A 70675-nucleotide genomic window follows, 5' to 3' on the forward strand; every position below is an offset into this window, starting at 1 on the left:
AGCCTTTGTGAGGTCTTGCTGGAAGCAACCCAATTTCCAGAAGAGCTGCAGCAGAATACAGGTAACAGCACCACACAGCACCAGCTCAGTGCTATTGCTCGGCTGCGGTAAGCAGACCAGAAAGTGAGACCAAAAATACGTCTGAGCCTGTTTAATGTACAACAAAAGGCGCATCTTTATTTCACATCCCTCCCCAGGTTTCCGCTTGCCGTTTAAAACCCATCCTCACCTACATATTTGTAGGCAGGAGTGACAGCATCTAGGGGACAGCTATCCGCAGGGAGTGGCATGTGGTGTGCCGAACCCCCGCGGCACGCTGAGCACCCATAGGTGCCGCCTGTAAGACCGGGGGCGCTGCGGGGCGACGCAAGACATAGGCCGAGCGGAGCCCAGTGGCGCAGGCGCAACAGCGGGACGTGGAAGAGGGAGGGTGTTGCGAGGCCCCGGTTCGCCAGCTTGGACAGCCTCTGCCGGTGCCTGGCCGCTATGGGCAAGCGGGTAGCGCTGGTTCTCGCCGGCTGTGGCGTCTTCGATGGCAGCGAGATTCACGAGGCCTCGGCGGCACTGGTGCATCTCAGCCGCGGCGGCGCAGAGGTAGGGGGCGGCGGGTCCCGCTCCCCGGGACCCCGCGGGCCTGTGTGGAGCTGTGCGTGGCAGTCTGTCTGGGGTGGGGTATGGCTCCGCCGTCTCTTTGTGCCCATCAGCAACCGAGGGACCCCCGCCTTCGCCCACTGTCTACCCTGTGCCGCGGAGCGGGGCACGCCATGCCGTGGCTCCTGTTTGTGGGATCGAGCCTCCCCGGCTTCACGGTTTTTCTTTTCCGCGCCACAGCACACGGCAATGCCTTTTCAACAGTAATCTCTCTTACTGTCTTGCCCTCTCCCTTTTCTTTATTGAGCCCCTCCGCAAAGCCGTAAATGCCCCTCTGACAGGAGCAGCAGCCCCAGGCAGGCCCGGGTGTGGCGGGTGGCAAGAGGCTTTTCCCTGCTCCTTTGTCTGTGGGGTCCTGGAGATGGGGCCCAGTTAAAATGCTTGATGTGCTTTCCGATTGTTTTTGCAGAGGTCAGGGGCTCACCTTTGCTTGTGTTCACCTGCATGCCTTTTGTTACCTGTTTCTGGGCTTTTTCATTAACAATTACTTTTTCAAGGAATCAGAGGAGCCTGGGCCAAGATCATAGAATCGTAGAATGGTTTGTGTTGGAAGGGATCTTAAACATCATGTAGTTCCAACCCCTCTGCCACGGGCAGGGACACCTTCCACTGAACCAGGCTGCTCAAAGTGATGTGGTGGTGTGCTCTGGTCCTGTCTGTGGCTTCAGACAGTGGAAGGTGGTCACTTTCTCTCTGCTTATAGCTGCACTCAGGTGTTTGATGGTAAGAACAGCACCCTCATATTTAGCACAAAATTATCCTCTCTAAAATTAAGTGGAGTGGTGAGCGCTGAGAAGTCTGCAAAGCAAGACTTCTGTTTTGAAAAACAGATATGTGAAAATAGGCCCTGCAGTACAGGCTGCTGATATAAATTGTGATGATCTGCTTGTCCTTGGGGTTATCTGCAATGGGAAAGCAGGCCATGGCAAAATCAGTAAAGCTTAATGTTGATGTCAGAATGCAGTCCTGTCAAAAAGCTGCAGGAATAGGATGGGGAAGATGGACAGGTTTACCTGTCCTAATATGCCACCTATTGCTTTAGTTATTTAATGCCATAGATCATCCTGTGGAATCCACTTCTCTTGTTTATTTTGACCAATATGTAGGAAGTCTGTTTACATTCACAAAATTGCTTTATCTCTCTATTATAGGTGAAGATATTTGCCCCCAATATTGAGCAAAGGGATGTAGTCAATCACCTGAAAGGAAGTCCAACAGAAGAGAAGAGAAATGTGTTAGTAGAAAGTGCCAGGTTGGCAAGAGGAAACATTCAAGATCTGGCTGAACTGAATGCTAATGAATTTGATGCAGTCATTTTCCCTGGTAGGTGCTTTTAAAAGAAAGTTATTGGTGATTTTTCAATTGCAAATTGAAATTCCTCTGTTAGTTTTCTATCTTTAGATCCATTTAGAGAATATGTTATACTCGTTGATTTGAGAGGTATGTGGGGAGGATGTTCTTTTTTTTTTTTTTTTTAAACTTATTTTCTTTCAAGGATGAGAAAATGTTTTAGCAAGCCCTTACGGGCTGGTAAGTCATCTCAGTTTATTTCTTAATTCATAGTTCAATAATTTAAAGTGCCAGACTGTTCTTTTGGTGTTAAGTTATACATCACACTGTTCCTTCTTTCTAAAGATAGTGAAAACTTGAATACCTGCTTGCGGACAAGAACAAAAGTAGGGCCAGAACTTGACAGCACATAGCAATGCCTTGATTTTAGGACCTCTGAAATTGTTGGCAAAGTAGCAGGTTTCCAAATAGATTATGTTTCCTGTCAGATGTGAGTACATTTTGTTTTAATTATGTATCTGGTCTGCTACTGATCAAGTTACACTAAACATATTTATGGGTAATTTTTTATTTATAGGCCACAGAATTGCCTTTCAGACAGAGGCAATTGTAATCACTTTAGAAATGCAGAAACCAAAGTGTCACGAGGAAATTATGATTTTCTGAAGATCACTTTCCAGAATATTTATAGTACTGTTAAATATTGCCTTCATGATTGTGCTTAAGCATCAATTTTGGAGTTGTGACAGTGTCTTCTGTTGTAAAACCAGCAGAGGGAGCGTGTGTACAAGGCAACGTGTGTATAAGGCGGTGCTGAAGTGTACAGGTGACATCATTGCTGATCAGGGAGTGGAGGCTAGCGAGTGTTTTCCACGTTAATTTCATGCTGTTATAACCCAGACTCAGAAGGGTTGCTATAATAACTGTTACAGGGAAATAAACTCTATATGCAGTTTGAAAATTAAAATCTTACCTCAGAGATTCCTGATAGCACTTGAAAGTGAGCAAAGAGTGAAAAGAAAAATATTAAAAATGCAAAGCTACTTGATGTTGTCCATTGAAATACTTGTGGAAATTTCTTTTTGTTTACTGTAGAAAAGCTGATCCCTTAAGGACTCAAATACAGTGGATGGCTACTCTTATTAATAGCCTTCTCTGATTATTCTGATCTGGCCAGTGAAGGTGCTGTAAAATACAATCTGCTTGTACAATTAAATGAAGATTAAATGCAAGTTTATTGTTATATATATGTAGTTATTATAACTAATTTCTAGAAAGACAAATCCTGCATTATTTTTAATAGGAAATTATGTTACCATTCACAAGTGATGTGTCTCAGAATATCATATGTTATAATTTCCTTTTTATGTAATATTCATTTGGGTTTTATTGTGTTAACCCATTCTTTTAAGTCCAAAAATAATACTAAAGGAGTAAAAAAGCTTAAGTATTCAACTAAAACTTGAGAGTGAATTACTGTAGAGCGTCAAATCACTGTTTGCATTATTCGTGTGACTTATATTCTTCGACTTCTGACTGTCACTGGTCTTTTTTCTTATCCCTCTCTTGCTTATTGAGGGATGCATATCAGATGGTGCAGCTTTTCCAATGATTAGCATCGAAGGTGAGCCTTCCTGTTTGTTGCTCAAGGTTAAGCTTTCTGGCCTGTGTAACATACGTGGTATAAAAAAGTGCAGTTGAACTTTTAACATTGTAAACCCATCATGTTTCAGGTGCTGAAAGCTTTCAGTGTAGTAACTTAGCAGTCCTATGTATGCCAAGATTATGTTGTAAAAAAAAAAAAAAAGAACTTCTGTCTGGTATTGAATTGAATGACTTTTAGCAGTATCATATATTTGAGCTTTTTGTTTGTTTTCCTTTTTTTTTTAGGTGGTTTTGGTGTAGCAAAGAACCTGTGTTCCTGGGCTGTAGATGGCAAGAACTGTACTGTCAATGAGCACGTGAACTCCACACTCCAGGCTTTCCACAGTGCTAAAAAGCCCATTGGTTTGTGCTGCATATCGCCGGTTCTGGCAGCTAAAGTCTTTCCTGGTTGTGAGGTTACAGTTGGTCAAGATAAAGATGTAGATGGAAGGTAAGAAGGAAATGGATAGAGATAATTTACATGGGAATTCAAATTGGGAAATGGCCAGTCTTCTGTGCAGAGGTCTGAGGTCTCTGATGTCAGTAATCCCTGGGTAACTTCTGAGTGACATTTTTCACTTATTTATAATTTTCACTTGCATAATAGTTCTTGTATAATGAGCAGAGCTCTCAGGGGAGACAGACTGAATCTGTGAGGTCAGGTGACTTTGTGCACGACAATGTTGGGACAGTTTGTTCCTAAATTCAGAAATACATTGGTCTGTGATATCACAGAATCATTTCTGTTGGAAAAGACCTTTAAGGTCACTGAGTCCAACCATTAACTCAGAACTGCCAAGTCCACCACTAAAACATGTCCCTAAGCGCCACATCTACGTGTCTTTTACATACCTCCAGTGTTCTGATACCAGCATCCACAGGCACACTACAATTAGTAGTTTGGTGACTCTAAGTAGCCTTACCTCTTGCATAAGCTGTCACTCTGTGAGCCACTGAAGGTAATATAAGTTCCTGCTCTGGCCTTGTTGTGGAGTGTGGGCACTAATGAGTCAGTGGATGTAGCATCTGTCAGTCCTAAAAGTGACAGAACAAAGCTACTTTTATGGAATCATAGCTCTGCAAACATGCAGATGACCAAGGATATCAAGTAATTTTTTCCGCATTATATTCATGGTTACTGAGTGATGGATTTTAGCTCATACTGAGTGAGGTACAGAATGTGCTTACCCAGTGCCTTTGAAGGCCATGATTCATATCGCAAATGTGGGAATGAAGAACAGGCATGTGGCCAGCTGGCATTCAGAAACTTGGTACCCTGTGATAATTGGAGTGGCTGTTTAAATTGCGTCTGTGGGCTTTTGTCTGTTCAGGAATTTTTAGCTTTTCAGTCAGTAGTGGTTTGGTGCCAGTTTAGGGGAGGCAGTTGAGAACAGGACCTGGCAGAAGCGTGTGCTGCTTCAGGAACTGTCAACTCCAGTAAAACTTCTGAATGGAATTTCATCTCAGCAGTGATACTGAGGGTTTGCCTCTGCTCCTTCCTTATCCTTAGGGAAAAAAAAACCCTAACAAAATTCTGCAGAATCCCAGCAAAAGACTTTACATGGAGGTGTTGGAAAAGGTCTAAAGCGTCTGCAAGTTCAGCTGGCATCTCTCAAACTTTTGAGGATCAGTTATGATCACTTGGTATCATCTTGTAAACTTACTGAAAGATTGTTAAAACCAGAATTACGCCTTCTGCCAATCTGTGGCTCTGCATTTTTTACCTTGTTTTCAAAGCTGTCAGATAATCTGTTTTGCCATAAGGGCTGGAAGGACCTAGCAGTAGCAGTCTGATTCCCTTGTCATCAGCAAGAGTCACTTTAATATTATTGTAATTCTCTCGTTCAAGTTATGCTGGTAGAACTTTATGCCTGTATTATCTCTTCAAGTTAATGACAGTCTTTTTATTTACAGATTTCCTGGTGCTGAAACGGCATCGGCTATAGTGGAGCTTGGATGTAAGCACATTTGCAAAAATGTAAATGAATCCCATGTGGACAAAGCCAATAAAATAGTTACTACCTGTGCTTTCATGTGCAAGGCTCCTCTGCATGAAATCTTTGATGGAATTGGAACAATGGTACAAGAAGTCCTGAAACTTGCATGACTGGAATCGTACAGACTTCTACAAGGAAATCAGTTTAACTGAGAATAAGCATTTAGCTTCCTTTGAATATAGTAATAAAATAATGCAACTACTAAACTTCACAGTTCTTGGTTTCTTGTTTGGTTTAGTTTTAAAATCTGTACATCACAGGGTTATTGCTAATTTTATCCTATTTATTTCTTTTTTAAAATAGAAAATGTGTTGAAGGTTGTGTGTGTGTGGGTGTCAGCATTTTTTTTTTCTCATGAATCTGAATGTGTTCAGTTGTGATGAGACAGTCCTTTTCGGAGAGGGACTTTTTGCAAGGACATGTAGTGACAGGACAAAAGGAAATGGCTTTAAACTGAAAGGGAGTAGATTTAGATTAGATGTTACGAAGTTCTTCACTGTGAGAGTGCTGAGACACTGGAAGAGGTTGCCAAGAGAAGTGCCTGCTCTATCCCTTTCAGTGTTCAAGGCCAGGTTGGACAACGCTTTGAGCAACCTGGTCTAGTGGAAGGTGTCCCTGCCTGTGGCAGGGGATTTGGAACTAGATGAGCTTTAAGGTCCCTTCCGACCCAAACCATCCTGTGATTCTATGATAATGTAGGAACCCTCTTTGCCCAGTGGTGTGATTATCAGTAATTCGTATTTGGTGTTACCGAGCTATAATTACTGTTGAAATAGCTCTAAATGAGTCTGTATGCCTTCAGTATAGGTGAGTAAGGCAGGGAAAAAGTATGCAAGTCTTTAAGCATGTATACCTAATGGACTTAACTTTATAAACCAAGAGTCAGAGGTTTAAGTACAACTTAATACATTGTTTGAGGAAAACACACAAGTTTTGCTCTAATATATGAAATTACTTGAGGTTTAGTTGGTAAAATGAGATTACTTTATGATTTTTTTTATACATAGTTTATTGCCCTAAGGAAGGTACACTTTACGTATGCTAGAACACGTGCTTTGATCTCACAAATGTGAACAAAAGTGGCCAGCCCCTCTAATAAGCACAATATGGCAAGGTTTTGTACTCCTAGAGGAACTAGAAATTCCCAGAATTTGTTATCAAGGTAAGCTGAGAGTCACTGTGGACACTTAATTGTCTCAGCATAAGAAGTGGTATGATGCTTGCAGATCTCTTTCACTACTCACAACAAATGTACTGCAGTCCATGCTTTGCAGTGCCCGAAGTAATCTAAACCTTCATCGCCACTAGTGCTAATCCTGTCTTGTTGATCAAGGGCCTGGAGTGGGAACACAGCAGGAGCAAACCTGTACCACAGAGCAGCCAAAAGATGGGACTAGGAAATAATGCCTTTGTGCTGGGGAGCATTGAGTTGTGCCTCTTGCTCAGCAGCTGGTGTGGTCAGGGAGGGCACTAACCTTTACCCGTGATTCCTGACATGTTGCAGAGCACTGAATGCTACTACTTTCTGTGTGTGCCGTGTTTATTTTAGCACAAACATCAAAGTTCAGACATAACTGGTGGCTTTTTCAAGGAGGTTTTAGAGCAAAATCTACAGAAATAAATATATGAAGGCTTTTATTCTCTGTCTTTCTCAGGGATGTTTCTCACGGACACAGCATTTCTATACTCCAGAAATTCCTTTATGGATTTACTTAGCAGAAGCAGAATATACAGACACTTTTGGCAGCAGAGCAAGGACATTTTTTGTATCGTGCACAAGCAGTGCTCTGCCTCTAGAGGTATAAAGATAATGGAAGTGCCACCAATCGTGCCAGCAGAGGATCTTCTATTCAGCCTGAGCTGTGCCCATAATCACTAAGTTACTTAGTCAAAACCCATGGTATTTGACTGAGTGTGGCTCTTGGGTTACAGGAGTCCTGTTCAAAAGTGCTTGAGTCACTAAATGAGAGTTTGTCCTGAATTTTGTGTTTGCTTTGTGAACAGTCTTGCTGTTGGCTCAAGCGTTCAAAGGAAGCGCAGCTTCTCCAGAAGAGCTCTAGCTGACTGTCCTGATAAAAATGTACTTAACACAGAGCAGTCCTCTACTTTCTCCAGATTGTACACGGTCTCTATGATGCCTTCTGTGGCTTCTGCAGGCAGGATGCTGGAGACATTGGACTGAAATTTTTTCTCCAAGTCCTCCTTTTTCAGGGGTTTCCTCCAGTGCCCATAGAACGTATCGCAGCGGTCGCTGATCAGGTTGCCATCCTGAAGCATGACGCTCACTTTGCAGTAAAGACTCTCAAAGCTAGGTGTGTTATCAGGAGGGTGCTCCAGCTGTGTTCTGCAGAGGAGCTCCCGCAAGGCCGGCCGGTGAATGTTCTCACTGGTGAAGGACTGGACTGACATGCTGCCGTCCAGCAAAGCAGAACACGCAACAAACTGGAAGGAGTGTCGAGCTTCATGCTCTGAGGTAGGGCTGGCTCTGTTCACGTATTTGACCTCTGGGACTCTGAGAATGACTTTCTCAATTTTATCAAGGGGGAGCAAGTTGTTGCTCTCCACAAGCTTCCTCCTAACAGAAGATGCTGCATCAGCCACCCAGTGTGTTCCAAGGTGAGCAGGAAAGCGTTTGATGGCGACGTCTTGCTGGTCCAACAGCCACGGATAGGACTGCAAGGTTGGCAGAGTCTGTGGGCTGTAATCTGTATAAAAGGCACCTATCCCTGAGTCCATATCCAAGATCTGCTTGTTTCCTTGAAGGCCTTGTGATGCTAAGCAAGCTGCTTCCAGTCCATGCTTGGCAGCATTGCCAACATGGAGGGGCTTTGTTTGGGTTGCTGCATTAGCCAGTGGGGCACCTGCATAGGAGGCAGCAATAGCCAAGGTGTTTTTACATTGCAGTTGGTCAAGAGCTAGCAGTTTAGCACAAGCTGCTGCACTCCCCATTGTACCAACCACAGTAGGTGGGTGAAACCTGAGAAAACAAATATATCTTCATTACCATATTTCAAAAAGTCATCTGAACTATACAAAAGTTCCAATTTCCTAGCACTGCTGTGGAAGACAGATTGAGCCATAAAGAAACATACACTCAAAATTCATGTGTGGCTCTAGTGGAAAAAGTTGTTGCTTTTCCGCAGGAATAAGTTAAACGGGAATGGTACTACTTCCAATGGGTCTTCCTCAGAAAGCAATTAAAACTTCAGAACTGCTCATAATTCAAGGTACGCCAAGCAGAATAATGGCAAAAGCATCACAGTTTATAGTCTTCTATAAATTATATATATTGGGGGAGGCAAGTTTTGTCATTCTGAACTAGTTTTGTAAAACTGAGAGAAGGAACACACAGAAAATAGCAAGAAGACATCTAGTCCATCCCATGTTTCAAGGCTTTTCCCTAAGCACACCCCATCTTCCTGGGCTCTGCTCTGGACCCAGCTCTGGTGGCTCCCCTCTGCTGAGAGCAAGGCACTGTTTGCAGTTGAGGCATGATCGTACGTATTCATGAGAGCCTGAAATCTCTGCTGCTAATCATTGCTCTTTTGCTGCTGTTTTTAATAGATAGGGAGATCATTACCTCCTTCTTGTAAACTGCTTAATGCTTTCATAAAGAAATCTATTAGCTAAGCCATAAGGAGTCATGTAAGTGTATTTATGTGTAAGATGAACCTTTCTTAACTTTCCAGACAAGCAACATAGAAAATATGAATGACTATGCCATCTGTATTTTAACTGGCATTTAATTAAGTGTATGAACACTGAGAAAACAAACCCATTCCACTCAACTTCCTACTTGAAGCATTTCTATGTACCTTTTTGGGATATTCCTGGCTTCGCTGGAGAAGCGCAGCAGCCGACCTTGCACTTCGATTCCCACATTGAAAGCTAGGAGCAGATCAAGACCTGAGATTTTTTTCTTCTGAGGAAAGGCCTCTGAGAGTGCAATCACAGCAGGAAGCACAGCCCCAGATGGGTGTGTGGCAGGATGCCATGTGTCGTCAAAATCCATTGAGTGCACCTAATGGAAAGAAAAGCCTTGACATGTCATCAGAAATAAACTCTGAGTTGGCAAGATTGGCTCAGTCAAATGAAACTACTGAAATCGGTGTAAAAAAGGACGGAAGAACTAAATTTTCCTTAGAAAGCAAAACTTCAGAAGTCCTTCTTTCAAAGACCTTTACTCCCAGCGTGGCTCCATGAGAAGTGGCAATGCAATACAAATCTTGCCTCAAAGGAATGTAATTCTAATTCAAGTTGTAGCAGTCTAAAACCAATATGACAATGATTCATCTTTCCTACAATAGGCTTTTGCTGCTTTAATTAGACTGGTATAATTAAAGCAGCAGTTCTAGGTCCATCACACAGTATCACAGTATCACAGTATGTTAGAGATTGGAAGGGACCTCAAAAGATCATCTAGTCCAATCCCCCTGCCAGAGCAGGAACACCTAGATAAGGTTACACAGGAATGTGTCCAGGCGGGTTTTGAATGTCTCCAGAGAAGGAGACTCCACAACCTCCCTGGGCAGCCTGTTCCAGTGTTCTGTCACCCTCACTGAGAAGAAGTTTCTTCTCAAGTTTAAGTGGAACCTCTTGTGTTCCAGTTTGTACCCATTACCCCTTGTCTTATCATTGTTTGCCATTGAGAAGAGCCTGGCTCCATCCTTGTGACACTCCCCCTTTATATATTTATGTACACTAATAAGGTCCCCCCGCAGTCTCCTCTTCTCCAAACTATAGAGACCCAGCTCCCTCAGCCTTTCCTCATAAGGGAGATGCTCCACTCCCTTAATCATCTTAGTTGCCCTGCGCTGGACTCTCTCCAGCAGGTCCCTGTCCTTCTTGAACTGAGGGGCCCAGAACTGGACACAATATTCCAGATGCGGTCTCACCAGGGCAGAGTAGAGGGGAAGGAGGACCTCTCTCGACCTACTGACCACCCCCCTTCTAATACACCCCAGGATGCCATTGGCCTTCTTGGCCACAAGGGCACAGTGCTGGCTCATGGTCATCCTGCTGTCCACTAGGACCCCCAGGTCCGTCTCCCCTACACTGCTCTCTAACAGGTCGTTCCCTAACCTATACTGGAACCTGGGGTTGTTCCTGCCCAGATGCAGGACTCTACACTTTCCCTTGTTATATTTCATCAAGTTTCTCCCTGCCCAACTCTCCAGCCTGTCCAGGTCTCGCTGGATGGCAGCACAGCCTTCTGGCGTGTCAGCCACTCCTCCCAGCTTAGTGTCATCAGCAAACTTGCTGACAGTACACTCAATTCCCTCATCTAAATCATTGATAAATATATTAAATAATACTGGTCCCAATACTGACCCTTGAGGCACTCCACTAGATACAGGCCTCCAACTGGACTCCGCCCCATAGACTACAACTCTCTGGCTTCTCTCCTTCAGCCAGTTCGCAGTCCACCTCACTACCTGATCATCCAGGCCACACTTCCTCAATTTAGCTATGAGGATGCTGTGGGAGACTGTGTCAAATGCTTTGCTGAAGTCAAGGTAGACCACATCCACCGCTCTGCCATCATCCATCCAAAATGTTATTTCCTCATAAAAGGCTATGAGGTTGGTCAAGCATGACTTCCCCTTGGTAAAGCCATGTTGACTGCCTCTCATAACCCTCTTATCCTTGACATGCCTTAAGATGACATCAAGGATAAGGTGTTCCATCACTTTTCCAGGGATGGAGGTGAGGCTGACCAGTCTATAGTTACCCGGGTCCTCCTTCTTGCCCTTTTTGAAGACTGGAGTGACATTTGCTTTCCTCCAGTCCTCAGGCACCTCTCCCGTTTCCCAAGACTTGGTAAAGATGATGGATCATATGAATGGTGAATTTTCGCTTCCCCCAAAACAGTATATAAATGTGTTGAAACTACTTCCCCAGTGCTGCAACTGATGCCGCCATTAGGGCTCACACCATTAAAGCTGTAGCGGTCTAGTCCATACTGCTAACTCTTAAGTTATACCATCAGAACAGCTTCTTCAGTGCAACCCTCCACAGGCAACAGGTACAAGCCTGCAAATGTACACGTGTCTTTAGCCTGAATTCTCAGCCCATTGACCTGTCACATGAGGAATCAGACTCCCTGGCGTTGCTAGGACTAGGAGAATGTTGGTCTTAAAACTGGGATAAGCTGTTTAGTCCTTGAAAGTACCCAGAGAGGTGCCTCGTCTCTCCCATGCCCACAGCCCACAGATTTTGGGTATTCCCAGCACAGTAGGAGACTACTCCTTGCAGTGCAGTCAGTGTTGCAATGTACTGCTTGACGGGTCCCCACACCTCCACCCAAGATTTTGAGACTCCCCAAGGACTTGAGAACATCAGGGCAGCACTTCTAATAACATAATAATGTCTCAAAAGCTGAACTTTCACGCCTGTTCACCCATGTCTTACTTCAGAGCAACTGGGAAGGTGGTCAGGCTCCCCAGTGCTCAGGTCATGCTCCATAATACAGGGAATATGCACTTCTGAGGACTGTGTGTCTGAACAGGCGTAAGAAAACATGGTTTCTACCTTGAAAAACTTAGATGCCAGCTGGAAAGATGCCCTGCAGTGCTGGGTAGGGAAAGTTGTGCCCAATACCCGGTAAGCTGTGTTCCTGGCATCTTCGATGAGCACTCAGAATCAACCTGTGACTGAGATGTAAACTGAAATGATCATACACATGCTAAAAGCCAGATTTGGGCTGCTAGATAGATTAGATTAGGCTCCAGATCTCTTTTCCAAGGTAATTTTTTCTACATTGGAAATGAGGTTTCAAACTGAACCTCTGATCTTGTTGTTACGCTAATTCAGATAGGTTTAATATTACCATTTCCTTGGTTGATCACCTTCCCTAGTTTTGCATAATTGCCAAATTTGTCTATCCCACCTCTTGTGCATATTTCAGTTTCAAATGGTTTCAGCCTTAATCTGAGTTTAGACAAATGTATGGGGAAACAGTTACTGCTTTAATGACAGTGCACGTGTCCAAACTATATGATTGGCTTTTGCAAACTGCATAACCAAAGATTAAATTGCCTTGTGATATTTTATGGGTGTATGTGCATGTGCATCTGTCTGTATTTGTGTTTTTCTGCAACACTACTTTGCCAGCTGGCATGAAATTTGGATCCCAGTGAAATCAGCCAGAGCTAAGAGTATCTCTTTATAATGCAGGTGTAGCAAGGTTGTAACAAGCTGTAGAGTTCTGACCTTTGAAAACACCCTCGAGTCCCACATTAAAGGGAAGGGATGCTGTTGAGCTGGGTCAGATACGTATTGTACCTTGATCTCAGCCTCATTGGGAGAAAGTTGAAGCACATTAGGAGAATGGTCTAGAAAAGTTTTGTAGCAGGCTTCAGGCAGAGGAATAAAGTAAACCAACATTTTAGGAGCTTTCTGTTCTCTCTAGAGCAAGAATGGCATCAATTACTGTGATTTAGGAGCAAACAAGAGAGCATCCCTTACAGCCACTCCATTCACGAACACTGCATACAGAGGAGGCAGTCGGAAATCCAAGTGGCCCCAGATGGTACTGCATATATCTGAGCTGTAGATCTGAAAGAAATTGACATAAATTAATTCAAAATCCTGAACCCAAGGATAAATGTGTGCTGTATCTCTGATGTAACCCAGATCAGGCTGTACCCTCTCGGGACCCAACTGTTCCCTTTCATGAGAAAAATATTGTTCTTTAGAAAGTATGAAAAGAAACACACTTTCCTGTTGGTTTATGTCCCTTTCCACCCGAACAGACCTCAGGTGCCAGACCAACACCATGCACCTGGCCACTCAATACCTTCACACAACCTCTGGCCATTGGTATCCCTTCCCACAGCCCATCTGCAGTCATCTCAATACTGTCATCATCTTGTTGGGGAAGATCTCCAGCTAAAGGTTCTGGTTTTCTACTTTTCGTAAGACCCTGAGTAAATGATATACAGCCTCCTGGAGCAAGTAGCCCCAAGCTCCTTTCCTTTTGCTGTGCAGATCTTTGTAGCCAATAAAAAGATTTTACAGAATTAAATAGAACAAAACCCCCATGGTTTGGGAAGGGGCAATCTCTGTGTAAATGCACTCACAGAGCTCTGGAGCACGAGTCCAACTGGGCAAGCCTGATCAGTAAAACAGTAGGTTAAACTCCTCCTCATGTGCTCCTCTGTTGGAAAGGCTTCTCCTCAGGGTCAAGTACTGCTCTAGTTTAGGGAAAGCAGGACTGCGGGAGAAACATGACCAATGTGCTCCAGACAACAATTATATTTTGGGAAGTAACACACTTTTAGCTGCCCGTCCCATTTACAGTCTCTTATTTTTGAAAATTGATGATAAGCGATATTTACTTTGCTGATGTTTTTAAGAAAATCTCACAGGTGAAATAAAGCAACAGATCTTAATTATCTGTGCTTGCAGGGGGTTATCTTAACGTACAGTCTGTTACAGAGACTTTTGCTCATCCAGAGTTAAATATCTCAAGCAATGAAGTTTCCCTGTGTGAAGAACCCTGTGTCTCTGTTTCCATTCCCCAAAGAATTTCACCATGAGGAAGTTTCCCCTTACAGCCCAAATTTTCCCTTACTGTCCTTAAAGCTGAACTTTAGGGCATGCTATGAATGCCAGGCATCTTACCTTACTGTATTGTGTCACTTTGTGGCAGACCTCAGTGTTGGTACCCAGAAGCCCCACTCCAAGAGTATCGAGAATCATTCGCTTGCTTCTCTGAATGACTTGGTCCGTCAAGTGGTTTGCATTCAAACCGTGAATAACATTGGCAAAATTTCCTGTTATTGTCTGGGAGGGAAAAAAAAAAACCAAAGAAAAAGAAGAAGATATTTCTCTTCATTTAAAGAAAACACTTTTTTTTCTTCCTTTTTTTTCCTCTTTCTTTCAGTTTCAGACTACTACTTAGCATACCAGCCATTTCTGTTGCCCTGCCCATGCTTCCATGTATTGCATCAGCAAAACTAAGGTTTGAATTCTTCCTCTTTTTATTCCCAGAAATGCTACAGTGTTATTTATATTTTATTTATACTTTCATCAGTGTCTGTTCTGTATTTCTGCTCTTTCCTCCTTGACTTGAGTCGTTGAGGGTAAGCACTGCAGGTGATGCAACTTTGCAAGATATCTTCATCTCCACCTCTATACACATACAAACATACATAAAACAAATAGAAGCAAAACCCACCTGGCTTTCTATAGCGCCTTGCTATTGCAATCAGTGGGAAAGTAGCATTTCAATCCCGTGCAGGCACTGCCACACAAGGAGGAAAGATTTAGTCTCCCTGAGTAGCAGAATTACTTTCCCAAATCTTGCTGAGCTTGGAGCTCAGTAGGACGGGCATCTCTATCTTGCACCCGCTGCTCCTAGCTCCCAGCTCTCACTGAATTCGTACTCAGCTGGGGTCCCAACTTTCCTCCAAGACAAGATCTCACCTTTTTGAAAGCAGAGGCTCCTTGTTCCTGGCTCCTGCTGATCTGGGAATTATATTTCTAATTTCTTTTTCCTTTGCTTTCCTATTGAACCCATTATGCAAGTTCAGCCTGCTTCTTGGCTGGAGCTGTTAGCTGCCATTAATACATCTATTAGAAATTAATCTAGAACTTCCCTTTTCTGACCATTAGAAACATCCCCATATAGAGGTTTATATTATTTACAACCAGCCTACACACACACTTGCTTTTCTTCATATTGGTATTACTGAATATAGCTGTTGTCCCTTTTGGAAATTGTATCCTTCCCTTCATCGTTTGCCGCCTTCTACTCCCCTGCACATATCCACACAAGGTGGTATTTCCTCTTAGCCTTCATTTTGCTAAAGTAAACAAACCAAACAGTGCTGCTTTCTCCTTTATAACGCACACTCACTCCTAACTATGCTAGTAGCTTTTCAATGCGTTGTTCACATTTGATTTCTATTCTATAGCAATGGTGACAGAATTGTACCCATTATTTCAGGCAAGTTCTCACTCAGCTTTGTACTAGAGCATTAAGACTATCTTGAGGAACACAAGTCATTTAAAGGAGGTGAACCACATATCCTACAGTGTGGTTCCCTAAAAGATAGAGAGTGAGGATACAAAAGCTTAAACAGAAAAGTGCATCTTACAATGCAAAGAGACAAGACAGTACCTTTGCCCACATCACGGAGGGATGGTGCAAGGTTCCAGGGAGATGGAGCAAATGAGCGGCAGCCAGTGAGCAGGCGAAATAATTCTCTCACTATTTATATGGGTAAGTCTGGGGTGGGGAAAGAAATATTGGGCCTTTTTTCTTGCTCATCATGCCCTGCCCATTTCCTCCTCTGCCTGGAAATGTTCCTTTTTCTTCTTTCTTTCAACTTTCCTCTAACTGTAGCATAAACTACTGGGACATGTGCTATAGGACTTTGCCAGTCACATTCACATGTTGTGTAAACGGATATATGTGATATTTTATTGCCAGATAGAAACCAGTATATTGAGTGTCTTACATTTGTTAGTATGCAAAGAAGAGGTCATCAGGTGTGTCAGGCTAACCTTGGGCAACCACAGTAGTCCATGGATAACTCTATTGGTTTAGTGAGCAATCAGCCCAGTACTAGACTACAGGATGGCAGAAGCTGTTTTAACTTAAACAATCTGTTGTTTTGTTTTTTTCTTCCTTCACTATATGTCTCTTCTATAATATGTAGAATTCAGACATGGGAAATGTGTGGCATAAGAACTTCAGAACATAAGCTGTATTAAGGCAGCTCGTGGGGATTGGACTAGATGACATTTGAAGGTCTCTTCCAACCCAGACTATTCTATGATTCTATTATTCCGTGGTTCTTGGTATTTAATAGTGTTTTAACAGCATGAATCACTATGTGAGACCATAATTTCTACTAGCAGGTTTTCTGCATCTCAGTCGAGGACGCTTTCTTTGAAGAACGAGGCAATTCTCCCACCACCAGTTTAGGCACCTGGGGGAATCCCAGGTTACCACAAGATAGTGAATCAGAAATCCCTGCCCATCCCATCAGGAAGGGAGCAGACCCCAGAGGAGCAGGAGTAGGGGCCACTGAGTAATTCTGAAGTGAAAAAGTAATGTATGTTTGAAGTTTGGGAACCTCCTGGATTAGGGAACAAAGCATCAAGTCTTCTCAGGATTGCAGTCTTGCACTTCCATGCTAAAACATTGCCTAAAACTTACTGTAGGAACCTCAGCCCTTTACTCAGCCTAGCCTCAAATAATTTAGTAAAGCTGTATCTAATCCCTGAGTGCTTCCAGGGTAGAGACCTGCAGAGGTGTCGTGGTTTAAGCCCAGGCCGTAAATTAGAACCACGCAGTCCACTTCCCCCCCGACCTTTCTTCCCCCCACTCCTGGAGGAACGGGGAGGAGAATCAAAAGAATGCAACTCCCACGGGTTGAGATAAGAACAGTTTAATAACTAAGGTATAACACAAACCACTACTGCTACCACCAATAATAATAATGATAAAGGAAATAACAAGCAAGAGAATACAACCGCTCACCGACCGGTACCTCACCCCCACCCTGCCGTGATCCAGCCCTTCCGGGAACTCTCCGTTCTACATCCTGGGCATGACGTGCTGTGGTATGGAATACCTCTTTGGCTAGTTTGGGTCAGATGTCCTGTCCCTGCTTCCTCCCGGCTTCTCCTCCTCCCTGGCAGAGCATGAGACTCACAAAGTCCTTGGTCAGTCTAAACATCGGTGTTATCAGCTCCGTTCCCAGGCCAAAAGTCAAAAACACAGTGCTGCAGCAGCTACTAAGAAGGAGAAAAAATGACTGCTACTGCTGAACCCAGGACAATAGGTCTATGGGTGAAGTCAAACATTGATTCAAATGGCTTTTATTAATACTAACAGGTCCTGTTTTAGGCTGCATCCTCTCCCTGGACACATAGTCCTCTTCATCCTCCTTGTGCCAGTGCTGATGCTGAGCAGACCCTTTTCTGAGCTGGTCCAGCCTGTTTCCAGAGCCAGCTCAGGGATTCTCAGCAGCCAGGCAAAACTGAGTTTCTTGCCTCAGAAATGCAAAATTAAATCTAGCAGCACACGTGGAGGGAAACAGAAGTAGGGCTAGCAGTATTCCGTGAAATTCTGAGAGGGCATGTGCAGGTAAAAAGAGATGAGAGGGCATCAGCTGTTTATGAGCAAGCGCGAACCCAGACATTTGCCTATTTTGCCTATGCCTTGAGCCAGCTCTGCTTATGGATGTCATCTTCAGGTGCCTAACTTGATGCTGAAAATTGCACTGGGTAAGCTTAAGAGTGCCTTAAATGATAGAAGCAGTGATGTGACTTTTCTCAGATTTAGCCAAAGAGGTTGAGGCCCAGGAGTCCCAAACCCCAGCCCTACAAACACATACACACTTTTGTATGGGCTAATCTGCATTATGTTGTAAGCTCTATTTAAAAACCTTCACTATGAGCAGCTGTTCAGCATGGCGTGGCTAAACCGCTTCCCACACACTTTTCTTTTTGAGTATACCACATATTTTATATGAGTATTTCTTCACTCATGTGTGCATAACCTGCATCTACATACAATATCCAAGCAGCATTTACTAGTTCCTGGGTGAGATGTGCATTTTGGCCAAATCCTGACCCCATGGGGAGAAAGAATCAGAATGTTCATCAATGCGTCTTCCTTGTCCCCTCATTTCCACACTAAGGAAAACCTCACAAGTGGCCTGGATGTGCTGAAGGATTACCTTTGGTGCTGATAAAATCCAGCCCAGCTAACAGGACAAGTTTGGCAACGGTTAGAAAGGCTAGTAGAAGTTAGAGCTATTAGTCTGAAAAAGGGAAACATCTTCTTAACTTTCACTTTTGTTCTTCCCTCCAGAAAATGGAAGAAAATATCTAAATCACAGAACCACGGAATCAGAGTGGCTGAGGTTGGAAAAGATCATTTGGTCCAAACTGCGTACTCTAGGAGAGCTACCCAGAGCAGGTTGTCCAGCACTGTGTCCTGTTGGGTTTTGGATATCTTCAAAGATGGAGACTCCACAGCCTCTTTGGGAAACTTGTGGCAGTGTTTGACCACCAGAAAATTGCATATTCAAACCCTAAATTCAGTCCTCTTTCAGTCATTTGCTTCCTTTACCTTTGGGGTATCTGTTATAGTCTCATTCTGTTTCTCATTTCTTCCTCAAGTGAGACTGAAGTGAAAGTTTTAATATCTCCTTGATCCCTCTGTGCTTTTGTATGGCACAAAGGAGACACAACTGCCTCACAGCCAGTTAAGGAGAATTTCCCCACATAAGAAGCGACGTGGGACCCTTATCATTTCCCCTGACAACTCCAATGGACGGAACAGTGAATACATCTGAATGCCTGAAAAGCATGAGAAAACTATGCAGTAATGCAATTCCTGATTAATTTACTATTTCAATGACTGCTCTAATACAGCTGGCATTATGCTGGAAAGCCCACAGTCAGAACTGAGCAAAAATGGCCCATAACCCTGTTTATTTCTAGAAGGCACAGCGTAGTGTCAGCCTGTAGGACTGCGTCCTCAGCCTTCATTATTCCTCAAAACAATGTCCATACAAGAGCTTACAGTTTACAATGTCTTACGTCCACCTCAAGCACTTTGAAACACTATTACTGGAAGTAATAAGTGCGTAGCTGCCTTTAATCCCATGTCAAGACTCCAAAGTTAATTCAGATTGGAGCCAGAACTTGTGATGTGCCTTGCAGTGTGATGTGTGGTCACACGCTGCTAGCTGATCTCAGATACATGATCACTTCCTTACGTAACCTTGATTGCAGGATGGATTGTCCCATGTATTGCAATAGGAGCATCAGTACTATTTAAGGACTGGACAGAGATATGAGAAAGTGACTTCTTAAAAAAAAAAAAAAAAAAGAAGTGAAACTGTAAATGCAAATAATTAAGTTACTTGGGAGACCAGTTTCCAAAATGTGGTCTGAAGACCTCAGAGTCAGATGGACACTGTAGACTTAGGAGTGAAAGGAAAGCAATATGATTATCACTGTAGGGGTAAGAGGCATCTATACAAAGTCCTGTACATCCACAGGAGAATTCGTAGGGGTCGAAACAGAAGAAGCCTGACTTCCTCATCGTAACTCTTCACTAGAATGGGAATTAAAGGATCATCTTTAAAGCAAGGGCAGTCCACTGCTGATGGAGAGCTCACAGGGATGGGACACCCACTCCCTTGCGAGCTAAATACACCCAATATTGCACATATGACAAACACCCCCGCGATTAAAAAGGGGAAACTATTCATGGCCATTTTAGTCTAAAAATTAAATAAGCGAAGAAAACCAGCGGAAAGCTGACGGGCCCTGAAGGAGGCTGCGGCGGGGGGCGGTTAGGTGCGGGCAGTCGCGGAGCCGTGCCTCTTCCCGCTCTGGCCCCTGGGCCCCGTCCGCGTGTACTCACCCACCTGTAAGGCACCGGCCACCGCCGCTGCGGGGAGCGGGATCTCGCCGAGAAACACAGACCCCAAACCGCCGCCGCCAGCAGCAGAAGCAGCAGCAGCAACCGGTAATGTCGAGCGGCGCCCATGGCGGCGCGGCCTGCGGGCTCCGGTGCTGCGGCCCGGCGCGGGAGGCGGCGGGGCTGAGACGGCCGGGCGGAAGGGAAAGAGTGAAGCCGCCCCCGAGCCCGCCCACAGTGCCCGGAGAGGCGGTGGTGGCCGGGGAGCCCCCGGGCTGGAGGGCGTGAGGCAGGAAGGGCGAGTTCACGCTGTACGCGGTGTCCCGACCAACCGCGGGGAGCTTTTAAGCTCTTTCTGAAGGAAACCTGCCGTGTGGTGAATCTGCCTTTAAAAACGTCACTTGATGAGCCACGATTTCGGTTTTCTGGAGACAATTATGCATTCTTTTAATTTATCTAAAGCACTTGTTGGCAGCACGGGGTGTTGTTTCAAGCATTGCTTTGGGGCCACTTTAAAACACACATGAAATGCCCATTCTTACAAGCGGAATGCCCCGAGAGGGATGACCTGGATCTGGACCCAGGACGATGAGTTGAGGCCTCACCAAGTGGCAGAAAAGCGTTTGCTGTGATAAACACAGCTGCCCTGAGCCTCTTCTGGCTGCCCAGAAGCCTCGTCTGAAGCTTTTCAGGGCTCCAAGCTAAGTTCATACACCAGTCACCCACTCCAGAACACTTAGGTTGTAACAGCTTACATTATGGGCATTATATAGAGGTTTATTCTCTCATTTTTACAACATAGCAAGAATTATCTATCAGAGGAACTCTGGCTAAGAGAAACAGCAACTACATACAGCTTTGCAAGCCGCATCCCTGCAGCAAAGGGATCTTTCCAGCTCTGTAAAGTTCAAAACCGTCTGTGCTAGCATCAGAGCCCAGGAGGATAAGTTTGGCAGTTAGCATCCACAGTGAAAGAGCTGGAGTATGCTGTTCACTGGGTAAATAATAACTGTGCTGTGAACTTCTGACTACCAGGAGGCAGAGAAATACCCTGTTCATTCATTGCATATAAGCCCCTAAAGAACAATCAGTTCTCTAGTCAGCACTATGTTAGCCTATCTCCAAACAAAATTGGAGGTAGAAAACCCTGCATCCTACATAAACATGCATGATAGGCTGCTGAATACCAGTCTCTGTAGTGCTGGAGGTACTAGAAGTGTTCAAAAACCTGTAAGATAGCACAGCTATTGAAATCTTTAATTTCAGCCACTTTTCTCTATCTCACTTCATTGCTGCCTGATTCTATACTGCTTATGTTTGAAATCCATGTCAGTCAGCACTATACATTAATTTAATGCATGTATACATGATCTGTATTGTCTAGACTGTGCTTTTGCCAAGAAAGGTTGGACCAGATGATCCTTGAGGCCCCTTCCAACCTGGTACTCAATGATTCCATGATTCTACCATGATTCTATAGGATTCTAGTACCTATATTCCAGTATTTCATTTTAATCTCATGTTATTTGTTTCTGCTTTAAAGCTCTGTTATTTTCTTTATAAAATAAAGTGTGCTATTATTCATGTGTTTTCTAGCTTGAGTGTAGTACAAGACGCCAGCTTTTTTCATGTGTTTGAAAAGGTTATGTGTTTGTGTGGAATACAGCTGTCATTCTTTTTTTTTTTTTATTTTTTTTTTATTTTTTTTGAGATTTTGATGTGTAACCTTGGAAGTACTTTATGAAATAAGAGAAGCATAATTTATCCTTTCCACTAAACCAGGATGGAAGGAAGTGAAATGACATAATGAAGGTGCCATAACCGCTCATTAGCCAAACTAGAAATACAGTATGAACTGGTTCTTAGCCCTGGCTCAGCATGTGTTTGCAGTTTGGACCATTAAGTCTCTATTCAGGCACTGCTGTGGTTGCTGAAAGTGTTGGGTCAAGTGGCTAAGATGGCCAAGCTATTGATGTTTTTCATTTCAGTAGCATTTTCATATCTCACTTCATTGCACCCCTTAGGTTGTATGAGAAGAAAAAAATGGAGTACTGTGCAACAAAAGTTTCCTAAGTTACATTGTGAAACATATTTTAACACAGAAAATAAACTAATAAATATACTTGAGCTAAAAAGCTACTGTTAGCTATGTCTGAACCAGCAGCTGTCTCTTTATTAGCCAGACACACGTCAGAGTGCCCTTTATAAACCCACAGAACTGATCTGCATCTTTGTCCATTGGCAGGCTTAGAGGAAAGATTGAGACTGGCTATAAAGATTATACTGGAACAGGTTGCTCAGAGAAGTTTTGGATGCCATGTCCCTGGCAGTGTTCACGGTCAGGTTGGACAAGGCTTTGAGCAATCTGGTCTGGTGGGAGGTGTCCCTGTCAATGGCAAGGGGACTGGAACTAGATGAGCGTTAGGGTCTATTCCAACCCAAGCCATTCTGTGATTCTGGAAAATCAGCTTCTGGAGTTGACAGGATTCCTACATTTTTCTCATTTCCTGGAGTATTTTCTTTTGTTTAGTGAAAACCAAACATTTTCCTGATACAATGAAGAAGACTCTTCAATACGATTTCCAATTATAAAAGTACCTTGTCCATCTCTGCTCTTGAAAGCACCAGGATGAAAGAACAGAGAGAAAGGGGAAAACAAACCCTCGCTGCAGCCAAAGGTTGTGGGTTTGAATAGCTAGTTTGGGTTTGAACATCTACAGAAGTCATCACACTGTAACAAAAAACAAGACTGAAACAAACACTGTCCAGCACACAGCAGTCTGCCCTCAAGCAGAGACCTTCCCTATCTCAGCACTTTGCTGTTCAAGAATCTCTATCCATCATCCTGCACAGACTCCCAACCTCTCAATATATAGCTGAATGCATTTTGCTAGAGACTTCGCTTTCTTTCATATGCCATTTCCAGTGTAAGCACTGTTGTTTCCCCTGCAGAACCCGCATACTACAAATTCATGAATCTGGGAACGGATCAAAGAAGGTAGGTTCATTTTCCAAAGAAACTCTGGTTTTCCTGGCAAAATGAAGGCACTCCCTAGCACACAGTCTGAGGTTAGGATAGACAAAAGGTGTCTGATGTGTGAGGGGTACCATTGATCCTCAACAGCATCAGAACCCACAAGGCTTCTGCCTAAACTCCACTCATTCATGCTTTCAAAGCTGTATATTCATTACATCGTTACAGTCCTGTGTGTAAACCAAAAACCCACATTGCTGAGCCTTTGTGAGGTCTTGCTGGAAGCAACCCAATTTCCAGAAGAGCTGCAGCAGAATACAGGTAACAGCACCACACAGCACCAGCTCAGTGCTATTGCTCGGCTGCGGTAAGCAGACCAGAAAGTGAGACCAAAAATACGTCTGAGCCTGTTTAATGTACAACAAAAGGCGCATCTTTATTTCACATCCCTCCCCAGGTTTCCGCTTGCCGTTTAAAACCCATCCTCACCTACATATTTGTAGGCAGGAGTGACAGCATCTAGGGGACAGCTATCCGCAGGGAGTGGCATGTGGTGTGCCGAACCCCCGCGGCACGCTGAGCACCCATAGGTGCCGCCTGTAAGACCGGGGGCGCTGCGGGGCGACGCAAGACATAGGCCGAGCGGAGCCCAGTGGCGCAGGCGCAACAGCGGGACGTGGAAGAGGGAGGGTGTTGCGAGGCCCCGGTTCGCCAGCTTGGACAGCCTCTGCCGGTGCCTGGCCGCTATGGGCAAGCGGGTAGCGCTGGTTCTCGCCGGCTGTGGCGTCTTCGATGGCAGCGAGATTCACGAGGCCTCGGCGGCACTGGTGCATCTCAGCCGCGGCGGCGCAGAGGTAGGGGGCGGCGGGTCCCGCTCCCCGGGACCCCGCGGGCCTGTGTGGAGCTGTGCGTGGCAGTCTGTCTGGGGTGGGGTATGGCTCCGCCGTCTCTTTGTGCCCATCAGCAACCGAGGGACCCCCGCCTTCGCCCACTGTCTACCCTGTGCCGCGGAGCGGGGCACGCCATGCCGTGGCTCCTGTTTGTGGGATCGAGCCTCCCCGGCTTCACGGTTTTTCTTTTCCGCGCCACAGCACACGGCAATGCCTTTTCAACAGTAATCTCTCTTACTGTCTTGCCCTCTCCCTTTTCTTTATTGAGCCCCTCCGCAAAGCCGTAAATGCCCCTCTGACAGGAGCAGCAGCCCCAGGCAGGCCCGGGTGTGGCGGGTGGCAAGAGGCTTTTCCCTGCTCCTTTGTCTGTGGGGTCCTGGAGATGGGGCCCAGTTAAAATGCTTGATGTGCTTTCCGATTGTTTTTGCAGAGGTCAGGGGCTCACCTTTGCTTGTGTTCACCTGCATGCCTTTTGTTACCTGTTTCTGGGCTTTTTCATTAACAATTACTTTTTCAAGGAATCAGAGGAGCCTGGGCCAAGATCATAGAATCGTAGAATGGTTTGTGTTGGAAGGGATCTTAAACATCATGTAGTTCCAACCCCTCTGCCACGGGCAGGGACACCTTCCACTGAACCAGGCTGCTCAAAGTGATGTGGTGGTGTGCTCTGGTCCTGTCTGTGGCTTCAGACAGTGGAAGGTGGTCACTTTCTCTCTGCTTATAGCTGCACTCAGGTGTTTGATGGTAAGAACAGCACCCTCATATTTAGCACAAAATTATCCTCTCTAAAATTAAGTGGAGTGGTGAGCGCTGAGAAGTCTGCAAAGCAAGACTTCTGTTTTGAAAAACAGATATGTGAAAATAGGCCCTGCAGTACAGGCTGCTGATATAAATTGTGATGATCTGCTTGTCCTTGGGGTTATCTGCAATGGGAAAGCAGGCCATGGCAAAATCAGTAAAGCTTAATGTTGATGTCAGAATGCAGTCCTGTCAAAAAGCTGCAGGAATAGGATGGGGAAGATGGACAGGTTTACCTGTCCTAATATGCCACCTATTGCTTTAGTTATTTAATGCCATAGATCATCCTGTGGAATCCACTTCTCTTGTTTATTTTGACCAATATGTAGGAAGTCTGTTTACATTCACAAAATTGCTTTATCTCTCTATTATAGGTGAAGATATTTGCCCCCAATATTGAGCAAAGGGATGTAGTCAATCACCTGAAAGGAAGTCCAACAGAAGAGAAGAGAAATGTGTTAGTAGAAAGTGCCAGGTTGGCAAGAGGAAACATTCAAGATCTGGCTGAACTGAATGCTAATGAATTTGATGCAGTCATTTTCCCTGGTAGGTGCTTTTAAAAGAAAGTTATTGGTGATTTTTCAATTGCAAATTGAAATTCCTCTGTTAGTTTTCTATCTTTAGATCCATTTAGAGAATATGTTATACTCGTTGATTTGAGAGGTATGTGGGGAGGATGTTCTTTTTTTTTTTTTTTTTAAACTTATTTTCTTTCAAGGATGAGAAAATGTTTTAGCAAGCCCTTACGGGCTGGTAAGTCATCTCAGTTTATTTCTTAATTCATAGTTCAATAATTTAAAGTGCCAGACTGTTCTTTTGGTGTTAAGTTATACATCACACTGTTCCTTCTTTCTAAAGATAGTGAAAACTTGAATACCTGCTTGCGGACAAGAACAAAAGTAGGGCCAGAACTTGACAGCACATAGCAATGCCTTGATTTTAGGACCTCTGAAATTGTTGGCAAAGTAGCAGGTTTCCAAATAGATTATGTTTCCTGTCAGATGTGAGTACATTTTGTTTTAATTATGTATCTGGTCTGCTACTGATCAAGTTACACTAAACATATTTATGGGTAATTTTTTATTTATAGGCCACAGAATTGCCTTTCAGACAGAGGCAATTGTAATCACTTTAGAAATGCAGAAACCAAAGTGTCACGAGGAAATTATGATTTTCTGAAGATCACTTTCCAGAATATTTATAGTACTGTTAAATATTGCCTTCATGATTGTGCTTAAGCATCAATTTTGGAGTTGTGACAGTGTCTTCTGTTGTAAAACCAGCAGAGGGAGCGTGTGTACAAGGCAACGTGTGTATAAGGCGGTGCTGAAGTGTACAGGTGACATCATTGCTGATCAGGGAGTGGAGGCTAGCGAGTGTTTTCCACGTTAATTTCATGCTGTTATAACCCAGACTCAGAAGGGTTGCTATAATAACTGTTACAGGGAAATAAACTCTATATGCAGTTTGAAAATTAAAATCTTACCTCAGAGATTCCTGATAGCACTTGAAAGTGAGCAAAGAGTGAAAAGAAAAATATTAAAAATGCAAAGCTACTTGATGTTGTCCATTGAAATACTTGTGGAAATTTCTTTTTGTTTACTGTAGAAAAGCTGATCCCTTAAGGACTCAAATACAGTGGATGGCTACTCTTATTAATAGCCTTCTCTGATTATTCTGATCTGGCCAGTGAAGGTGCTGTAAAATACAATCTGCTTGTACAATTAAATGAAGATTAAATGCAAGTTTATTGTTATATATATGTAGTTATTATAACTAATTTCTAGAAAGACAAATCCTGCATTATTTTTAATAGGAAATTATGTTACCATTCACAAGTGATGTGTCTCAGAATATCATATGTTATAATTTCCTTTTTATGTAATATTCATTTGGGTTTTATTGTGTTAACCCATTCTTTTAAGTCCAAAAATAATACTAAAGGAGTAAAAAAGCTTAAGTATTCAACTAAAACTTGAGAGTGAATTACTGTAGAGCGTCAAATCACTGTTTGCATTATTCGTGTGACTTATATTCTTCGACTTCTGACTGTCACTGGTCTTTTTTCTTATCCCTCTCTTGCTTATTGAGGGATGCATATCAGATGGTGCAGCTTTTCCAATGATTAGCATCGAAGGTGAGCCTTCCTGTTTGTTGCTCAAGGTTAAGCTTTCTGGCCTGTGTAACATACGTGGTATAAAAAAGTGCAGTTGAACTTTTAACATTGTAAACCCATCATGTTTCAGGTGCTGAAAGCTTTCAGTGTAGTAACTTAGCAGTCCTATGTATGCCAAGATTATGTTGTAAAAAAAAAAAAAAAGAACTTCTGTCTGGTATTGAATTGAATGACTTTTAGCAGTATCATATATTTGAGCTTTTTGTTTGTTTTCCTTTTTTTTTTAGGTGGTTTTGGTGTAGCAAAGAACCTGTGTTCCTGGGCTGTAGATGGCAAGAACTGTACTGTCAATGAGCACGTGAACTCCACACTCCAGGCTTTCCACAGTGCTAAAAAGCCCATTGGTTTGTGCTGCATATCGCCGGTTCTGGCAGCTAAAGTCTTTCCTGGTTGTGAGGTTACAGTTGGTCAAGATAAAGATGTAGATGGAAGGTAAGAAGGAAATGGATAGAGATAATTTACATGGGAATTCAAATTGGGAAATGGCCAGTCTTCTGTGCAGAGGTCTGAGGTCTCTGATGTCAGTAATCCCTGGGTAACTTCTGAGTGACATTTTTCACTTATTTATAATTTTCACTTGCATAATAGTTCTTGTATAATGAGCAGAGCTCTCAGGGGAGACAGACTGAATCTGTGAGGTCAGGTGACTTTGTGCACGACAATGTTGGGACAGTTTGTTCCTAAATTCAGAAATACATTGGTCTGTGATATCACAGAATCATTTCTGTTGGAAAAGACCTTTAAGGTCACTGAGTCCAACCATTAACTCAGAACTGCCAAGTCCACCACTAAAACATGTCCCTAAGCGCCACATCTACGTGTCTTTTACATACCTCCAGTGTTCTGATACCAGCATCCACAGGCACACTACAATTAGTAGTTTGGTGACTCTAAGTAGCCTTACCTCTTGCATAAGCTGTCACTCTGTGAGCCACTGAAGGTAATATAAGTTCCTGCTCTGGCCTTGTTGTGGAGTGTGGGCACTAATGAGTCAGTGGATGTAGCATCTGTCAGTCCTAAAAGTGACAGAACAAAGCTACTTTTATGGAATCATAGCTCTGCAAACATGCAGATGACCAAGGATATCAAGTAATTTTTTCCGCATTATATTCATGGTTACTGAGCGATGGATTTTAGCTCATACTGAGTGAGGTACAGAATGTGCTTACCCAGTGCCTTTGAAGGCTATGATTCATATCGCAAATGTGGGAATGAAGAACAGGCATGTGGCCAGCTGGCATTCAGAAACTTGGTACCCTGTGATAATTGGAGTGGCTGTTTAAATTGCGTCTGTGGGCTTTTGTCTGTTCAGGAATTTTTAGCTTTTCAGTCAGTAGTGGTTTGGTGCCAGTTTAGGGGAGGCAGTTGAGAACAGGACCTGGCAGAAGCGTGTGCTGCTTCAGGAACTGTCAACTCCAGTAAAACTTCTGAATGGAATTTCATCTCAGCAGTGATACTGAGGGTTTGCCTCTGCTCCTTCCTTATCCTTAGGGAAAAAAAAACCCTAACAAAATTCTGCAGAATCCCAGCAAAAGACTTTACATGGAGGTGTTGGAAAAGGTCTAAAGCGTCTGCAAGTTCAGCTGGCATCTCTCAAACTTTTGAGGATCAGTTATGATCACTTGGTATCATCTTGTAAACTTACTGAAAGATTGTTAAAACCAGAATTACGCCTTCTGCCAATCTGTGGCTCTGCATTTTTTACCTTGTTTTCAAAGCTGTCAGATAATCTGTTTTGCCATAAGGGCTGGAAGGACCTAGCAGTAGCAGTCTGATTCCCTTGTCATCAGCAAGAGTCACTTTAATATTATTGTAATTCTCTCGTTCAAGTTATGCTGGTAGAACTTTATGCCTGTATTATCTCTTCAAGTTAATGACAGTCTTTTTATTTACAGATTTCCTGGTGCTGAAACGGCATCGGCTATAGTGGAGCTTGGATGTAAGCACATTTGCAAAAATGTAAATGAATCCCATGTGGACAAAGCCAATAAAATAGTTACTACCTGTGCTTTCATGTGCAAGGCTCCTCTGCATGAAATCTTTGATGGAATTGGAACAATGGTACAAGAAGTCCTGAAACTTGCATGACTGGAATCGTACAGACTTCTACAAGGAAATCAGTTTAACTGAGAATAAGCATTTAGCTTCCTTTGAATATAGTAATAAAATAATGCAACTACTAAACTTCACAGTTCTTGGTTTCTTGTTTGGTTTAGTTTTAAAATCTGTACATCACAGGGTTATTGCTAATTTTATCCTATTTATTTCTTTTTTAAAATAGAAAATGTGTTGAAGGTTGTGTGTGTGTGGGTGTCAGCATTTTTTTTTTCTCATGAATCTGAATGTGTTCAGTTGTGATGAGACAGTCCTTTTCGGAGAGGGACTTTTTGCAAGGACATGTAGTGACAGGACAAAAGGAAATGGCTTTAAACTGAAAGGGAGTAGATTTAGATTAGATGTTACGAAGTTCTTCACTGTGAGAGTGCTGAGACACTGGAAGAGGTTGCCAAGAGAAGTGCCTGCTCTATCCCTTTCAGTGTTCAAGGCCAGGTTGGACAACGCTTTGAGCAACCTGGTCTAGTGGAAGGTGTCCCTGCCTGTGGCAGGGGATTTGGAACTAGATGAGCTTTAAGGTCCCTTCCAACCCAAACCATCCTGTGATTCTATGATAATGTAGGAACCCTCTTTGCCCAGTGGTGTGATTATCAGTAATTCGTATTTGGTGTTACCGAGCTATAATTACTGTTGAAATAGCTCTAAATGAGTCTGTATGCCTTCAGTATAGGTGAGTAAGGCAGGGAAAAAGTATGCAAGTCTTTAAGCATGTATACCTAATGGACTTAACTTTATAAACCAAGAGTCAGAGGTTTAAGTACAACTTAATACATTGTTTGAGGAAAACACACAAGTTTTGCTCTAATATATGAAATTACTTGAGGTTTAGTTGGTAAAATGAGATTACTTTATGATTTTTTTTATACATAGTTTATTGCCCTAAGGAAGGTACACTTTACGTATGCTAGAACACGTGCTTTGATCTCACAAATGTGAACAAAAGTGGCCAGCCCCTCTAATAAGCACAATATGGCAAGGTTTTGTACTCCTAGAGGAACTAGAAATTCCCAGAATTTGTTATCAAGGTAAGCTGAGAGTCACTGTGGACACTTAATTGTCTCAGCATAAGAAGTGGTATGATGCTTGCAGATCTCTTTCACTACTCACAACAAATGTACTGCAGTCCATGCTTTGCAGTGCCCGAAGTAATCTAAACCTTCATCGCCACTAGTGCTAATCCTGTCTTGTTGATCAAGGGCCTGGAGTGGGAACACAGCAGGAGCAAACCTGTACCACAGAGCAGCCAAAAGATGGGACTAGGAAATAATGCCTTTGTGCTGGGGAGCATTGAGTTGTGCCTCTTGCTCAGCAGCTGGTGTGGTCAGGGAGGGCACTAACCTTTACCCGTGATTCCTGACATGTTGCAGAGCACTGAATGCTACTACTTTCTGTGTGTGCCGTGTTTATTTTAGCACAAACATCAAAGTTCAGACATAACTGGTGGCTTTTTCAAGGAGGTTTTAGAGCAAAATCTACAGAAATAAATATATGAAGGCTTTTATTCTCTGTCTTTCTCAGGGATGTTTCTCACGGACACAGCATTTCTATACTCCAGAAATTCCTTTATGGATTTACTTAGCAGAAGCAGAATATACAGACACTTTTGGCAGCAGAGCAAGGACATTTTTTGTATCGTGCACAAGCAGTGCTCTGCCTCTAGAGGTATAAAGATAATGGAAGTGCCACCAATCGTGCCAGCAGAGGATCTTCTATTCAGCCTGAGCTGTGCCCATAATCACTAAGTTACTTAGTCAAAACCCATGGTATTTGACTGAGTGTGGCTCTTGGGTTACAGGAGTCCTGTTCAAAAGTGCTTGAGTCACTAAATGAGAGTTTGTCCTGAATTTTGTGTTTGCTTTGTGAACAGTCTTGCTGTTGGCTCAAGCGTTCAAAGGAAGCGCAGCTTCTCCAGAAGAGCTCTAGCTGACTGTCCTGATAAAAATGTACTTAACACAGAGCAGTCCTCTACTTTCTCCAGATTGTACACGGTCTCTATGATGCCTTCTGTGGCTTCTGCAGGCAGGATGCTGGAGACATTGGACTGAAATTTTTTCTCCAAGTCCTCCTTTTTCAGGGGTTTCCTCCAGTGCCCATAGAACGTATCGCAGCGGTCGCTGATCAGGTTGCCATCCTGAAGCATGACGCTCACTTCGCAGTAAAGACTCTCAAAGCTAGGTGTGTTATCAGGAGGGTGCTCCAGCTGTGTTCTGCAGAGGAGCTCCCGCAAGGCCGGCCGGTGAATGTTCTCACTGGTGAAGGACTGGACTGACATGCTGCCGTCCAGCAAAGCAGAACACGCAACAAACTGGAAGGAGTGTCGAGCTTCATGCTCTGAGGTAGGGCTGGCTCTGTTCACGTATTTGACCTCTGGGACTCTGAGAATGACTTTCTCAATTTTATCAAGGGGGAGCAAGTTGTTGCTCTCCACAAGCTTCCTCCTAACAGAAGATGCTGCATCAGCCACCCAGTGTGTTCCAAGGTGAGCAGGAAAGCGTTTGATGGCGACGTCTTGCTGGTCCAACAGCCACGGATAGGACTGCAAGGTTGGCAGAGTCTGTGGGCTGTAATCTGTATAAAAGGCACCTATCCCTGAGTCCATATCCAAGATCTGCTTGTTTCCTTGAAGGCCTTGTGATGCTAAGCAAGCTGCTTCCAGTCCATGCTTGGCAGCATTGCCAACATGGAGGGGCTTTGTTTGGGTTGCTGCATTAGCCAGTGGGGCACCTGCATAGGAGGCAGCAATAGCCAAGGTGTTTTTACATTGCAGTTGGTCAAGAGCTAGCAGTTTAGCACAAGCTGCTGCACTCCCCATTGTACCAACCACAGTAGGTGGGTGAAACCTGAGAAAACAAATATATCTTCATTACCATATTTCAAAAAGTCATCTGAACTATACAAAAGCTCCAATTTCCTAGCACTGCTGTGGAAGACAGATTGAGCCATAAAGAAACATACACTCAAAATTCATGTGTGGCTCTAGTGGAAAAAGTTGTTGCTTTTCCGCAGGAATAAGTTAAACGGGAATGGTACTACTTCCAATGGGTCTTCCTCAGAAAGCAATTAAAACTTCAGAACTGCTCATAATTCAAGGTACGCCAAGCAGAATAATGGCAAAAGCATCACAGTTTATAGTCTTCTATAAATTATATATATTGGGGGAGGCAAGTTTTGTCATTCTGAACTAGTTTTGTAAAACTGAGAGAAGGAACACACAGAAAATAGCAAGAAGACATCTAGTCCATCCCATGTTTCAAGGCTTTTCCCTAAGCACACCCCATCTTCCTGGGCTCTGCTCTGGACCCAGCTCTGGTGGCTCCCCTCTGCTGAGAGCAAGGCACTGTTTGCAGTTGAGGCATGATCGCACGTATTCATGAGAGCCTGAAATCTCTGCTGCTAATCATTGCTCTTTTGCTGCTGTTTTTAATAGATAGGGAGATCATTACCTCCTTCTTGTAAACTGCTTAATGCTTTCATAAAGAAATCTATTAGCTAAGCCATAAGGAGTCATGTAAGTGTATTTATGTGTAAGAGGAACCTTTCTTAACTTTCCAGACAAGCAACATAGAAAATATGAATGACTATGCCATCTGTATTTTAACTGGCATTTAATTAAGTGTATGAACACTGAGAAAACAAACCCATTCCACTCAACTTCCTACTTGAAGCATTTCTATGTACCTTTTTGGGATATTCCTGGCTTCGCTGGAGAAGCGCAGCAGCCGACCTTGCACTTCGATTCCCACATTGAAAGCTAGGAGCAGATCAAGACCTGAGATTTTTTTCTTCTGAGGAAAGGCCTCTGAGAGTGCAATCACAGCAGGAAGCACAGCCCCAGATGGGTGTGTGGCAGGATGCCATGTGTCGTCAAAATCCATTGAGTGCACCTAATGGAAAGAAAAGCCTTGACATGTCATCAGAAATAAACTCTGAGTTGGCAAGATTGGCTCAGTCAAATGAAACTACTGAAATCGGTGTAAAAAAGGACTGAAGAACTAAATTTTCCTTAGAAAGCAAAACTTCAGAAGTCCTTCTTTCAAAGACCTTTACTCCCAGCGTGGCTCCATGAGAAGTGGCAATGCAATACAAATCTTGCCTCAAAGGAATGTAATTCTAATTCAAGTTGTAGCAGTCTAAAACCAATATGACAATGATTCATCTTTCCTACAATAGGCTTTTGCTGCTTTAATTAGACTGGTATAATTAAAGCAGCAGTTCTAGGTCCATCACACAGTATCACAGTATCACAGTATGTTAGAGATTGGAAGGGACCTCAAAAGATCATCTAGTCCAATCCCCCTGCCAGAGCAGGAACACCTAGATAAGGTTACACAGGAATGTGTCCAGGCGGGTTTTGAATGTCTCCAGAGAAGGAGACTCCACAACCTCCCTGGGCAGCCTGTTCCAGTGTTCTGTCACCCTCACTGAGAAGAAGTTTCTTCTCAAGTTTAAGTGGAACCTCTTGTGTTCCAGTTTGTACCCATTACCCCTTGTCTTATCATTGTTTGCCATTGAGAAGAGCCTGGCTCCATCCTCATGACACTCCCCCTTTATATATTTATATACACTAATAAGGTCCCCCCGCAGTCTCCTCTTCTCCAAGCTATAGAGACCCAGCTCCCTCAGCCTTTCCTCATAAGGGAGATGCTCACTCCCTTAGTCATCTTAGTTGCCCTGCGCTGGACTCTCTCCAGCAGGTCCCTGTCCTTCTTGAACTGAGGGGCCCAGAACTGGACACAATATTCCAGATGCGGTCTCACCAGGGCAGAGTAGAGGGGAAGGAGGACCTCTCTCGACCTACTGACCACCCCCCTTCTAATACACCCCAGGATGCCATTGGCCTTCTTGGCCACAAGGGCACAGTGCTGGCTCATGGTCATCCTGCCGTCCACTAGGACCCCCAGGTCCGTCTCCCCTACACTGCTCTCTAACAGGTCGTTCCCTAACCTATACTGGAACCTGGGGTTGTTCCTGCCCAGATGCAGGACTCTACACTTTCCCTTGTTATATTTCATCAAGTTTCTCCCTGCCCAACTCTCCAGCCTGTCCAGGTCTCGCTGGATGGCAGCACAGCCTTCTGGCGTGTCAGCCACTCCTCCCAGCTTAGTGTCATCAGCAAACTTGCTGACAGTACACTCAATTCCCTCATCTAAATCATTGATAAATATATTAAATAATACTGGTCCCAATACTGACCCTTGAGGCACTCCACTAGATACAGGCCTCCAACTGGACTCCGCCCCATAGACTACAACTCTCTGGCTTCTGTCCTTCAGCCAGTTCGCGGTCCACCTCACTACCTGATCATCCAGGCCACACTTCCTCAATTTAGCTATGAGGATGCTGTGGGAGACTGTGTCAAATGCTTTGCTGAAGTCAAGGTAGACCACATCCACCGCTCTGCCATCATCCATCCAAAATGTTATTTCCTCATAAAAGGCTATGAGGTTGGTCAAGCATGACTTCCCCTTGGTAAAGCCATGTTGACTGCCTCTCATAACCCTCTTATCCTTGACATGCCTTAAGATGACATCAAGGATAAGGTGTTCCATCACTTTCCCAGGGATGGAGGTGAGGCTGACCAGTCTATAGTTACCCGGGTCCTCCTTCTTGCCCTTTTTGAAGACTGGAGTGACATTTGCTTTCCTCCAGTCCTCAGGCACCTCTCCCGTTTCCCAAGACTTGGTAAAGATGATGGATCATATGAATGGTGAATTTTCGCTTCCCCCAAAACAGTATATAAATGTGTTGAAACTACTTCCCCAGTGCTGCAACTGATGCTGCCATTAGGGCTCACACCATTAAAGCTGTAGCGGTCTAGTCCATACTGCTAACTCTTAAGTTATACCATCAGAACAGCTTCTTCAGTGCAACCCTCCACAGGCAACAGGTACAAGCCTGCAAATGTACACGTGTCTTTAGCCTGAATTCTCAGCCCATTGACCTGTCACATGAGGAATCAGACTCCCTGGCGTTGCTAGGACTAGGAGAATGTTGGTCTTAAAACTGGGATAAGCTGTTTAGTCCTTGAAAGTACCCAGAGAGGTGCCTCGTCTCTCCCATGCCCACAGCCCACAGATTTTGGGTATTCCCAGCACAGTAGGAGACTACTCCCAGCAGTGCAGTCAGTGTTGCAATGTACTGCTTGACGGGTCCCCACACCTCCACCCAAGATTTTGAGACTCCCCAAGGACTTGAGAACATCAGGGCAGCACTTCTAATAACATAATAATGTCTCAAAAGCTGAACTTTCACGCCTGTTCACCCATGTCTTACTTCAGAGCAACTGGGAAGGTGGTCAGGCTCCCCAGTGCTCAGGTCATGCTCCATAATACAGGGAATATGCACTTCTGAGGACTGTGTGTCTGAACAGGCGTAAGAAAACATGGTTTCTACCTTGAAAAACTTAGATGCCAGCTGGAAAGATGCCCTGCAGTGCTGGGTAGGGAAAGTTGTGCCCAATACCCGGTAAGCTGTGTTCCTGGCATCTTCGATGAGCACTCAGAATCAACCTGTGACTGAGATGTAAACTGAAATGATCATACACATGCTAAAAGCCAGATTTGGGCTGCTAGATAGATTAGATTAGGCTCCAGATCTCTTTTCCAAGGTAATTTTTTCTACATTGGAAATGAGGTTTCAAACTGAACCTCTGATCTTGTTGTTACGCTAATTCAGATAGGTTTAATATTACCATTTCCTTGGTTGATCACCTTCCCTAGTTTTGCATAATTGCCAAATTTGTCTATCCCACCTCTTGTGCATATTTCAGTTTCAAATGGTTTCAGCCTTAATCTGAGTTTAGACAAATGTATGGGGAAACAGTTACTGCTTTAATGACAGTGCATGTGTCCAAACTATATGATTGGCTTTTGCAAACTGCATAACCAAAGATTAAATTGCCTTGTGATATTTTATGGGTGTATGTGCATGTGCATCTGTCTGTATTTGTGTTTTTCTGCAACACTACTTTGCCAGCTGGCATGAAATTTGGATCCCAGTGAAATCAGCCAGAGCTAAGAGTATCTCTTTATAATGCAGGTGTAGCAAGGTTGTAACAAGCTGTAGAGTTCTGACCTTTGAAAACACCCTCGAGTCCCACATTAAAGGGAAGGGATGCTGTTGAGCTGGGTCAGATACGTATTGTACCTTGATCTCAGCCTCATTGGGAGAAAGTTGAAGCACATTAGGAGAATGGTCTAGAAAAGTTTTGTAGCAGGCTTCAGGCAGAGGAATAAAGTAAACCAACATTTTAGGAGCTTTCTGTTCTCTCTAGAGCAAGAATGGCATCAATTACTGTGATTTAGGAGCAAACAAGAGAGCATCCCTTACAGCCACTCCATTCACGAACGCTGCATACAGAGGAGGCAGTCGGAAATCCAAGTGGCCCCAGATGGTACTGCATATATCTGAGCTGTAGATCTGAAAGAAATTGACATAAATTAATTCAAAATCCTGAACCCAAGGATAAATGTGTGCTGTATCTCTGATGTAACCCAGATCAGGCTGTACCCTCTCGGGACCCAACTGTTCCCTTTCATGAGAAAAATATTGTTCTTTAGAAAGTATGAAAAGAAACACACTTTCCTGTTGGTTTATGTCCCTTTCCACCCGAACAGACCTCAGGTGCCAGACCAACACCATGCACCTGGCCACTCAATACCTTCACACAACCTCTGGCCATTGGTATCCCTTCCCACAGCCCATCTGCAGTCGTCTCAATACTGTCATCATCTTGTTGGGGAAGATCTCCAGCTAAAGGTTCTGGTTTTCTACTTTTCGTAAGACCCTGAGTAAATGATATACAGCCTCCTGGAGCAAGTAGCCCCAAGCTCCTTTCCTTTTGCTGTGCAGATCTTTGTAGCCAATAAAAAGATTTTACAGAATTAAATAGAACAAAACCCCCATGGTTTGGGAAGGGGCAATCTCTGTGTAAATGCACTCACAGAGCTCTGGAGCACGAGTCCAACTGGGCAAGCCTGATCAGTAAAACAGAAGGTTAAACTCCTCCTCATGTGCTCCTCTGTTGGAAAGGCTTCTCCTCAGGGTCAAGTACTGCTCTAGTTTAGGGAAAGCAGGACTGGGGGAGAAACATGACCAATGTGCTCCAGACAACAATTATATTTTGGGAAGTAACACACTTTTAGCTGCCCGTCCCATTTACAGTCTCTTATTTTTGAAAATTGATGATAAGCGATATTTACTTTGCTGATGTTTTTAAGAAAATCTCACAGGTGAAATAAAGCAACAGATCTTAATTATCTGTGCTTGCAGGGGGTTATCTTAACGTACAGTCTGTTACAGAGACTTTTGCTCATCCAGAGTTAAATATCTCAAGCAATGAAGTTTCCCTGTGTGAAGTGGGAAGAACCCTGTGTCTCTGTTTCCATTCCCCAAAGAATTTCACCATGAGGAAGTTTCCCCTTACAGCCCAAATTTTCCCTTACTGTCCTTAAAGCTGAACTTTAGGGCATGCTATGAATGCCAGGCATCTTACCTTACTGTATTGTGTCACTTTGTGGCAGACCTCAGTGTTGGTACCCAGAAGCCCCACTCCAAGAGTATCGAGAATCATTCGCTTGCTTCTCTGAATGACTTGGTCCGTCAAGTGGTTTGCATTCAAACCGTGAATAACATTGGCAAAATTTCCTGTTATTGTCTGGGAGGGAAAAAAAAAAACCAAAGAAAAAGAAGAAGATATTTCTCTTCATTTAAAGAAAACACTTTTTTTTCTTCCTTTTTTTTCCTCTTTCTTTCAGTTTCAGACTACTACTTAGCATACCAGCCATTTCTGTTGCCCTGCCCATGCTTCCATGTATTGCATCAGCAAAACTAAGGTTTGAATTCTTCCTCTTTTTATTCCCAGAAATGCTACAGTGTTATTTATATTTTATTTATACTTTCATCAGTGTCTGTTCTGTATTTCTGCTCTTTCCTCCTTGACTTGAGTCGTTGAGGGTAAGCACTGCAGGTGATGCAACTTTGCAAGATATCTTCATCTCCACCTCTATACACATACAAACATACATAAAACAAATAGAAGCAAAACCCACCTGGCTTTCTATAGCGCCTTGCTATTGCAATCAGTGGGAAAGTAGCATTTCAATCCCGTGCAGGCACTGCCACACAAGGAGGAAAGATTTAGTCTCCCTGAGTAGCAGAATTACTTTCCCAAATCTTGCTGAGCTTGGAGCTCAGTAGGACGGGCATCTCTACCTTGCACCCGCTGCTCCTAGCTCCCAGCTCTCACTGAATTCGTACTCAGCTGGGGTCCCAACTTTCCTCCAAGACAAGATCTCACCTTTTTGAAAGCAGAGGCTCCTTGTTCCTGGCTCCTGCTGATCTGGGAATTATATTTCTAATTTCTTTTTCCTTTGCTTTCCTATTGAACCCATTATGCAAGTTCAGCCTGCTTCTTGGCTGGAGCTGTTAGCTGCCATTAATACATCTATTAGAAATTAATCTAGAACTTCCCTTTTCTGACCATTAGAAACATCCCCATATAGAGGTTTATATTATTTACAACCAGCCTACACACACACTTGCTTTTCTTCATATTGGTATTACTGAATATAGCTGTTGTCCCTTTTGGAAATTGTATCCTTCCCTTCATCGTTTGCCGCCTTCTACTCCCCTGCACATATCCACACAAGGTGGTATTTCCTCTTAGCCTTCATTTTGCTAAAGTAAACAAACCAAACAGTGCTGCTTTCTCCTTTATAACGCACACTCACTCCTAACTATGCTAGTAGCTTTTCAATGCGTTGTTCACATTTGATTTCTATTCTATAGCAATGGTGACAGAATTGTACCCATTATTTCAGGCAAGTTCTCACTCAGCTTTGTACTAGAGCATTAAGACTATCTTGAGGAACACAAGTCATTTAAAGGAGGTGAACCACATATCCTACAGTGTGGTTCCCTAAAAGATAGAGAGTGAGGATACAAAAGCTTAAACAGAAAAGTGCATCTTAGAATGCAAAGAGACAAGACAGTACCTTTGCCCACATCACGGAGGGATGGTGCAAGGTTCCAGGGAGATGGAGCAAATGAGCGGCAGCCAGTGAGCAGGCGAAATAATTCTCTCACTATTTATATGGGTAAGTCTGGGGTGGGGAAAGAAATATTGGGCCTTTTTTCTTGCTCATCATGCCCTGCCCATTTCCTCCTCTGCCTGGAAATGTTCCTTTTTCTTCTTTCTTTCAACTTTCCTCTAACTGTAGCATAAACTGCTGGGACATGTGCTATAGGACTTTGCCAGTCACATTCACATGTTGTGTAAACGGATATATGTGATATTTTATTGCCAGATAGAAACCAGTATATTGAGTGTCTTACATTTGTTAGTATGCAAAGAAGAGGTCATCAGGTGTGTCAGGCTAACCTTGGGCAACCACAGTAGTCCATGGATAACTCTACTGGTTTAGTGAGCAATCAGCCCAGTACTAGACTACAGGATGGCAGAAGCTGTTTTAACTTAAACAATCTGTTGTTTTGTTTTTTTCTTCCTTCACTATATGTCTCTTCTATAATATGTAGAATTCAGACATGGGAAATGTGTGGCATAAGAACTTCAGAACATAAGCTGTATTAAGGCAGCTTGTGGGGATTGGACTAGATGACATTTGAAGGTCTCTTCCAACCCAGACTATTCTATGATTCTATTATTCCGTGGTTCTTGGTATTTAATAGTGTTTTAACAGCATGAATCACTATGTGAGACCATAATTTCTACTAGCAGGTTTTCTGCATCTCAGTCGAGGACGCTTTCTTTGAAGAATGAGGCAATTCTCCCACCACCAGTTTAGGCACCTGGGGGAATCCCAGGTTACCACAAGATAGTGAATCAGAAATCCCTGCCCATCCCATCAGGAAGGGAGCAGACCCCAGAGGAGCAGGAGTAGGGGCCACTGAGTAATTCTGAAGTGAAAAAGTAATGTATGTTTGAAGTTTGGGAACCTCCTGGATTAGGGAACAAAGCATCAAGTCTTCTCAGGATTGCAGTCTTGCACTTCCATGCTAAAACATTGCCTAAAACTTACTGTAGGAACCTCAGCCCTTTACTCAGCCTAGCCGCAAATAATTTAGTAAAGCTGTATCTAATCCCTGAGTGCTTCCAGGGTAGAGACCTGCAGAGGTGTCGTGGTTTAAGCCCAGGCCGTAAATTAGAACCACGCAGTCTACCTTCCCCCCCCACCTTTCTTCCCCCCACTCCTGGAGGGACGGGGAGGAGAATCGAAAGAATGCAACTCCCACGGGTTGAGATAAGAACAGTTTAATAACTAAGGTATAACACAAATCACTACTGCTGCCACTAATAATAATAATGATAAAGGAAATAACAAGGAAGAGAATACAACCGCTCACCAACCAGTACCTCACCCCCACCCTGCAGTGATCCAGCCCTTCCGGGAACTCTCAGTTCTACATCCTGGGCATGACGTGCTGTGGTATGGAATACCTCTTTGGCTAGTTTGGGTCAGGTGTCCTGTCCCCGCTTCCTCCTGGCTTCTCCTCCTCCCTGGCAGAGCATGAGACTCACAAAGTCCTTGGTCAGTCTAAACATCGGTGTTATCAGCTCCGTTCCCAGGCCAAAAGTCAAAAACACAGTGCTGCAACAGCTACTAAGAAGGAGAAAAAATGACTGCTGCTGCTGAACCCAGGACAATAGGTCTATGGGTGAAGTCAAACATTGATTCAAATGGCTTTTATTAATACTAACAGGTCCTGTTTTAGGCTGCATCCTCTCCCTGGACACATAGTCCTCTTCATCCTCCTTGTGCCAGTGCTGATGCTGAGCAGACCCTTTTCTGAGCTGGTCCAGCCTGTTTCCAGAGCCAGCTCAGGGATTCTCAGCAGCCAGGCAAAACTGAGTTTCTTGCCTCAGAAATGCAAAATTAAATCTAGCAGCACACGTGGAGGGAAACAGAAGTAGGGCTAGCAGTATTCCGTGAAATTCTGAGAGGGCATGTGCAGGTAAAAAGAGATGAGAGGGCATCAGCTGTTTATGAGCAAGCGCGAACCCAGACATTTGCCTATTTTGCCTGTGCCTTGAGCCAGCTCTGCTTATGGATGTCATCTTCAGGTGCCTAACTTGATGCTGAAAATTGCACTGGGTAAGCTTAAGAGTGCCTTAAATGATAGAAGCAGTGATGTGACTTTTCTCAGATTTAGCCAAAGAGGTTGAGGCCCAGGAGTCCCAAACCCCAGCCCTACAAACACATACACACTTTTGTATGGGCTAATCTGCATTATGTTGTAAGCTCTATTTAAAAACCTTCACTATGAGCAGCTGTTCAGCATGGCGTGGCTAAACCGCTTCCCACACACTTTTCTTTTTGAGTATACCACATATTTTATATGAGTATTTCTTCACTCATGTGTGCATAACCTGCATCTACATACAATATCCAAGCAGCATTTACTAGTTCCTGGGTGAGATGTGCATTTTGGCCAAATCCTGACCCCATGGGGAGAAAGAATCAGAATGTTCATCAATGCGTCTTCCTTGTCCCCTCATTTCCACACTAAGGAAAACCTCACAAGTGGCCTGGATGTGCTGAAGGATTACCTTTGGTGCTGATAAAATCCAGCCCAGCTAACAGGACAAGTTTGGCAACGGTTAGAAAGGCTAGTAGAAGTTAGAGCTATTAGTCTGAAAAAGGGAAACATCTTCTTAACTTTCACTTTTGTTCTTCCCTCCAGAAAATGGAAGAAAATATCTAAATCACAGAACCACGGAATCAGAGTGGCTGAGGTTGGAAAAGATCATTTGGTCCAAACTGCGTACTCTAGGAGAGCTACCCAGAGCAGGTTGTCCAGCACTGTGTCCTGTTGGGTTTTGGATATCTTCAAAGATGGAGACTCCACAGCCTCTTTGGGAAACTTGTGGCAGTGTTTGACCACCAGAAAATTGCATATTCAAACCCTAAATTCAGTCCTCTTTCAGTCATTTGCTTCCTTTACCTTTGGGGTATCTGCTATAGTCTCATTCTGTTTCTCATTTCTTCCTCAAGTGAGACTGAAGTGAAAGTTTTAATATCTCCTTGATCCCTCTGTGCTTTTGTATGGCACAAAGGAGACACAACTGCCTCACAGCCAGTTAAGGAGAATTTCCCCACATAAGAAGCAATGCGGGACCCTTATCATTTCCCCTGACAACTCCAATGGACGGAACAGTGAATACATCTGAATGCCTGAAAAGCATGAGAAAACTATGCAGTAATGCAATTCCTGATTAATTTACTATTTCAATGACTGCTCTAATACAGCTGGCATTATGCTGGAAAGCCCACAGTCAGAACTGAGCAAAAATGGCCCATAACCCTGTTTATTTCTAGAAGGCACAGCGTAGTGTCAGCCTGTAGGACTGCGTCCTCAGCCTTCATTATTCCTCAAAACAATGTCCATACAAGAGCTTACAGTTTACAATGTCTTACGTCCACCTCAAGCACTTTGAAACACTATTACTGGAAGTAATAAGTGCGTAGCTGCCTTTAATCCCATGTCAAGACTCCAAAGTTAATTCAGATTGGAGCCAGAACTTGTGATGTGCCTTGCAGTGTGATGTGTGGTCACACGCTGCTAGCTGATCTCAGATACATGATCACTTCCTTACGTAACCTTGATTGCAGGATGGATTGTCCCATGTATTGCAATAGGAGCATCAGTACTATTTAAGGACTGGACAGAGATATGAGAAAGTGACTTCTTAAAAAAAAAAAAAAAAAAGAAGTGAAACTGTAAATGCAAATAATTAAGTTACTTGGGAGACCAGTTTCCAAAATGTGGTCTGAAGACCTCAGAGTCAGATGGACACTGTAGACTTAGGAGTGAAAGGAAAGCAATATGATTATCACTGTAGGGGTAAGAGGCATCTATACAAAGTCCTGTACATCCACAGGAGAATTCATAGGGGTCGAAACAGAAGAAGGTTGAAAAGCAATGACTGAGAGTTTGGAACAGGCTGCCCACCCTGACAAAGGGAATCTGCTGCTTTCCTCTTCTTTGACACTATATGCACGGTTCAGCAATTTGGGCAGAGAATTTGTTAACTAGTGAGCATGATGGAAAGACAAATATGTTCATCCAAATGCCATTTGCAACATTGTGCACAGCTACAGTAATGAGCTCTGTTGATTACAGAACAAGGCTTTAGAAAACCAGTGCCCCACAGAGTCTATTTTCTCCTGCTGACATCACATTTTTAAGCTGCTTTTTTTCTTTCTTTTGCCTCCAGTTATTTCAGGCTAAACTCTGCCCACACCTGCAAGCTGTATGGTTGCAACTGAAAGCAGATTTGGCCTTAGCCTTGTGCTTCTTTTGTTCTAAAGAAATATAAAAAATTATGACAAAAATGCAGAGTCCAAGCTTCCTTTTCTTTAAGCCAGCCTTTAAGATGTGACTTTGCTCATGGGCTGAGAAAATGAGAGGCAGGTGCCAATGTGCTCTGTTTACAGAGCCTTTCTCATTGCTGAGGGTCTGAAAACGCCTTATAAGTGCAGGACCTGCTCCTTTTCCCTCTACTGGGATATTTTAAGTACAATAAAGAGGTAAGAATCTTAGCAAATGGTCTGGAATAGGTGGTTTAATCTGAATGCTGCTAACAGCCATACAGCCATAAATTTTGGGATCCCACAGTTCTTCACCACTATCATTATAGTCTTCTGTGCCTCTTCTTCCACAAGCCTACCATCTCATGTTCAACAGCAGCTACTGAGCCAGCCAGCAATAATACACAGCGTATGTAATAGGCAATGATTGCACCATAAAATATATCATTCTGGAAATTTCTAGCCTACAGTAGTTGCCCTATTCCCTTACTTGCACAACTAGTGACAACAGCAGTACAGTCTCTGAGAAGTTACAACACCCTTGTTTCATTTTCTCAAACTTGTCTTGAAAGTGCCAGGCCATATGCTGGTAAAGGCTGCTACAAGTCAGCACACAAGGTCTACATTACACAGTCCTTATGGCCTTCATAAATTAGCTGTGCTATTCCTAAAGGCAAGTCCTTGCAGTTCATTTAAACTTGCAATGCAGATGCTGATTTGCTTAAACGAGCTGTAAGAGGTACCAGACATAGCTGGGATAATCATGTAGGATCTTGGTCAAGACAGATCAATCGTTTCAGTATAGACATACTGTGAACAGGGCTCAAGCAACTGCAGTAGAGGCAAAAGCGCGTTTGAAGCCAAAGAGTGTATTGCTGGATGATTAGGCAAGTCCCTTTGATATAATTGATGGAGTAATGTGAAGGGCCATGAACTATAACAGCACGAGAAGACACCATATTTCTACGAAATTCCCATTGGCGCAGTGCAAATGTTAGGTCTCACCTATAGCATAGCCTTTACCTGTAATACTAGTGCCACTGTTCAGATGCTGGCAGTGCAAGGGGCTACACTGTACTTACCTGCCCCAGGTTCACAGCTCAGGAGGAGGAGGCTATACCTCTTCCCTACAGGGAAGGTGACACAGCCAGGCCCAGACCCCTGTGAACCACTCTGCACCCTGGGGTACCACCCCTTCTCCCTGGGATGCCTCGCAGGCAAGTTCCCAAAGCTTTTCTTCATCCCACTGTAGCTTCCTACCCTATTTCCTAAAGAAATAAGGTTATCTAGACGAGTAGCAGGTGGCTGTAGGGTTCCTGTAGGGCAGGACCTCCACTCTGAATACAGCAGCAAGTGTAGGAGATCACGTAGGTTTTCTGTATGTGCATAGACTTTGCTGTAACTTCCCCCTGCTGATGGTTTAGGGAGCTTGGGGCACACATTGCTCTCTTAATCAAAAAGCAGTCATGATGTCTGTACTCGGCCAAAAATGCAGCCAGATGTCATTACAGGACTTGTGCCATTTGGGGAGACTTTAAAACTTGACTAACATAAATTCAGAGTTTGATTAGTGGAAACCACATTACTGTGAGCACATATGAAGGATGTGGCAATTTTAATTAAATTAACAGCAGATCTCTGTGGTGCAAATGAGGCATTAGTCACTGTGCTGGGCTGCTGCATCATACGTGCAAAGGTACCCAGCAAAGAGCCCCTCCTGACCATTTCAGAGTGAGCCCAGATGTTGGGCTGTAACAGGTCCCAGCAAGCCTGCAATGGTGGTCCAGTGGGGAGATGTGGTATCGAGTGCTAGAATACGACAAGCTTCAACACTAACTGAGGGATAAAAGAGCCTCTCTGCATCTAAACTATTACTCAGGGACTTTGAACCACTAGGAAATTATCCCATATGCCATTACAAAATTTGTATGCAGTGGTAGGGCTAAAATAACACCTAAAGCATATACAGCAAAATCAGAATGAATAATAAAACATTCTCCTTCAAGCAGAAACAGGCTTTGGGAGAAAAATTAATCTAGTTTTGTGGGAGTTCATCCTGTCAGCAGATGCAGAAGCACTTGAGACAGGTACTGGGAGACGCTATGCGAGTTGGCAGAATTGTTTCTCCAGCTTTCACCACAGATGCTCTCTCTCTTCCTCTCAGCTTAGTTCTTCCTAAACATAAAGGCCCTGGAAAGATTCAGACAACCAGCCATGTTGCAGAAGCCACAGAGTACTTGTTGCTAATGGATTGCTCACTCTGCAAGCTTGGGCCATGGGTTGATTTCCTTTCACCCCTCTCTCTTAATCTCTGGATCGCAACATCTGCTCAAAAACTATGCTCTCATTGGGGTCCCTGAGGCAGCTTGGACATCCCATGAGCTACACGAATGTCACTGCCCTTTAAAATCTCTTTCAGGGAACTCCAGTAACTGGAGAAAGATTCCTTTTCCTCATCTGTGGTTGTACATAGCTACCTCATGTATTTTCCACCCCGATATATTTCAGAAGTGAGAGGAAATATTGCAAAACGGCCTAAAATTACACTTTAAATGTAGCAGCCTCTGATTTATGGTGCAATTATGAAACATGCCATGGTAGTTATTAGGCGCGAGATTGAGTATTACACATTTCAGACTGTTAAAACATACCAGAGAATTTCTAGCTGTGATTGTATATTCACCTCTAAAGAGAAAAATGGGTGTAATTACACTGACATTTATGAAAGGCAGAAATAAAAGCAAAAACAGAAGTTAAATTTGAAGACGAGAGCTATGAATATATAGAACATTTATATTGTTACAATTTTCTAATTGAACATTTAAGCAGAAGCTAATTATTTGATTTAAATTGGTCCTTTTTTACATAAGTAGCATTTGAAGAATTTTGGCTTTTAGAATTTATAATGACACTATTTTTTTCCCTAACATTACTCATCTTCAGCATAGTAGATTGAGACAGATGCAGGAAGCATTAAAAATCAAGGAAAACACTTTCACAAAATGAAAGGAATGATTCTGTAAGATTTGATCATCCATGCTGACTCTTCAGCATCAGCAGGGTTTAAAACTATTCACCTAAAAATGATACCTACTGTCAGAGGTAGTGGACAGTATTTTATTTACCTTTTTGCTCTGCAGCCATAGTTGGAAGATGTCCCTCCTTATGTGGCCTTGGACGTTGCAGGAGCAACGGAGTTAGCTGTAAGGAAAATAATATGTTGAGTCATGGCATTTTTGATTTAAAAAGTTGCTTCAGGTCATATTCAGTGAGAATATATGATGTTAGCGCTACCACCAACTCACACAGCTTATCCTACTGACTTTGGTAACTGTTCTGCATGGCGCTATGCCAGCACTATGGTTTTAATATAATAAGCAAATAAACCAATCTGAGTCCTCCTTTCTACAGTTAGAAGATTTCTCCATTTTTGTGATCTGGCTATTTCCATTCTTTATCAAATTGGGCAGTTTTGAAGTCTATTTTGAAGTTCATGTTTTCTTTTTGGATTTTTTATTTCCTTTATTTGGTATAGTATTTTATTAAACTTGGGGTTGGGGAGGGTTGCAAATGAAGGAATACTGAAATATGGCACATCCTAAAATGCCAGCACAATTGCAGCGGGGCACAAATCGTGCTATTCAACCAGAGATACACAGGGTGGGGGCCAATGCAATGCTGTTTCACTGCATAAGAAAAGCAGGCAGCTGCCTAGGGTGTCAGATTTTAGGAGGCAGCTTGCTGCCTGTGCTGCTTACAAATGAAAAAATAAAGCTGTGTGGTTTTCAGCTTGACCCACCCGTTGCTGCTTTGTGCTTCTGCATTCCTCTGCAGCCACTGCAGCCAAAGGAAGGGCTCCTAAGGAGGAACGGGGTAACTGATGCTGAGTTGTTTTTCCTCACAGCTTCCTGCTGTCTTGCCCCACTACCCTTGGCAACAGGACTCTCCTCCACCTTCCAAGCGCAACCCAGCCTTGCACTGCCCCTTTTCCTCCTATGCTGATAAGACCCAGATGTATTTTCCCGCACTCTTCTACTCCATGCAAATCTGGGAAACCTATCCAGTCAAAATCAATTGCATCAAATCCCATGTCTCCAGCAACAGCAGCAGGCTGAGACAGGAGAGGCCACTCTGCTTAACCAACCTCCATGAAATAAAGGGCAACTGCTCCAAAATTTCAGTGTTTTGGAGGGAGTTGGTACACTGGGGTGCAGGGCAATGTATACAGAGCTGTTGGATGGAGGAGTAACCAGTCAGCCCAGAGAGTCTCTACAGATCAGTATCAAGTTTGGCACTACAGTAAGGTCCACACCCTCTGCCATAGTCCACAAGTGGTTTGTGACCATTCAGTTGGTGCTGGGCCTTGGCCGGCACTAACACAGGCTGCTCCGCATGGCTTCCCGAGCCAGGGTTATATGGCTTTTTGTCTGCCCTCATTTTCCTTGCTGGTAGCACTTGGCTTGTCTCTTCCTGGTCCCCTGGACAGTATAGCACAACTCAAAATAGCTTTGGGGCTGTGTCCAGCTGTCTGGCACAACTGGAGCAGGAGCTGCCCAGCAATAACGGCAGCTGCTCCTTCCCTCTGTTTCATTGGCCATGCACACAAGGACCTAGGGCAGATGAGCTTTGTGCTATCCGTCCTCTGCTCCTGACTTGGTTTTGTCAGTGCTCTCATTTCTAGTCAGAAATGCTGCCTGCCTCTTCCAGACGCAGTAAGAAGGTTGTCTGAGTTGACTTTGTGCCAGAAACTTCTTGTCTCAGGGGTTTGATGCAACATGGGAGTTGACCATGTTGATGACTGCTCTTGAGCTGTGGCTGAGAAAGAAACGCCAAAGCAAACAAAAATCCCAAGCATATAATTCCTTCCTAGGATTAGATTGCTTCCACATGTAGTCTGTACCCACAGTCTTTTCCTATAAGTATAGACATCTTTCCTAGCTAGTAGCTGTTAAGGCAGATGCTCTAAAGTTTGCAATTCTGCATCATGCATCCAAACTTAGCTTTCATTTTTGTGTAATAGAAGGACATGTGCTGTGAAACCCTCCCTGAGACTGTAGGTCAGCAAAGGGAAATGTTAAAGAGACAGAGAGGAACAAAGGTTTTGTGGTCAAACTTCTGCATACCCTCCATGTGCCCATAAAAAAGGTGGGAAAAGCAATGACTAAAACAGGGAGGAAAGTATCTGTTCATATTTATTGTATGAAATGCAGTATAATTTAACGTGATGCTGCTTCCAGACAGAGTTAGAGGCATGGTGAGCTTGCTCACTGAATCCAAGCGAAAAATACCGATAGATCTATGGCCATCCTTAGCATGCTGTGCTATTTATTGCCTGGGATTGTATCCCTTCTTTATGTGGAGAAATTGTCCATCCTTTATTCCTTCCTTTTTTCCACTCCTATTCTCATAGGTCAGCTGAGATCATTCCTCACCTGAAACCAGTGCAGAGTGACAACTTCCCATAACTTTATCAGAAAAAGTCCACTCCAGTTTATGTCCTAGATGTGGATGCCACACTGATGCTGAAAAACCGGTGATCTTAAGTCAGACTGGCTGAAAAAAGGACAGTGACACATGCTGGAACGAGATCATGATGGGACCAGCAGTGAGTGCTGGAGGTGGCACTTGGAAAGTGGTGAGCCCTCTTTTCTGTCTTGTCCCATAATTCATCAGCCTGAACAATCTTCATTAGCGTGGGTGCTTCTGACAGAGGACCTGGAGCTTCAGGAACATTCAAGAAAAAATGTGCAATGTTGGGGAGGAAGCTGAATTAGAGGGTCTGCTTCTGGAATGTGAAAAAGTATGGTCAGTCCCTGAGAAATCCCTGTAAGGATATGGAAAGATGAGCTTCAAAAGCTCATTAGGTTCTTACAAGAGGCTGGGCAGCATATAAAGGTGAGTGGGGTTCCTTCCTTCATGTCATCACAGCATAAGGAATCCTGTAATGGAGAGACCTGGCTCGAAGGTCCGCCATTATCCATATCATCTCTGAGCCTGAAGGGTAGTGTCCAAAGCCTGCCCATAGGCTTCCTCTAATTCCATACTCTGAGAGCCATGAGATCCTTCACAGGAAGGACAGGAAAGACTAGCAATTCTTACCTGCAGATCAGGCGTTTCTGAATGTTTCTGAACAAGCTGGCTCATCTCAGTCATGATCTGATTACAAAGGATAATGCAACTCACAGATTACCACACTCTGTGGTGGGATACAAGTTCAACTGCACAGTCAATGATGGAATCATTATTAGTGCATCCTTCTCTACAGTGCGGGTTTCATCCACAGCAGACACCCCAGCACAGACTCCAAGCTCACTACTGTTAACAAGTGATGGGATTTAAAAGACCTTTATATTTGGGACCTTTATTACTTTAACTTTACTGTTTCTGCATCCTCAGGCTTCACATTCTCCACATTTTTATAGTGAAACTATAATATTAAAAACTTAAACTCTCAATTGGGTACATGACCGTGGGTGGTGATGGCTTTAAAAGCGAAAAACAAATACTTCAAGACTCTAGATCATGTGTTAAGAGAACTATATGAATACAAATCAGGAGTGAATCCATACTGGGAAATATAAATTATTTATACATATCTAAAATACAGAATACAGGAAACCTTAACATCTTATTCGTATACATTACCACGAAATTATATTTGCATGAAGCCATTAACCCCAAAAGAGTTCAGATCACATGAAAGACTGACTGAGAATATCACGTGCCTACTCTCAATGTAGGTCAGTGCATCCACGTGGCAAAACTGAAGGAAACTAAAGGGAAATTATCTTCACCAAGAGAAACTCTTGCCTGGATGATGTTCTAAGTTAAAATTAAACATGATTCTATGATTCTATGATGAGTAGAGATTGGAATGACCTTCCTTAAACTGCAAAAGCATGGCATGCAGTGACACGCTTGTGTTTATCACCCATCTTGTGAGCACAATTATTAAGCCTGTAGGCAAAGTCACAGTAATGGCACACACAAATTAGGCATGGAAAAATGGGCAGAAGAGATATGAGCAGCAGCGTCTCTTCTTAACCCTTCTGATGGCTTGTTCACTCAGAACTGAATCATACATTGCAAACATTCATTGGATACAGAAATATGTTAAAGGCACTATGTATGAAAGAGATACAGAAAAAATGGAGAGAATTCAGAGCATAAGAACAACAATATGTTTAGAAAGCATGGCCTGTGAAAGAGGTGCGAGGAGGTTTGCCTAGCCTAGAAAAGAGAAATTGTGCTGTTTCACACAACTAGGCCAGCCCAACCACTGGCACTTGTCTGATGCCCTCCACAGGGCTTGAACTAAGTCAGCAGAAAATTAATTTTATTAAAGACCTGAAAGCTTCTCCACTTTATCCTCTGAACTGGTTCATCACAATCACACAAGGGCTGGCTGAATAGGGGAAAAAAAATCAGGTGGTTAATTCTGGCAACAGCTAACCTTCAGGCTGGCTTAGTTTTAATATGAAAGTGCACCATATACAGGTACACGAAACAGAAATACTATCTGTATATTTTAGGAAGAAAAGGATGTTGAGCAACTTTGCTCTATCTGCTGAGAAAGAAGACAAAAAGAAATCTGATAAGTATTTATTAAAGATTCTTGGTTTATGTGAAAAAAAAAAAAAACAAAAAACCTCCAAATCCCACCTTTAAAACAGGAATGGTACTGGGTACTGAAACATTAAAACACCATACATAAGAATATTGTGGAATTGCCTTCACTGGAATAATTACCAGTGTATTATGCGGATGTCTGCCGGGACTGTCCAAGTTTCTTGCTGCCTTGGTACAGAGGTGAACTGGAGGATGATTTTTGACATTCATTCCATCCCTCCCTTTTTCTGACTTCACGATTTACTGAGTTCACCAGAATTCAGGCTAATTCTGCCTGAATTAGCTCTACCTGAATTCAGTACTACTTAGAAAAATGGCTTTAACAAGAACAGTGTCAGATTCTAATACTGTTACTTGACTAATACTTTGTTGAAGACCAGGGAAGCATCTGTGAACACACTGCCTATGGGCGCATTATCAGACACCCTGCTCATGATCTGCTTTATATTCTGGAAAACTTCCTAGATTGGCACAGCTGGTTTCTAAACACAGCATGAAAATAAGCCCATGAGAATAAGTCATACTTCAGAGGTGATCCCCAGGCTTATGGTTCAGACCACAAATGGGAATGCAACATTGGCAAATAGTTGCTCAAGCATGATGGAAAACCAGTTGCAGACACTGGAAATCAGGTCACCAACTGGGAAATGGGTACACTAAGATACACAATCTCATTAATATATCAGAAGTATAACAAACAGCAATTTTTTGTTACTCTCTATTCCCTTTACTGTAGGGAAGTTCTGGGAAGAGCCCTGTAGGAAGAATAGAACCAAATAATTTTACAGGCATTTATTAAGAAAATATGCCAATTGATTAATAGAACTTTGTCATCTAAGTAACCAGACGAAACAGTTCAAATGCAGCAAGTCTGTGGATTCATCTAAGACTTTACAGGTGAGGGATCAAGCTAAGAAGTAAGCTTTATGGATTATCTTTTCAAGTCTTTGGAAGTCCTGTCAAATGGAGAGGATCAATAATAATTTGGGAAGGGTATATAAACCCGTCAAAGAAATCTGAGCACAGGACTTGCTGTGTTATCATGCCCACCCTGCTGATGCCAGTGCAGTCTCACATGGGAACCACCACTGTGGGACACAAAGCTGCCATCCGCAGTTTGAGGAGCAGGCAGCTTTCTTCTTTTACAAGCCCTGCTACCTTTGAAGCTGGGATCTGCTTGTTCTAATGGGACTGATTACAGAGGGAGTGGAAACTTCAAAAGGCTTCGCTGCCTCTGTGAACTAAATAGTCAGAAGTCTGCACTGACATCCTTTTGTGACATGTACCATAGGTTATTTTTTAACTTGTTCCCCATTCTGCCCTTTAACATTAGCATCTTCTTTCTTTTTGTGTGTGAGAATGCTGAAGGTTGCAGACGCATCATAAAATAATCAGTTCCTCTGCCTTAAATGGGACTTTTCCCGTATTTCTCCCTTCTGGGCTCCATGTATTTTTTTGCTCTGAAGTTTTCTTGTCAGTCACACATTTTTAAAGCCATTGTGATCCTGTTTCAGCAGTGTGATACATGGTTGACTGCCTGACTGATGAGAAGCATATTATAGGGATAATTCAATGGGAAGGGCAGTAATAACTGATACATGGAATAGGAAAGAACAAAATGCAAACAAAATCCTGAAGATGGGTCTGCAATTCCTCCAGGCCTCTGTGTGTGTGTATATTTAATTTAGTTTCACTCACTTAATGCTGAACTGTGCCGATGCTGTCTGTTCTCCTCTTGCCAGATGCAGCCCATCTACTTTGAGTCCAAAGCAGGGTGATGCACAAGTAATCTCCCCTTTCTCAGCCCTGGAAGTAACCCATGGGTCAACATCCTCCATTCATTTCCTTCTCCTGCTTCTGTCTGCCCTTATGGAAGGCATGACTTCCTCAGCTGATCAACCAAAATACCACTTCTCGTCCAAACCCTTTCTGTAAAATGTGTTTCATCAGATGCCCTTATTTACAGGAATAAATTGTAAAACCAGTCTCAGAGAGAACTTCCAAGTGTCTCCATTCTGACAGGTTTGTCTTTTCAGGGTGTAATATTAAAAGAACAGGGATTTTTTAATTTTTTTTTTTTTATTTTGGTGACAGTATCAAATATGTTGCCCATCAGGTAACTCAGATGTCCCATTTGAGGAGTCCATATTAAAGATAAAACCAGATCCACATTTACATAACAAATAAGCTGAGAGAAATGCTTTGATCATTATGCACACATCTAGTTTTAGTATGTATTGAAATTGTCGACCTCAGTGATTCACATCTCATCCTTTCAAAGAAAAATATTTTACTTCACTTACTCTCTCAGTTTATAGTTGTGCCTTTTATCTTACTTCCCTTGAACTCCAGAGGCCGAATTTGTCCTTTCTGTGAGTCCTCTTGGGGTAACAGAAGCCACACAGATTACGTTTCCTGTTTTTACCGGTTCTGCTTTTGTCTTGCGCATTCAAATCACAGGCAAATAAAGAAGAAAGAAAAGAAAGGATGACCCAGCTTGATGTACCTCATCACACCTATCATGAAGACCTGGTCTCACAGCTTACTCCCACATGTTTGCAACAAGCTCTCTCTACCACTCCCAAACAAGCTAAGGCAGCTGCTGTCACTCTGTCCCTGCTCTCTTCCTCCTCCAGTCCTTTCAGGTAACAGATGTCCTATTTGGCATATCTGTACTCATAAACAAAAGAGAGTGAGGTGGTGAGCTCTAGTTTTGGATCCCTGATTATCTGCATTGCTTAATCATTAATCTTGTGGTTTGGCTCTTTGTTGGACCACTGCAGTTAGCTCTATCTGCAAGACAACCTGTTTCCAAGCCATTAACAGAGCAGACATGAGCCAGCCAATCTCACTTGATCTCAGAGCCAGGACTGTGAACACAGTTTCAGATCTGGAAAAGACAAAGGCACAGTCAGGCATCCCATCTACTGCCTCCCTAATGCCTTTCTAGTTACATGGTGAAGCACTAGTTTTATTGCATCAGTAGTGTTTGCTCCTGTCAATGACACTGCTACTGTATTTACTGCTGAGAAAAGCATCATAGAATCCTAAAGTGGTTTGGGTTGGAAGGCACCTTAAAGATCCCCTGCCACGGGCAGGGACACCTTCCACCAGACCAGGTTGCTCAAAGCCCCGTCCAACCTGGCCTTGAACACTGCCAGGGATTGGGCAGCCACAGCTTCTCTGGGCAACCTGTGCCAGTATCTCACCACCCTCACAGTATATAATTTCTTCCTAATGTCTCATCTAAATCTCCCTTCTTTCAGTTTAAAGTCATCACCCTTGTCCTGTCACTACATGCTGTTGCAAAAAGTCCCCCTCCATGTTTCCTGTAGGACCACTTTAGGTACTGGAAGGCTTCTATAAGAGCCAAAATAAAAGCGATCACGAATTAATGATGTGATTCTGGAACAATTTAATCACATGGTTCTGGAACATTTTGTTACTTGCACAACAGTGGTACCATTTTTCTTTTTTTTTAACTTACAGAAACAGAAGGCAACTGCACCTGCCAGTGAGGGCTGCCAACAGCATCAGTAAAGATACACTCACTTTTAGGTAAAGAAATCTTGGGTTAAAAATAGAAGTAATGAAAAGTCACTTGTACTCCTTGCTATATACCTATGCACCTATGCTCCTTGCTACATACACTATTGCAAATGCTATATACATGACTTGGGGGAAATTCACATGGAGAATGGTACTGTTCGTAATCTGGAGATTAAGTTCATACCACCTGATAAGGCTAGTTGGCACTGCCCATGAGCAGAAGTGCCTCTGTTTAAAGGCACATGAACTTCTAAACATTCTTCGTGAAATGGCTTCGTGGAGCTGTGCTACTGCAGTGCCTTAAAACGAGAGCGCAGAGACAGCACTGCCACCTACTGCTACCAGGGACATGGCTCTCACTCAGCAAGGGAACAAAAGCTTGGGTAGTAAAAGTTGCCATGTACCACAAAAATACATTTACTGTAAAAGTAAATGTTAAAAATTAATTTTAAAATAGATAGCTAAAAAAATTAAAAATATTTACCATAAAATTAAATACCCAATTTTCCCTTTGCAAAGTATCAGGGAATAAAATAAGCTACTATTATGATCCTGTCACAATTTAAAAAACCAAACAATCCATCCTGCCACCCTGTTTTGTAGCTTAATCACATACTTTGATACTTTTAGTTTTAGCTAGTTCAATGTAAAGAGCTTTGTTAGGAATTTACTGAAACTGAGGCAATTAGCATCTTGCCAGACTAAGTCTTTATATTAACAATGCTGTCCTTAAAGAAAGGTATGATGGACAATAGACATTAGTGATAATAGAAAGAATAACACACAAGAAAACTTATTTCAAAATCATATTAAAATGCATGACCTAAAAGTGATAGTGCATGTATTTCTATTTTTTCTGCATCACCTGTCCTATATATCTGAAATTGTTAACCTGAGTCTTAGAAGTCTTGTCCTTGATAAACACTACCATAAATGCACCTAAAGAGTTACTGTTTAAGGTCATAATAGAAACTAACACATCATTTGTAGTATTGAAATGGTACATTAATGGTACCAGCTAATTAAAGCTGTGTGGAAATGGAGCACCGATGTTTGTGGCTAGCAAGAGACGTGGCTCACCCACACTAGTTCAGTCACAACAGACCTCTGAAGGGTGATCCTAAGGTGACTATAAAGTTGGCGCTAAAGAAACTAAACTGGGGTTATAAGGGTTGCTGGGCCTGCAACCCTGGAGTTTTTGATGACACTTTGTTAAAGAATTTGATTAGAATTTGTGATTTAAATACTGAGTTGCAAAGGTTGCCAGAAACTGCAGAACGGGTGGTGACTTTTTCTTACAGCAACACATACGTAAATTTTAAAAGAAAGTCACTGCACTGTTCAGGATATTAAATTTCAGCTCTTCCCCTAGGAAATGCTTTCACGAAGTAGAGAAGTGTATATGGAAAGGCCTGCATACAATGCTGTCAGTCACACATGCTGCCTGAAGTTCTGACTCAAACCACATGGAAGTTTGCCACCAAGCTGAGAGAGGCCAAAATTTGAACTTCTGTGTTTACATTTGCATGTGGATTTCACCAGGAAATAATCTACTTCCTGGCTTTTGGAACATCACTTCTTTGTGCTTGATTCTAAAGAAAACTGCTTTTCACATTAAAAACAGCACTTTGGCACACAGTGTGGCATTATACCAGCTCATACTTTGTCTTCCAATGCTTTGAGTAAGGATCATCTTTGCTTATCAAGTCAAGCTGCCTACTGCTGCACTACCCGAGGTTTATTAACGCTGCTTTGTAAGCCCTTTTTTTTTGTACCTATTAAAGTCCTTGCTCATAAGTCATTCAAATCCCTGAACCTAAGCCCTGCTCTACTACTGCTTTTAGTCATTTTTATTTATGCCTGGAAGGTTTTTTGGATGTCAGAAAAAAATCCAACTGAGACAAATGCATGCTAATGTATTTCTTTCCCCTTTTGGTGCAAATTCAAACAGGTTGGCTTCTAGTATGTGGTTTGAACAAGAGTTGAGCTAAGGAATATTTCCACAGCCAGTCATGATTCTCAGCTGTAAGAAAGAGACTAACAGCATTGCTTCTTGGATAGCCAGGTTCCTGAAATTTCCCAGCTGTGGCATATTTGACTGGGTCCTCATTTGGATGCATCAGGCTAGGAGGTTTGCCCAGCCAAAGCACTGTGAAGTACTGAGTCCTTTCTAAAGAAAATTATTCTGAATCCTAACACAAATTATGACATTGAATGTGATACTTCCAGACTAGTTAAAGCTCATGACACACACATACACACACAAATAATAAAAAAATAAATCAAGAAATCATCTGAATATAATTTGAGGTAGTAGCTACTATGAAGTTAAAACTTAACAAGGATGAAAAGCAGAAGTTAGGAAAAAAAATACAGGTTAAATTAGTTCATATTGCTTATTCATAAAGTGTACACAAAAGAAACATACACACTTCATATGCATTACCAGTATATTGTCTTTCACTGACATTTTAAAGTATCAGTATGTGCTTTAAAGAGCACAAAACTACCTACTGTCTAACTACCTCAGGTGAGAGATGTCTGTGCTTTAGGAGTGGGGATTAATGAATTAAATTAGCATTTCCTGTGCAGCAATTTGCCAGAAGTATGGATGGATTTATGATTTGCATAACAAGAGTTGAGATACTCAAAGGTGAGAAAACCAGAACAGAATATTTCAGTTGGAAGGGTCCTACAATGATCATTTACCCCAAGATTTAGCCAAACAGCTCCAATTAATGTAAGTGGGAACTGCATGGCTAAGACTGCTAACTGGTTTTGTGTCTTCAACCAAGAATCTTTACAGTGTCATAAATTTTCTTATAGAACCTAGTATTTATGCTCCAGGTAAGATGAATATTATATAAAAAAAGTATTGTTTAAAACCTACAAGAACACTCAAAATAAGATTCAGGACTGGTGAATGGAACAAACCCAGTGTTAGCTTAAGCTGGTGTGATCTGTAAGGTTTAAATGCTCAATAAGCTTCCTGATAATACCAAGCTGAGATTAGTAAACCAAATTTCATTCTTCACAGAGAAAGCACAATATCAGAAAAATTACTTTTGCTCAGTGGATGGGAATAAAGGGTTTATGCAGAAGAATAAATTACATGAAGCAGAGAAAAACTAGTTGGGCAGTAGTTGCACAATCAGTTTTGCAGAGTGTCAGATGGGATTATCTTGACATTTCCTGACCTGTCTATCAAATACGTATTCTGGAATGTGCTCATCTCACTTCTGAAGAGCTTCTGTGGGTGATACAGTTACTAATAGTAAACATAGCTACAAATATTTTGTTCCTTTGTATAGCAACCAGAAGACTCTGTTCTTTCCATTCCATTCATCTGCTCCTCCACTCCATCTTACTCTTGACCTCTTCTCTGGACACACGATGTGTACTTACTTTGGCGTTGTTGATAATCTGTCCTTTCATACCTGCAGAGACGCCAACTCTTAGGATTGTATGCAAGCACCTCCTCTGGCTTCCCAAACATTTTTTTCCTACTACAAAACAAGAAAACCTGGAACAGATGCATTGAATATATTCACTCTGGATGATGGAAAAAAAGCTCCAGCACAGAAAAAGGAAGAAAGTAGAGTTTTCCTAGAGACAGCAATTGGAAGATGCCCTCCTAGTACATCTTGTGTTGTTAAATGGCAGTGATCCAAACATAATCTTTTTCCTCTAGAAATCAAGGGGACAGACACGTCAGCCTTGAGCAAATGACAGAGGCCGAGAAAGAGGTTAAGAGGTCTCCTGGGTAGGTTACTGATGAGCAGTTTGCTGTTGATATTCACTCCACTATCAAACAGATCTGAATAACCACATTTATTATCTATATACAGTATTAAAGACCTGGCTGCATAGTTACTGTACTCCTCTAAAATACTGAAAATTTGGACCTCAGGGCTTATAAAATACAGAAATAATTGTTCTGTACTTATTTTGCTTTTCCTTAGCTATATATTTAATTTCTTCCCTTCTCCTCTTCTAACAAGCCTTATGCTTGGCAATTTTAATTTTTTTCCTTTCTCAAACTGTCAGTCACAGGCAGCATCTTGACTTATAATGAGATCTTTTCCTATTTATCACTATGACTGCAGGCTTTACGCTTATCTGCTGCCTCTCAGATAAGCTCCCCCTTCACTAAGATCCATCCTATAATCTCAACCTATTTCTATGTGATTTAACCTCCTTGAGATAAATAGATTTTCTTTTGCTTGTTTTATTTGAAAGGATTTTATTTAGAGGACTAAGTTCTGATACAATCTAGACTTGTGGCATTCAGTTAAAAAATACAAACAATAATGAAGAGAGCTTTCCATTTTCTGAGAAAGGCAGTTTGGTAAAAACTGTACATACACAACACACATGAAAAATTAAAGAGTGAAAACAAGTGATTTCCTTTTCATAGGCATAAGTCTTTCTAGGCTAGCAAAACTTTTTAGCACATACTCCTTCCATTGCAGATACAAAAAAAGATAATTTCTGTGCTTAGTTCATAAGCAAATAATAAATAATCTTTATATTATCAACAGCTTGCAGGTATACAAAGAGGGGAGTCTTTAAAAATCTAATTCCTGTATTCTCAAGGGTTTAAAGAGTCTGTAGGCAGCTGGAATTAAGTGGCTGTGATTTGTCTGTGATTTCAGCCATTTGCTTCATTAAAACTTCATTAAATCTAAACGCACTCTTCATTCATATATTTCTTAAATGTCCTGATAATCCCTCATTTATTCTGCCAACATGTTAATTTTTAGTAATAATGTATTAGTTTATTTACATACATGGCTGAAACCTCCACATATTGTAGACAGATATCTTACAGGAAACTCCTGCAAAGCAGAGTGGTAATCCTTCTATGTGAACACTTGAAACAGGAAAGCACATTTAGAATTTTCTAGATACATTAAATTAAACCTATTTAGGCCTCTGCAACTAAGGAACAAAATACATACAGTGAACTTTTCTAAGAAGCAAGACAGACTTATAAAACTCACCTCCAAATGAACCACAGCAACTCTCAGTTTTTCTTTACAGGTAAGAAGCAGCTGCTTTTCATTACTTTGGGCAGTAACATCTCATTAGCATAGCAATTCAGGAATCATCAGCTATGCCTAAGGAAGTTGATTCTAAGTTTCTTCAAGCTTGGCTCAGCCCAAGCAGAAAATCAAGTTGGGTTATGCAGTAGATAATGGATAAAAGTTCTGGAAACACTGCTGAGGATGAGGGCTGCTCTGGCAAACTCAGCTTTGGCCCTAGAAGGGGCTGACTTCTGCTATTTCACTTTCTAGGCAGAGATTTTTGGCAGTTAGGCAGCAAATAATTTCCCCTGCTAAATACATGAAAAGAAATGTATTCTCCATGACACATTAATTTACGTGGCAGGTCAGGGAGGGTATCAGTGAATAGGAAGTCCAGCATCCCATTCTGGCATGGGTTGCACAGCTGTGTTACGCTGCCTGCAGGAGCTAAGATTAATTACAGCCTTCATTCACAGATGTCCCCACTGGCATGAACCCTAGTTATAGCTGTTGGTGACACGTACTTTTGCAAGGTCTTGACAGAATGGATATTTTCCAGGATGCCTGGAGCAGTAAGAGCTTCTGGAGTTGCATCCTCCACACACAAGCATCTGTGCTCAGAGGCCAAAGGAGAAACAAGTTTGAGTATCCTGACAATAAAGTGTCTCCCTTTATGTGTATATAAATGGTTTTTCATCTTCCGGGCAGGAAGTTAAACACTGAGTCTCTAATGAAACTTCATTAATTTAATTTCAGTCTGTGTCAAGAAATCATGAAATCTGGTGGACAGACACTTGGCTGTGGAGCCCAGTAGAAAGCTAGAATCACTTCTACCATATTCAAAGCATCCTTTGGGACTACTACCCTGGTGGGAGATGAGCAAGTAGGGGACTTCACAACACTATACAAGTGTTATGCAGCCATTCATTCCTTGAAGCTGTCCATTCCTTGACAGTTTAATACTGCCTGTGAGTTTACATGGGCTGTGAAACAAGCAGGTTTTGACACCAATACAGTCAGTTCTGCCATTGAGAATATGAGCTTACGTCTTTATAGAGAAAAAAACCCCACCAAAAATCAAACTAGTGCAAACATGGTTTTCTTAGGTAGTGAAGAAAGGTAGATAAGGTAGTAAAAAATCAGTTGCCAACTTACCTATACTAGTGTCCCTGCTGTGGACTTTCACCTAAGGCTTTCACCTCCTTCATACCTTTAGAGATGCTGTAAGCATCCCTGGTAAGGATTCTGATATTTCTTTTATTAAACATAACGGATTTTAAATTGATCTCAACAGAAAAAAAGATGTAAAGAGAACAAAGCAGAACATTTGATTTCAATGAGTTCAATGAGAACTTTCAAACGAGACTGTCAGAATGAATGATTGCATTTCATTTGTTTATTTTAATCTAAATTGAAGAGTTAACACCGGTTAGGCACCGCTTGCATTTGTACATAGTGGCAGAAAGAAAAAGCAAATGCATTAACTCGGTTCACTGACCACAGGTATGATTTTGAAATATACTAGATTAGTGAATACTATGTCTCCAATAATCACAGCTAAAGCAAATGCATATATTGGAAACACACAACCACCAATGTCATTATTATTAGCTATTTTACCTTTGAAGAATCACTCTGCTGAAAAGAGTAATTACAATTCAATATTTTGAATTCCTTTGTTAAGACACATTTTTGCAAGAAAAGGGTATAAGCGAGACCAGTAAATTTTGACAATTTCATTAGAAAGCATTTTCTACTGGAGAGAGCTCCTGCCCAGGAAGGATACCACCACTGTGATTAGCTTCTCAGAGGAATAGTCTTAGGGACAATTCTTAACATGCTCCTCTGCAAACCAATGCTCTTAGATTTTGATTTAGCTCCCTCCAAAAAATATGTGCTTTTTCCCCACTGAAACCTATTCTGAAGCCTGACTGACCCCACATGAAAGCAGGCTGACAAGAAGTGGGAGTAGAGGTTGTATTTGATATCCTAATTGGCTAGCTAGTGAGTTGCATTTTCCTGACTAGGAGGCTCCTTTGCTGAATCCTCATACTGCCAAATTCTAGGAGATGGCTTTAAGGCTGTTGATCCACATGGATGTTTCATGTAGAAGATCGATGTAGTTTCCACTCACATTTGCAAAGGTCTGGTTGTCTTTCTGTTGTCGCTGTGGTAGAAGCTAGGTCAGAATGCTATTTATCCACAGATAGGAAAATCAGCAAGGGGAGATCTGAAGATGTGAATGAAACGTTTCACAGAGATACAGAAGATTAACTTCAGAGTCAGGCCTCAGAAAAAGAATCCTGATTTAAAACTGCTCCATAGGGGTTATGAGCAATTTAGCACAGGAGAAAAACCTCACATGTTGGGCATGTAAAATACCACACCACTACATATTATAAAATGACTTATCCATCCTCTGCTTTTTTGGCATCAGAGCTGTAACTTTCTGATAACGAACCAAAGAAGGGAAACAGAAAATCGAGCATCAGATTTTCCTAGATATCACCTGAAAAGAAAGAGCTGGGAGTACTTCCACATTTGGCATAACGTGCATAGCCTCTTTTCTTGTGTCCTCCAAATTCAGTGATGCTCAAGATGTGTGTGGAAGGTGTTCCCTTCAATGCTTTTCTTTACTGAGGCAGAAACAACCTGCCAACACTATGACATTGAGAGAGTGCATTATGTCTCCCAATTTTTGCAAAGGTGCTTGAAGGAAATTAATACAGCTCTGAACTTCACTAATTGCTCACTTGATTTTGTTTTCCAGCCACAGCTCTGTATCATCCAAGGACATCGAATAGGCAGCTAATGGCTGTCTTCCCTCCCTCCTTACTTCTCTGCCTTCCTCCTTCCCTCCTTCCCTCTCCTCCAGGCCCTGCAAAGCATTACCATCACAAAATTATTCAGAGCAATGTCTGTATCACACTGGCAGGAGGAAAGTGCTTGAGCACTTCAATGACCTCCTGAGGTTGCTTTTAACCTGAATTATTCTAAGATTTTTCAATATCTTTCATGCTTGAACATATGTATTTTCATAGCAGCTGGTCTTCCTAGAACATGCAGTTCCAGCTAGACATATTCAACTGCATATACAAACATACAGGTTATGAACAGATATTATCAAATATAACTTCAAAAATAACATTCATTACAATTCTTATGAAATACGGAAATCTGTAACTTGTGCATTCGTGTTGTCCAGCTATATACAGCATGTGAGACTGAGTTTGCAGGGAAAGAGAACTCTCTTCAGAAGGAGTTGAGTTCTTCAGGCTTTGGGTGGAATAATAACAATTCAAGTTTTTGGCAGCATTACTTGGTATCACTTCGGTATAATGCTGAGCTGGATAATTTCACCCTGAGCAATCATTCAGAAAGGGAAAGATTTCATCTAATAGCCAGTCACTGACTGACAAACTCAAACTTACAGAACACACATTTTAGGCAGCATATAAGCTCCAAAAATGTGAAGAGTTCCCAACTCTTAGGCAATAAACTCTGCTGTGGGACTAACTATACTCTTTTTCCTATACCCTCTAAGCAAGATTGTGAAGCCCCAAAGAGCATATTTCAGCCACTGGTTCAGTTTAGATCACTAACTCCTGTTTTTTGGTTTTATGCAGGAGGCTAAATATTTCACTGAATTTAGTATTAAAAATTCAAACAATTCAGTCATATCTAATTAGGCATTTTTCTAAGCAATATTATGCCATTTCATACAATACAGACTGAAAAAAAGAACTAGTAAATGCTTACCACCATTTTTAGTTCAGAACAGGGATAAAATAGTTTACGTCTACTTTTTATGACCGAAAAATGATAGTTTTCTCTCCATTAAGAATCTTCGATGCTCTTTGCATTTCTTAATTGCAATGTAGGTTTACTCCCGCTAGGTGTTACCCTTCCTCTATGGTTTGTAAAGGAAACCATCCTGAATAAACCTGGACCACCAGTTGGTGCGCTGCCCAGAATGCAGAATAGGAGCTCATTCTTCATCCCATCGTGATGGAAACATGTTTATAAATACTGACACAACAACACCCCCCCCCCCAAAAAAAAAAAAAAAGGCACCACCCCACCAAACAACCAAACCAAACACCCAAAACCCAGTGTAAACTTCTCAAAATATTAAAAACTGTTGGATCCCAGCAGATTAAGATAGCATCCATCCAACACATAACTGCTTCTGGTAGGCAGCTAATAGCAAACACCGAACTGTAACCGTCTTACCTAAAGGAGCTATTGCTCAGAAATGTCATGATGGTACAGCAGAGTCAAAGAAATTCAACCACACATTTATTTATTTATTGTCATAAAGCCTAGCACGTCCATAACACTGTATTTAATATTTAAAGCCCTTTACAGAGGGGTGTATGCCTTACGAGGCATTCTGTGGCAGCCTTGAATGTTACATGTTCTAGTATTTCATTGTTTCCCACACAAAGTAAGAATAAACCACTTAGATGATGACTGTGTTACACAACCTGGTAACTGACATGTACGTAAAAATAGCTGATATCCATTATATTACCCCCAGATGAAGTCCAGTTGTGCTCACTGGAGACCAATGCAGCCAAATGAAAAGAGACAGGACACAGAGAAGAAGTTAGTTGAATATTTTGTGAAAATAAGAAAAAAAATCTGTTAAAGAAAGAAGTTACAATGATCAAAGCCTTGCAGCCAAGCGAAGTATCCTCACATACAAAAAGCAGCAGTGAGATGCCCAGAGAAGATAATTTTTCTGAAGAGAGGTTGGCTCATACCAGCTATTTCAGTGCTGGGCATGTTTTTAAGCCCAGAAAATGACAGCTATCTCAGAGACAAACACTGCAAGCTGGGCCTTTGCCCAGGACTGTTGAACAGGCTGTATGAGCAGTATCTTCCCATGAGAAGGCTCCTTGTTCCAGTGGCCTGGGGAGTCAAGTCAGCTTGTACATTGGCACACAGAACGCTGCAGTGGGATGGGCTGGTTCATACCACTACACAAAGATCTGGGATAGGGGCCCAAATAAAGTGCTTGTTAAAGCTGTGTGTCTGTGTCCTGTGTCATCCCCCCTCTCCCTGCCCTTAATGTGCATGACTTTGGACATGGCGCTGCACGAGAATGTGGTGGGTCCTTCTTATCTGGCCTCCTCTAGTTAACAGGCAGGTGGAGGTGCAGCTCTGGAGAGCCAGTGTCTAAAGAAGCAGCATAACTTTGCAAGCTGAGCTAGGCTTGTTCAGCCTGGAGAAGGCTCCAGGAAGACCTCAGAGCAGCTTCCAGTGCCTAAAGAAATCTGGAGAGGCACTATAAAGTGATAGAACAAGGGGGAATGGCTTTAAAATGAAAGAAGGGAGATTTAGTTAGACATTAGGAAAAAGTCTGTTGCTCTGAGGGTGGTGAGACACTGGCACAGGTTGCCCAGAGAAGTTGTGGCTGCCTCATCCCTGGCAGTGTTCAAGTCCAGGTTGGACAGGGCTTTGAGCAATCTGGTCTAGTGGACGGTGTCCCTGCCCACGGCAGAGGGCTTGGACCTAGACAATCTTTGAGGTGCCTTCCAACCCAAACTATTCTATGACTCTACGCTTCTATGAACTTACTTGTCTGTGAAGCTTCTAAAAACATGAGCTGGAAGATCCATTAAGCTCAGGTTTTATCAAGTCTGGTCTCAAATCTAACAAATCTCAGGGCAAATAAAAAGTTCAAGCATAATAAATGTTAGTGCTATTTTTATTAGCCTACTTTAATACTCAATGCTAAAGAAATTAAGTTTAATTAATAGATGAATTAATTATCCCTTCATATATATATATGTATATATATATATGGAAACATTTGCAAGACTCACCTGCTGGTAGGTACAAAATACTCCAGTGCAAATTATGCTGTGAATAAGCGCCTGCACAAACATTATATGATTTCATCTTCTGGGTGCACAGTTTAATCACAGTGCTCTCAACAGAGAGCCCACACTAGAGAAGTAGAGTTTAAAATACGAATCTGTGGGAGGCTCTTGAGGTGGCTGCTTGCTAAGAATGGCCAGAAGCAGGGTGATGTGGGGGGAGATGCCACATTAAGAGACTGAGAGGTAAAAGCAACTCCATGAAACTGTTACCAGCAAACCGCCATGTGAAAAATTCGTGTGCTTTTAGGCTGGTGAATTGAACCTAAAATAGTATAAGGGAAGAAAACAAAGACTCCCTCTGTGCTAGCAGCTAAATCACATTATTTTCCTTTTTTTCTTTTCTACAGCAACAGACTTGGGTATTTCAAAGTTTAACAAATCAACTTCATTGAGGTTTACTTTAATTTTCCCTGATCTTTCAGAGCTGTTTTCACCACCTCTCTCCTACTCCCCTAAAAATAAAAATTAAAAAGAAAAAAAAAAAAAAGGAGACAAACAAGCTGCTTGTTACAAAATGCCAGCAAAACATTAGATTAACCTGATTTTCCATTTTGCTCCCACAACTGAAAATACTTGGTGGTCAAAGCCCTGGCAGCTGCCTTTGCCACATGGAAAAAGTAATGTTCTGCATCCTTGCTACCCTACTCTTGAGTATTGATCAGATTAAATTCCTGTAATTTCCAAGTGTCCCATGCCCCAAGCCCCAACCCATCTCCTTCCTTAGACCACAGTATCTCCCTCCCAGCTCTCCCTCGACACACGCTTTTTCTCTGTCATCCATTTGCTTTTTAAAACTTCTATTTCTTAACTCCCCCTCTTTTTCCTTTCCTTCCTCTTTTGCCTCTTCTTCTCTTGGGCAAACTTTGCTTGCTTCTTGAGAACTTGCCCTTCCTTACTCTTCCATTTTTCAATTTTTGAAGGACTTCTTCCCCCCTGCCTCTGCATCTTTTGATTTCTACTTCGTGGATCACTGTATTAGGACATTTGCAGCCGGGCAGCCCAGAGAGGAAGGCATTGACGTTGCCTTCATAGTCCTCAGACCTTCCTGTCCTTTCAGCAGCTCTTTCGAGAAGACTAACACTTGAACTCCCAGAGGAGAGCAACTGAGTACTGCGAGGCAGCAGCTTTTTACTGTTACTTGCAAGGAGACACAGAAACGTAGAAAATTCAAGCCTGAAGCGTAATTTCAATACTCTCTGCCAATGCATGTTAAATAGGTGCTAATATTTCACGCAGATCCCCTACCTAATTAATCCAAATGAAATTCGAGCTGTAAGAGCACCCAATTACACGCGTATTCACGCAGACACGAGGAGCTCTCACGGCAAAGAGCCGCCTGACAGGCAGCCCGAAGGGACTGGGTCGCCCTCGCCCGCCAAGCCCCGACGGCGGGCACTCCAGCATGGAGCTCCCGGTGCCACCAAGGGGTGTCCCGGGTCCGCGAGCGGTTGTGACGGGGTCCTTAAAATCTGCGTAGTGAGAGTGTTCTGCAAGCCCAGAAACAGGCGGGGGACCAGGGTGAGGCGAGTGCGGGCAGCACCGCACGCTAGCGTTTATCCCCTGTCAAGGGGATGGGAGGGAGGGGACACGGTTACCTCGTCGGGGTCTCGCTCGGCGAGGGTTTGGACAAGCCTTAGAAAGACTACCGGGGGGCTCAGCGCGGCTCCTTCGGCGGGACAATAGTGTCTCGCTGCTTCCCCGCTCCCGCACCTCGGGGCGAGCGGAGGGACGCTCTTGCCTGCGAAAAGACGAGACGCCTCGGAGAAGCGGCCAGGGAACGAGCCGAAAGCCCCAGGGGCGCGGGGAGGGGGGTGAAGGGGCAAGGTTTTACGCCGCCGGCTGCATACCGCGGTGCCCGTCCACCGGGCGGGAAGACGATCGCCCCCGCAGCAGGGGAAGGAGGACCGGGAGGGGGGGGGGGGACACAACGACGGGGGACCCTGCGTCAGTGCGGGGCCGTCCCCTTCCCCTCCCCGTGCACTCGGCTCTGCCTCCCGCCAGGCCCCCCCTCACACACCCCCCCCCCCCCGCCTCCCGCGAGGTGCGGCCGCGCTACATAAACTCGGCCCCGTCGCCGCCGCCGGGGCTCTCCGCTCGCAGCCCGACGGAGGCGCTTGGCCAGCACCGGGCAGCAGAGCGGCTGAGGGGAAAAGGGTTGGCGGCGGCCGCGCGGCTCCGGGGACAGACGGGGCGGGAGGATCCGGCGGGCAGCGGCGGAGGGTTGCGAGGCCCCCCGCGGACGGCGGCGGCCCCGCCGCAGCCCAGGCGGTCGGAGGAGAAGGAGGAGAAAGGGCGGCGGCACTCCGCCGGCGGCGGACTCGCTCCGGTATGGCCCTGGCGGACAGCGCCCGCGGGCTGCCCAACGGCGGCGGCGTGTCGCCGGCGGCAGGGAGCGGGGCGGCGGGGAGCGGGGCGGCGGCGGCGGCGGCGGGCGGCTGGTCGTCCTTCCCGGAGATCGTGGAGCTGAACGTGGGAGGGCAGGTGTACGTGACGCGGCGCTGCACCGTGGTCTCGGTGCGAGACTCGCTGCTCTGGCGCATGTTCTCGCAGCAACAGCCCAGCGAGCTGCCCCGGGACAGCAAGGGCCGCTTCTTCCTTGACCGCGACGGCTTCCTCTTTCGGTACATCCTGGACTACCTGCGGGACCTGCAGCTTGTGCTGCCCGAGCACTTCCCCGAGCGCAGCCGCCTCCAGCGAGAGGCCGAGTACTTCCAGCTGCCGGACCTGGCCCGCCGCCTGGCGCAGGCTCGGGCCGCCGCCGCTCGCCCCGCCGCACTGCACCGCGACGGATCGCTCTGCGCCGAAGAGCCGCCGCCGCAGCCGCTTCTCGGCTACCTGGAGGCCGAGCCGCTGGAAGGAGGCGGCGGTGGCGGTGCCTCGGCGTCCGCCCCGTCTCCCACCGCCAGCCGCAGCCCCTCGGGCGGGCCACTGCTCACGCCCTCGCAGTCGCTGGACGGGGCGGGCGGGAGGCGCTCGGGCTACATCACCATCGGCTACCGGGGGTCCTACACCATCGGGCGGGAGGCGCAGGCCGACGCCAAGTTCCGACGGGTAGCCCGCATCACCGTCTGCGGCAAGACGGCGCTGGCCAAGGAGGTCTTCGGAGAGACGCTGAATGAGAGTCGCGACCCCGACCGCCCTCCTGAGCGCTACACTGCCCGCTACTACCTCAAGTTCAACTTCCTCGAGCAAGCCTTCGACCGTCTGTCCGAGGCCGGTTTCCGCATGGCAGCTTGCTCCTCCACCGGCACCTGCGCCTTTGGCCCTGAGCAGGGTGGCCCTGCCGAGGACAAGATCTGGACCAGCTACACTGAGTATGTCTTCTGCCGGGACTGAGCATCTGCCCAGCCCGTGGCGGGGGGATAAGGTGGTGGCCCCTGCACACCCTCACGGTCCCCTCCTGTCATGGAGGAAGGAGGACGTGGAGGGGGGCAGTATCCCTCTGCACTTTCTTCACCCCCGTGCATGTGTCCATGCACAAGGGCAGGTCAGCCTCCAGCACAGCCCCCATCACCCCTACATGCAGCTCCTGATGGCCTCAGGGACAGGAGGTCATCATGTTTGCTTTGGCCACCATGTCCCTTTTTGTCTACCGTGTCCCTGCTCAACCACTGTATTCCAGCTCATCCTGACATCCTCCCTCCAATGCCTCCCAGTAGCTGTGTTGGTAGTGAGGAAGGAGAGGTATTGGGAGTACACAAATACTTGTCCCAGGAAAGCGTGTGTGTGTCCAGCCCCTGCCCCACAGGAGCTGAGGGATAGCTTTGTCAGGGTGGAGTGTTTTAAAACCCACCCATTTAGGGCCTGAGCAACCTTCCAGTTGCTTTTCAGCAATTTCTGTTGAAGATAGCATGACAAATGGCTGTCTTTTCTCATCCCCATGTCCTTAAGTGGGATTTCACCTTTGTGGGTGGACCCACAGTGGTCCATTTTATCCTCTCACCCTATCAAAATGCCTGTCTATGAAGGACCGTCACATTCAAGTGCTACCTGACTGTGAGAGGTTGGCACTCCTGCTCAGACTTCATCTATAGAGATGAGTAATTCTGAAGGAGGCACATGCATGTGGCCCTTCAGGACCGGTTGCATCCACCTCCCCTGCCTGCTCCCTACCTTTCCGAACTCCCCTCTCCATGTTCTTAAACTGAACCAGGGCTTGCATAGCAGGGGCATAAGGCTGATACGAAAGGATTAGTTCTCTGGATAACGAATCATTTGAACTATAATGTGTCCTCAGAGCCACATGTATGTTTCCTTGAAAGGTAAAACAACAATGCTTTGAAAAATTAGAGTGCTTGTGAATCGTAATTTTCATGGGTGGTGTAAAGTCCTTAAAATTATCTTGAAGTTACTGGCCATAATATGCTTAGAAATCCCAATGTGTATTTCCTTAAATACCCTCAGAATGAGGGGGGTGAGATGAAGACAGGCTTGCCAGAGTGAAGGTAGGACCTGCTTCCTGGGAAGCTAAAATCATGTACCTTGAATTAATTAATGCAGAAATACATTCCAAGTGTAATCAGGAGCACCCTGCTTGTTAGTTTTGGTCACGTTAGTGCTGTAAAACTTAGAAGCCAACAGAACTGATGCAGAAACCACTTTTTTAAGAACCAGTTTCTTAGATTTTATGGCAGTACTACCAGGGCAGTGACACTGCTGAGGGTTAAGTACCTCTTCCTAGCCAAAATTAGTGCTTCTTAGAAAGAATTAAGCCCCATCCTTGCAAAACTGAGAGCGATGCCAAGTTTCTTCAGGCAAAATTACCCTTTCCAAGCTGTATTTTGTTTGCATTATCTAACCATTTTTCTTTCCCAGAGGAGGCAGCAATAGCTTGCTTTGGAACAGATGATCCGAGCAGCAGGGTTTACGGTAGGGAAGATTGAGCAAGCTGCTCAATCTCAATAAATTAATGAAGATTAGGGTACAAAAGCATTTTCCTTTGAAACCTGAACTTGATTTAAAATCCTATACTGTCCCTTCAGACCTTCACAGAAAAATATCCTAAATGTATCTGAAGCGTTGAGGGATCTAACAGTACATAGTAAAGGCTTGAAGTTATATTTTTAAAACTCTTAAATAAGAAATTGTTCTAAGTCCAAATTTAAAAATACTTCTAGCACTTGTATTCTAACCAAAGAATTTCACTGTAGGGTTTTATTTTTAAAACCTTAATTCCTTTGAAAAGAGCTATTGCTACATGTGTATTGAGTTTCAGTGCTCAGCCTCTGTGTTCACCACTTGGTCTTTCATTAAGTGCATGCACAATGCATAAAAATGAAAATAATTGGCATCACCATAGTTTGGTTTTTGTTTTTGTTTTTT

General features: G+C 43.4%; 5 protein-coding genes across 5 annotated transcripts; 3 read left to right on the plus strand and 2 right to left on the minus strand.

The window, feature by feature from the left end:
- Positions 1-415: 415 nt before the first annotated feature.
- Positions 416-5786, plus strand: LOC308219364 (glutamine amidotransferase-like class 1 domain-containing protein 3, mitochondrial). Its single transcript, XM_080614203.1, has 4 exons — positions 416-594; positions 1803-1974; positions 3832-4036; positions 5500-5786. The coding sequence occupies exons 1-4, from the start codon at positions 487-489 to the stop codon at positions 5690-5692; spliced, it is 678 nt and encodes a 225-aa protein (XP_080470329.1). The 5' UTR covers positions 416-486; the 3' UTR covers positions 5693-5786.
- A 1544-nt stretch (positions 5787-7330) lies between these two features.
- LOC308219166 (cis-aconitate decarboxylase-like) lies at positions 7331-20077 on the minus strand. Its single transcript, XM_080613768.1, has 5 exons — positions 19985-20077; positions 14208-14369; positions 13050-13139; positions 9398-9603; positions 7331-8559 (listed from the first exon to the last, which is right to left on the minus strand). The coding sequence occupies exons 2-5, from the start codon at positions 14283-14285 to the stop codon at positions 7608-7610; spliced, it is 1326 nt and encodes a 441-aa protein (XP_080469894.1). The 5' UTR covers positions 14286-14369; positions 19985-20077; the 3' UTR covers positions 7331-7607.
- Positions 20078-23626: 3549 nt separating this feature from the next.
- On the plus strand, positions 23627-28997 carry LOC308218734 (glutamine amidotransferase-like class 1 domain-containing protein 3, mitochondrial). The gene is made up of 4 exons (XM_080613099.1): positions 23627-23805; positions 25014-25185; positions 27043-27247; positions 28711-28997. The coding sequence occupies exons 1-4, from the start codon at positions 23698-23700 to the stop codon at positions 28901-28903; spliced, it is 678 nt and encodes a 225-aa protein (XP_080469225.1). The 5' UTR covers positions 23627-23697; the 3' UTR covers positions 28904-28997.
- A 1821-nt stretch (positions 28998-30818) lies between these two features.
- ACOD1 (aconitate decarboxylase 1) lies at positions 30819-37517 on the minus strand (the record flags this gene model as incomplete). The annotated part of the gene is made up of 4 exons (XM_080613654.1): positions 37425-37517; positions 36260-36349; positions 32609-32814; positions 30819-31770 (listed from the first exon to the last, which is right to left on the minus strand). Exons 1-4 carry the CDS (start codon positions 37500-37502, stop codon positions 30819-30821), a joined length of 1326 nt encoding a protein of 441 aa, XP_080469780.1. The 5' UTR covers positions 37503-37517.
- Positions 37518-67681: 30164 nt separating this feature from the next.
- KCTD12 (potassium channel tetramerization domain containing 12) lies at positions 67682-69572 on the plus strand (the record flags this gene model as incomplete). The annotated part of the gene is made up of 1 exon (XM_080612905.1): positions 67682-69572. One exon carries the CDS (start codon positions 67682-67684, stop codon positions 68687-68689), a length of 1008 nt encoding a protein of 335 aa, XP_080469031.1. The 3' UTR covers positions 68690-69572.
- Between the last annotated feature and the right edge of the window lie 1103 nt (positions 69573-70675).

Source organism: Psittacula echo (assembly GCF_963264785.1).
Source record: "Psittacula echo genome assembly, chromosome: 3".
In the NCBI taxonomy this organism is placed as follows: domain Eukaryota; kingdom Metazoa; phylum Chordata; class Aves; order Psittaciformes; family Psittacidae; genus Psittacula; species Psittacula echo.

Coding starts and splice junctions, on each gene's coding strand:
- LOC308219364 (XM_080614203.1), top strand. CDS start 487: ATGGGCAAGCGGGTAGCGCTGGTTCTCGCCGGCTGTGGCGTCTTCGAT. Junction 1,975..3,831: donor TGATGCAGTCATTTTCCCTG/GTAGGTGCTTTT, acceptor TTTTTTTTTTAG/GTGGTTTTGGTGTAGCAAAG. Junction 4,037..5,499: donor GATAAAGATGTAGATGGAAG/GTAAGAAGGAAA, acceptor TTTTATTTACAG/ATTTCCTGGTGCTGAAACGG.
- LOC308219166 (XM_080613768.1), bottom strand. CDS start 14,285: ATGATTCTCGATACTCTTGGAGTGGGGCTTCTGGGTACCAACACTGAG. Junction 13,140..14,207: donor AAGTGACACAATACAGTAAG/GTAAGATGCCTG, acceptor AATTTCTTTCAG/ATCTACAGCTCAGATATATG. Junction 9,604..13,049: donor TGTTCGTGAATGGAGTGGCT/GTAAGGGATGCT, acceptor TCTTTCCATTAG/GTGCACTCAATGGATTTTGA.
- LOC308218734 (XM_080613099.1), top strand. CDS start 23,698: ATGGGCAAGCGGGTAGCGCTGGTTCTCGCCGGCTGTGGCGTCTTCGAT. Junction 23,806..25,013: donor TCAGCCGCGGCGGCGCAGAG/GTAGGGGGCGGC, acceptor TCTCTATTATAG/GTGAAGATATTTGCCCCCAA. Junction 27,248..28,710: donor GATAAAGATGTAGATGGAAG/GTAAGAAGGAAA, acceptor TTTTATTTACAG/ATTTCCTGGTGCTGAAACGG.